Genomic DNA, 60948 nt, shown 5'->3' with positions numbered 1-60948 from the left:
GGGAGATGCAGCGAGACCTGGGTGTCATGGTACACCAGTCATTGAAGGTAGGCATGCAGGTGCAGCAGGCAGTAAAGAAAGCGAATGGTATGTTAGCTTTCATTGCAAAAGGATTTGAGTATAGGAGCAGGGAGGTTCTACTGCAGTTGTACAGGGTCTTGGTGAGACCACACCTGGAGTATTGCGTACAGTTTTGGTCTCCAAATCTGATGAAGGACATTATTGCCATAGAGGGAGTGCAGAGACGGTTCACCAGACTGATTCCTGGGATGTCAGGACTGTCTTATGAGGAAAGACTGGATTGACTTGGTTTATACTATCTAGAATTTAGAAGATTGAGAGGGGATCTTATAGAAACTTACAAAATTCTTAAGGGGTTGGACAGGCTAGATGCAGGAAGATTGTTCCCGATGTTAGGGAAGTCCAGGACAAGGGGTCACAGCTTAAGGATAAAGGGGAAATCCTTTAAAACCGAGATGAGAAGAACTTTTTTCACGCAGAGAGTGGTGAATCTCTGGAACTCTCTGCCACAGAGGGTAGTTGAGGCCAGTTCATTGGCTATATTTAAGAGGGAGTTAGATGTGGCCCTTGTGGCTAAGGGGATCAGGGGGTATGGAGAGAAGGCAGGTACGGGATACTGAGTTGGATGATCAGCCATGATCATATTGAATGGCGGTGCAGGCTCGAAGGGCCGAATGGCCTACTCCTGCACCTAATTTCTATGTTTCTATGTTTCTATATGAAAGTCCTGCCATCCCAGGAATCACTGGTGAACCTTCTCTGTACTCCCTCTATGGCAAGAATGTCTTTCCTCAGATTAGGAGACCAAAACTGTACGCAACTGTACGTGTTGAATATAATATTCCACGATCCATTATTTTAACGAGGTATGGAGAGAGGTAAGATTCTGTGAGGTGATCTGATGAGGCTTCAAGAATCTTCGGACCAGTTCAGTTGGCAAGGGCCATGAAAAGAGGTACTTAAAATGTAGGCTTTGTATTTTAAGTCCCATGCAACATTACAATCAAAGTGATTGTCAAAGCTGATCACGTGTAGCCTTAATCTCCTTAAGTGATTAGTAGGTATTAGGAATATGCACCTCAGGAGCCAGGGAGAGTGTAAGCAGTTGAACAGATGCCTTTTGTTCTGTCCGTGTGCTGGGAGAATCTATAAATCGCACCGAGATGCTGTTTATCTGATGGAAACCACGAAGCGTTGAGTTGCCCTTTGTGGCGATCTTTCTATCATGGAATGCGCCAACCAGGAACTTGAGTACCCACAGAAGCTGCTGAATTACATGAACGGGTTTCTGATATCCAAGGTAAGCAAGCATTTTAGGAAGCTGTGAATGGGAGAGAATGCATGTTATTGATCACGTTTCATCTGAAATGTATTTACTGGTCATTCGGATCTAACACAATATCGATATGGCAGTCCAGTTAGAGGCATACAGTGTGGAAACAGGCCCTTCGGTCCAACTTGCCCATGCCGACCAACATGTCCCATCTACACTAGTCCCACCTGTCAGCGTTTGGCCCACATCCTTCTGAACCTATCCTGTTCATGTCTAAATGTTTCTTAAACATTGCGATAGTCCCAGCCTCAACTACCTCCTCTGGCAGCTGGTTCCATGCACCCACTATCCTTTGTGTAAAAAAAAATGACCCCTCAGGTTCATATTAAATCTTTCCCCTGTCATCTTAAACCCATGTCCTCTGGTTCTCGATCCCCCTACTCTAGGCAAGAGACTGTGCATTTACCCAATCTATTCCTCTCATGATTTTGTACACTTCTATAAGATCACCCCTCATCCTCCTGCGCTCCAAGGAATAGAGTCCCAGCCTGCTCAACCTCTCCCTAAAGCTCAGACCCTCGACTTTCTACGGGTATTCCGATTTCCTCCCACATTCCAGACGTGCAGGTTTGCAGGTTAATTCGCTTTGGTAAATTGCCCCCTAGTGTGTAGGATACACAAAGTCAATTATTAAAGAGGTAATAATGGGGCATTTGGTTAGCAGTAAAAGGATTAGTCCATAGATAAATGAGGTTATCCACTTTGGTGGCAAAAACAAAGGGGCAGATTATTGTCTCAGTGGGGTTAGGTTAGGTCTGGAGAAGGGTCTCGACCCGAAACGCCGCCTATTTCCTTCGCTCCATAGATGCTGCCTCATCCGCTGAGTTTCTCCAGCATTTTTGTCTACCTTCGATTTTCCAACATATAACCATATAACCATATAACAATTACAGCACGGAAACAGGCCATCTCGGCCCTTCTAGTCCGTGCCGAACACTTATTCTCCCCTAGTCCCATCTACCTGCACTCAGACCATAACCCTCCATTCCTTTCCCGTCCATATAACTATCCAATTTATTTTTAAATGATAAAATCCAACATGCCTCCCCCACTTCCACTGGAAGCTCATTCCACACAGCCACCACTCTCTGAGTAAAGAAGTTCCCACTCATGTTACCCCTAAACTTCAGTCCCTTAATTCTCAAGTCATGTCCTCTTGTTTGAATCTTCCCTACTCTCAATGGGAAAAGCTTATCCACGTCAACTTTATCTATCCCTCTCATTATTTTAAAGACCTCTATCAAGTCCCCCCTTAACCTTCTGCGCTCCAGAGAATAAATACCTAACTTGTTCAACCTTTCTCTGTAACTTAGTTGCTGAAACCCAGGCAACATTCTAGTAAATCTCCTCTGTACTCTCTCTATTTTGTTGACATCCTTCCTATAATTAGGCGACCAAAATTATACACCATACTCCAGAATTGGTCTCACCAATGTCTTCTACAATTTTAACATTACATCCCAACTTCTATACTCAATCCTCTGAATTATAAAGGCCAGCACACCAAAAGCTTTCTTTACCACCCTATCAACATTAGATTCCACCTTCAGAGAACTGTGCAGTTATTCCCAGATCCCTATGTTCAACTGCATTCCTCAATTCCCTACCATTTCCCATGTACGTCCTATTTTGATTTGTCCTGCCAAGATGTAGCACCTCACACTTATCAGCATTAAACTACATCTACCATCTTTCAACCCACTCTTCCAAATGGCCTAAATCTCTTTGTAGACTTTGAAAATCTACTTCATTATCCACAACAACACCTTAGTATCATCTGCATACTTACTAATCCAATTTACCACACCATCATCCAGATCATTGATGTACATGACAAACAACAGTGGACCCAACACAGATCCCTGTGGCACCCCACTAGTCACCGGCCTCCAACCTGACAAACAGCCATCCACCATTACTCTCTGGCATCTCCCATTCAGCCACTGTTGAATCCATCTTAATACCCAACAATTGAACCTTCTTAACCAACCTTCCATGCTGAACCTTATCAAAGGCCTTACTGAAGTCCATATATACAACATTCACTGCTTTACCCTAATCAATTTCCCGAGTAACCTCTTTAAAAAATTCAAGAAGATTAGTCAAACATGACCTTCCAGGCACAAATCCATGTTGACTGTTCCTAATCAGACCCTGTTTATCCAGATGCTTGTATATATTATCTCTAAGTATCCTTTCCATTAGTTTGCCCACCACTGACGTCAAACTAACAGGTCTATAATTGCTAGGTTTACTCTTAGAACCCTTTTTAAACATCTGCAGTTCGTTCTTGAATAATGATAAAAGGATTTGTTCTACTAAATTTGGATTCCTTCAAAAGGCCACACTTAATGGCCTAGAAGGCCGCATGTGGCCTTAAGGCCACAGGTTCCCCACCCCTGGGCTAGAGGGAATGATTTCTTGAATCTGCCACTCCACTGTTTACATGCTGAATGACTCTATGAGTTTGAGATTAGTTTATAGTCACGTGTACTGAGGTACAGTGAAAAGCCTTTTGTTGCATGCTAACCAGAAAGACAATGCATGTTTACAATCAAGCCTAAAGAGGAAGAAGGGTCTCGACCCGAAACGTCACCCATTCCTTCCCTCCAGAGATGCTGCCTGTCCCGCTGAGTTACTCCAGCCTTTTGCACTTATCTTTGATTTAAACCAGCATTTGCAGTTCTTTCCTACACCCTTTGCAATCCGCAGTGTACAGATACATGATAAAGGGGATAGCATGAATAACATTTAGTGCAAGGCAAGTGAAGGATAAAGGGTAGGCCATTTAGAATGGAGATGAGGAAAAACTTTTTCTCCCAGAGAGTTGTGAAACTGTGGAATTCTCTGCCTCAGAAGGCAGTGGAGGCCAATTCTCTGGATGGTTTCAAGAGAAAGTTAGATCGAGCTCTTAAAGATAGCAGAGTCAAGTGAAGGTACACACACAAAAAAAGCTGGAGAAACTCAGCGGGTGCAACAGCATCTATGGAGTGAAGGAAATAGGCAACGTTATGGGGAGAAGGTAGGAACGGATTGTGGATGATCTGCCATGATCACATTGAATGGCGGTGCTGGCTCAAAGGGCCGAATGGCCTGCTCCTGCACCTGTTGTCTATTATCTATTGTAAAGCCTAGTATGACTATTGTGAAGCATGATATGAATCTGGTTACAGACAATGTTTGCTGCCTGTGAATTGGGAGTGTTTGATGTCCTTCAGGAGGGTGCTGGTCCACTCTCCTCCAGTGCTGTTGCGGAGTGCCTTGGTACCAGTGCTGACGGCATGGAAAGACTACTCTCTGCATGCGTTGGACTGCAGCTGCTCGAGGTCAGGGAGCATCAAGGTGAAGGTACTCAACTTGTGGATGTTTCTTAGTTGTCAATCCCAGAACGCGGAGGGAAATTGGGGTTTGCAAGGACCCCATGGTGTTTTATTTAGGTTAACCAAGCCCTTTGTATTTCTTTTACGTTCCGTTTTAGTCTTAGAGATACTACGAGCGGAAACAGGCCCTTCGGCCCAACGAGTCCACGCCGACCAGCGACCCCCGCACACTAACACTATCCGATACACAATAAGGACAATAGACAGTGGGCGCAGGAGTAGGCCATTCGGCCCTTCGAGCCAGCACCGCCATTCACTGTGATCATGGCTGATCATCCACAATCAGTACCCCGTTCCTGCCTTCTCCCCATATCCCTTGACTCCGCTACCTCTAAAAGCTCTATCTAACTCTCTCTTGAAAACATCCAGAGAATCGGCCTCCACTGCCTTCTGAGGCAGATAATTCCACAGATTCACAACTCCCTGGGTGAAAAGGTTTTTCCTCATCTCCGTTCTAAACGGCCTACCCATTATTCTTAAACGATGTCACCATTTTACCGAAGCCAATTAACCTACAAAACTGTACGTCTTTGGAGTATGAGGGGAAACCGGAGCTCCCAGCGAATACCCACGCAGGTGAAGGGTGAGAACATACTAACTCCGTACAGACAACACCCGTAGTCAGGATCGAACCCGGGTCTCTGCCGCTGTAAGGAGCAACTCTACCGCTGAGCCACCGTGCTGCCCCAGTCCTCCCTATCCACATCATTTAAAGTCCACACATTAACATCCTCATTAACATTTGGCCCCGTGCTAATTTAATGCTGACACTCTATCTGAGTTAATAAATGGAATCACTTCATTGCTAAAGAAGCACAAATATTTTGTGCAAATATATTAGCATATCCAATTAAAATAATACCCTAAGACAATTAAACGCACCTCTACTCCCGAAACTTCTGAGATGCCAATTTTCTCATGAATCATGCTCTGAGCTCCGATCAAAGCTGGCAGAGCTGCTGCATTACAGCGCCAATGATCCTGGTTCGATCCTGACCTCAGGTGCTGTCTGTACGCAGTTTGTACATCTTTCTCCCCGTGACCTGCGTGGGTTTTCTCCGGGTGCCCCCGTTTTCTCCCACACTCCAAAGACGTGCAGGTTCGTAGCTTAATTGGCTTCCGTGAATTGCCGCTAGTGTGTGTAGGATAGAAGTAGTGCATAGGTGATCGCTGGTCAGCACAGACGCGGTGGGCTGAAGGGCCTGCTTTCACTCTCTATCTCTAAAGTAAACTAAACTTGAAATCACATGAAGAAATCTACATTGTGCATACAAAAATTACTGTGTATAATTTTGGCATATTCTGCGCATTTTCGTCTGAAGAAGGGTCTCAACCCGAAACGTCACCAACTACTTTTCTCCAGAGATGCTGCCTAACCAGCTGAGTACTCCAGCTTTATTTGTACCTATCTTCGGTACTTCATATGTTGCTCCAAGGAAGTCTGATTGTGAAAATAATTGGCATCTACAGTGCATTGTCGTAGTCATGGAGTGTTACAGTGCGGAAACAGGCCCTTCAGCCCGACTTGCCCACACCGGCCAACATGTCCCGGCTACACTAGTCCCACCTGCCCGCGTTTGGTCCATATCCCTCCAAACTTGTCCTAACCACGTACCTGTCTATCTGTTTCCTAAATGTTGGGATTTGTATGTTGGGAATGTACTGAAGAAAGGACAAAGGACATTTATTTGTCACATACACCAATTGGTGTAGTGAAATTTGAGTTGCCATTTGCAGCAGACCAATTAAAATAAGACACAACATTAACGAAGAATTTAACATAAAACATAAAAACATCCCCCCACAATGGTTCCCACTGTGAGGGAGGGCAGCAAAGTCCAGTCCTCTTCCTCTTGTGAATGGAAAAGCGATTCAAGTTTTTCCTTTGACATAACATCTTTCCTTTGCTACAGAAGTCATTGTGGATATATTTAAGGTAGAGATGAATAGCTTCTTGATTAGTACGGTGTCGGTGGTTACGGGGAGAAGGCAGGAGAATGGGGTTAGGCGGGAGAGATAGATCAGCCCTGATTTAGTGGCGGGGTAGACTTGATGGCTTAATTTTGGCGGGCCGAGTGGCCTAATTCTGCTCCTATCATTTATGACCTTATGATAACCAGTCAAAGCATTGATTATATTTTCTTTCATGTGCAGCCTTGTACAGTAATACAGATTTATCCAGAGTCTACCTGACCAAGACAAGTCCCAAGACATTGCATCATTCAATTGCATACTACTCACAAACCATCTACCATTGTTTTTCCTATGTGACTGATGCCATCAGGTAAGAACTCCGTGGGTTTTTTGTTTTGTTGCTAACTTTTCTACTGCGGTAGAGTTCAGTGGGAGCGTCTAGGACCAGAGGCCACAGCCTAAGAATTAAAGGACGTACCTTTAGAAAGAAGATGAGGAGGAATTTCTTTAGTCGGAGGGTGGTGAATCTGTGGAATTCATTGCCAAAGAAGGGTGTGGAGACCAAGTCAATGGATATTTCTAAGGTGGAGATAGACTTGATAATGGCGGGTGTCAGGGGTCATGGGGAGAAGGCAGGAGAATGGGGTTGAGAGGGAGAGATAGATCAGTCATGATTCAATGTCGGATGGTCCGAATGACCTAATTCTGCTCTGACAACAGATTTATGAACATATATATCAAGGTGCATTAAGACAAGGTGAATTTCAAATGATTGTTGAACATGCAGGAGATACAGTTCACAGTCAGGCTTGTTCAGGGTGTTTGTGTTTTAAATGTTTGAAATCCATTTCAAACATTTCTTTAGCCAGAGGGTGGTGAATCTGTGGAATTTCTTTGCCACGGAAGGCTGTGGAGGCCAAGTCAGTGGATATTTTTAAGGCAGAGATAGATAGATTCTTGATTAGTACGGGTGTCAGGGGTTATGGGGAGAAGGCAGGAGAATGGAGTTAAGAGGGAGAGATAGATCAGCCATGATTGAATGGTGGAGTAGACTTGATGGGCCAAATGGCCTAATTCTATTCCTATTGCTTATGACCTCATGATCTCATTGTAGTTGGGTCAGTGTTGGGGCTGTCACCATTAGACTTTAGAGATACAGCGCGGAAACAGGCGCTTCCTGCCGTGCCAGCCAGCGAACACCACGTACACCGGCACTGTTCTATATTACCTTACAAAGTGAATGGTATGTTAGCTTTCATAGCAAAATGATTTGAGTATAGGAGCAGGGAGGTTCTACTGCAGTTGTACAGGGTCTTGGTGAGACCACAACTGGAGTATTGCATACAGTTTTGGTCTCCTAATCTGAGGAAGGACATTATTGCCAGAGAGGGAGTGCAGAGAAGATTCACCAGACTGATTCCTGGGATGGCGGTGCAGGCTCGAAGGGCCGAATGGCCTACTCCTGCACCTAATTTCTATGTCTTATGAAGAAAGACTGGATAGACTTGGTTTATACTCTCTAGAATTTAGAAGATTGAGAGGGGATCTTATAGAAACTTACAAAATTCTTAAGGGGTTGGACAGGCTAGATGCAGGAAGATTGTTCCCGAAGTTGGGGAAGTCCAGGACAAGGGGTCACACAGCTTAAGGATAAGGGGGATATCCTTTAAAACCGAGATGAGAAGAACTTTTTTCACACAGAGAGTGGTGAATCTCTGGAACTCTCCGCCACAGAGGGTAGTCGAGGCCAGTTCATTGGCTATATTTAAGAGGGAGTTAGATGTGGCCCTTGTGGCTAAAGGGATCAGAGGGTATGGAGAGAAGGCAGGTGTGGGATACTGAGTTGGATCAGCCATGATTATATTGAATGGCGGTGCAGGCTCGAAGGGCCGAATGGCCTACTCCTGCACCTAATTTCTATGTTTCTATGTTTCTATCCTTCTTCATTCGTGTCCATCTTCCATGTTTCAAATGTTGACCTCGCTGTCATCGTCCGTCCTGAAAAGTACGCAAGCTTCCGGCGACAATCTGTGGGAGCCATCACTTGTTGCAATAGACAATAGACAATAGACAATAGGTGCAGGAGTAGGCCATTCTTGCCTTCGAGCCAGCACCGCCATTCAATGTGATCATGGCTGATCATCCACAATCAGTACCCCGTTCCTGCCTTCTCCCCATATCCCCTGACTCCGCTATCTTTAAGAGCCCTATCTAGCTCTCTCTTGAAGGCATCCAGAGAACCTGCCTTCACCCCCCTCTGAGGCAGAGATAGACTTGATGCAGAGTAGATGATGGTGGTATCGGAATTAGCTCGGGATGCTTCCAGTTTCCAGCCCCGCGACGTGGAAGCTTCTGCTATGGGGCCGCCTACAATCCTGTGTAGGCAGGAACTGCAGATGCTAATTTAAACCAAAGACAGAAACAAAAAGCTGGAGTAACTCAGCGAGTCAGGCAGCATCTCTGGAGAAAAGCAAAAGGAACCTACAATGGACAGGCTAGATGCAGGAAGATTATTCCCGATGTTGGGGAAGTCCAGACCTAGGGGTCACAGTTTAAAGAGAAGGGGGAAATCTTTTAGGACCGAGATGAGACAATCATTTTTTACACAGAGAGTGGTGAATCTCTGGAATTCTCTGCCACAGAAGGTAGTTGAGGCCACAGTTCATTGGCTATATTTCAGAGGGAGTTAGATGTGGCCCTTGTGGCTAAAGGGATCAGGGGGTATGTAGAGAAGGCAGGTACAGGATACTGAGTTGGATGATCATCCATGATCATATTGAATGGTGGTGCAGGCTCGAAGGGCCGAATGGCCTACTCCTGCACCTATTTTCTATGTTTCTATGTTTCTAATCCTGCATGTCTTTGGAGTGCGGGAGTAAACTGGAGCACCCGGAGAAAACCCACGCAGGTCACAGGGAGAATGGGCAAAGTACCCGTAATCAGGATTGAACCCGGGTCTCTGACACAGTAAGACGGCAACTCTACTGCTGCGCCACCGCGCCACCCTGCATCTCTCAACTCCAATCTCCTGCGTTTGATCCTTGCCTCCGGTCCGATCGGAAACCTTTCTTCAGACTGCATCTTTCATCAGACTGCACCCAGTCTGAAGAAAGGTTCAGACCCCGAAACACCACCTATCCTTTTTCTCCAGGGATGCTGCCTGGCCCGCTAGGTGGTACCAACATTTTGTGTCGATCTTCAGTATAAACCATGAAGTAGCAATGTTACAAAATTTTGAGATTTAAAAAATCAAGTCTGCAATTTATCCCATCAGATAAAGCATAACAATAAGTTTAATTTGACACCAAATTCACTTTCATATCTCAAGTATTAAAAAAGTTATGACCATTTTCATACTCGGAAATTAGCATCTTGTTCCCTATTGATTTTCAATGGACATTACAAAAAAGCTGTGATCTTGGATAGTCAAACGCCCATTTCTTAAGGAAAGATTAACATTTTTAAATAGCCTAAGTGTCCAAAGATTATTCACAAATAATTCACAATATAACATGATTTTTATATCTAATTTACATTAATTTATAGGCCAAATGGAAGGAATTTAGTGTTCAATTGCTGTAAATAAATGCCCATTTTAAATCGGTTTTCTAGTGGGTTTCTGTGAACGCGCTGGTTTAGAACGTTCAAATCGCGCTGGATTTGTGCCCTCAAAAATACTGCGGGATATAAAAAGCCCAAAATGAGCTACTCACTATAGAAAATTTTAATTATAGGGTTATATACATGCCCCATTTAATGTAAAAATAAGGTACATACCTTTAATTGTTTGCTTTATAAAACCCTGGGGCTGCGAGAGGTTGCGAACTGAACGAGAGCTTTTAAAATTATTATATCTACTATTCGAGGCCTATAAAACTAATAATAGCTTTTGGGACCGGGTCTTGCAGCGATTCTCCGTTAATGATTTACTAGGCTGAACATCTGCGATTGGAACAGCCTAGTAAAAATCGGGTTTTAAACCCGCCCCCTCCAAACAGCTCCAAAATCACACACAAGGGGTGGGGCAGATGCTCAGCCACGATTCAGGTAGGTTTTGTAACATACCTACATGAAGTACTCCACCAGTAAGCCGGCATGAATGCAATGGCGTAGATAGTGTCTTGTGTCTGATGGTTTATACATGAGCGTTGAGCAAGATAGAGAAAGGAATGGAACTTGGATTTCAGCCAAAGAACCTAAACGTTTTTAGTTTGTGAAAATGCTTATTATAAGTATTGATCACTCGTTTCAGTGAGAATTTATCTTTCAATATTCTGTTTCAGGGAAGGGAAAAGCCAATATTTGCGGGCATTTGGTGTTTCATCTGATGAAATCTTTGAAGCTATCTACAAGTAAGTAACTACAATGCTGTGCTATTCTCTAGAGTCCTTGAACAATGAGTTTCAAAGTAGTTCATCTCAAACATTAAGTATAGAAGCTGGGATGTAATGTTAAAATTGTACAAGGCATTGGTGAGACCAAATCTGGAGTATGGTGTACAATTTTGGTCACCCAATTATAGGAAGGATGTCAACAAAATAGAGAGAGTACAGAGGAGATTTACTAGAATGTTGCCTGGGTTTCAACAACTAAGTTACAGAGATAGGTTGAATAAGTTAGGTCTTTATTCTCTGGAGCGCAGAAGGTTAAGGGGGGACTTGATAGAGGTCTTTAAAATGATGAGAGGGGTAGACAGAGTTGATGTGGACAAGCTTTTCCCTTTTGAGAATAGGGAAGATTCAAACAAGAGGACATGACTTCAGAATTAAGGGACAGAAGTTTAGAGGTAATATGAGGGGGAACTTCTTTACGCAGAGAGTGGTGGCGGTGTGGAATGAGCTTCCAGTGGAAGTTGTGGAGGCAGGTTCATTGGTATCATTTAAAAATAAATTGGATAGGCATATGGATGAGAGGGGAATGGAGGGTTATGGTATGAGTGCAGGCAGGTGGGACTAAGGGGTAAAAAAAAATTTGTTCGGCATGGACTTGTAGGGCCAAGATGGCCTGTTTCCGTGCTGTAATTGTTATATGGTTATATGGTTATTAAGAATTGTGGCTGCATCCCAGACCAACAGGCAAACCAACCTCCCTTCCATTGACCCCATATACATGGCCATACAAATTGCCAATGTGCAAAGCAAGATCGGCAAGTTTGCCGATGATACAAAAGTAAGTGGTTTTGGAGATAGTGAAGATGGTTGTGAAAAATTGCAGCAGGACCCTGATTGACCTCGAGGTGAGAATAGAGAAGCTAGGACTCTTGGTCTTCTTGGTCCTCCAAAATATTCCAAATGGAATTTAAACTGGAGGTGGTGAAGGGAGGGCTTAAACCAGAAAGGGTTATTGGGAAGAAAGTGCTACTTTAAATTTAGTTGCATCTGGTTGGGTAACTATAGTTGGGTGGAGATTATTCCATGCTTTAATTGTGCGGGGGAAGAACGAATTGCTGTACACATCTGTCTTTTGTAGCTGGGATCACAAATTGGATCGACTGCCCTCGTCTGCTCCTAATTGGTTTGGGTTTGGTGTAGGTCTTGTCATCTATGTCGAGCTGACCATTTAACATGTTGTAAAGACAGGTCAAACGGTGAGCTTCACGTCTGTTTTGGAGAGGGTTCCACCCCAGAGAATTCAGAAGTTTGGTGACACTCGCTTCTCTCTCTCATAGGTGTTAGTAACAAATCGAGCTGCCTGTCTTTGGACACGTTCGATGGAAGGCATGTTTTTATTTGTGTATGGGTCCCATGCTGCAACTGCGTAGTCCAAATGAGGTCTAACGAGGGTGAAGTGTTGCTTCTCCTTGGCAGAAGTCGAACAATGATGAAAGATTGTTTTCTTTGGAGCAAAAAAGAGGGAACATTTGGCAAATAGTTAAAAACGACTATTGCTCGGTAGAAAGAAAGCAAGGCTTCCCTTTAGTGGGGTAATTCACTGCTCAGTGGGGCAATTCAAAGATCAGGAAGAACTCTTTTAAAAACTCTGGGCAAAATACACAAGAGGGATGTTAGGCAAAACATAGAGTGATTAAGATTTGGAACTCATTGCCCACATAGATGGTAGTAACAATCTAGTATGTTCAAGGGGCGATGAGACACACACTTGGGGGAGATGCCATGGGGAATATGTTACTGATAGGAATGAGTCGGTTAACAGATGATGAGCATTTGATGGCACTGGGCCTGTACTCGCTGGAGTTTAGAAGGATGAGGGGACACCTCATTGAAACTTACTGACTAGTGAAAGGCTTGGATAGAGTGGATGTTGTAGAGGATGTTTCCACTAGTGCGAGAATCGAGGACCAGAGGTCATAGCCTCGGAATTAAAGGGCATTCCTTTAGGAAGGAGACGAGGAGGAATTTCTTTAGTCAGAGGGTGGTGAATCTGTGGAATTCATTGCCACAGAAGGCTGTGGAGGCCAAGTGAATGGATATTTTTAAGACAGATAGATTCTTGGTTAGTAGAGGGTGTCTGGGGATATGGGGAGAAGGCAGGAGAATGGGGTTAGGAGGGAGAGATAGATCAGCTATGATTGAATGGTGGAATACTTGATGGGCCGAATGGCCTAATTCTGCTCCTATCACTTATGAACTTATGACAGGATGCTTAAACTCGGTAGGTCAAATGGCCTCTCTCCGTGCCGTAAGAGCTGTCTAGTTCAGAGATCCTGAGGTATTTCTGTATGGGTGCTTGTCAACTCCATTCCCAGACAGTTTCCTGGTCTGTAATTTTAACACAGCTGTTGGCAATATACTTTAAATGGGTTAATTAAAATGGCTATTAAAATAATAATAAGTAGAATAGCTGCCTGTGAGTAGCGTTATTCTTCCAGTGACATCTCGTCAGTAAATTAATTCCATGCCACAACAGGTCTGAGGAGGAAATGCTGAGATTTATGCAGCTGATGAACTCGACGTGGAACATCTGTGGAAAGGACGTGGTCACAGCCTTTGATCTGTCGGCTTTTACAAACATCTTCGATCTTGGAGGTAAGTTTAGTTTAGTTTCTTTTCGAGGCACCGCGCGGAAACAGGCCCCGCGGCCCACCGTCTCCGCACCGACCAGCGATCCCAGCACACTAAAGGGCCTGTCCCACGAGCATGCGACTACACGTGGCAAGCGCGACCTAACGTGGTCGCTTGAGCCGTACGGCCTCGCGGGGCCGGTCCCACTTCGATCGCCGGAGTCGTATGGAGTTGTACGGAGCTGGTCCCGACATCGCGCGGGGCTCCGAAAAACTGACACTGTCCAAACATTCTGTGCAGCAACGGCCTGCGGGCCCGCAGCCACATTGAGACCGTACGCCTAGCGCGAACTTCCCGCGGACTTCGCTCGAACTTCCCGTCAACTCGTACGGGATTACTCGACCTCCGCGCGGCCCCCGCATGGCCCCCGCTTCCGGTTTGGTCGTGCTTGCCGCAGGCAGTCGCATGCTGGTAGGACCGGCCCTTAACACTACCCTACACACACACATACATTTACACCAGGCCAATTAATACCATACAAAATTCTTAAGGGGTTGGACAGGCTAGATGCAGGAAGATTGTTCCTGATGTTGGGGAAGTCCAGAACAAGGGGTCACAGTTTGAGGATAAGGGGGAAGTCTTTTTGGACCAAGATAAGAATTTTTTATTTCACACAGAGAGTGAGTGAATCTGTGGAACTCTCTGCCACAGACGGTAGTTGAGGCCAGTTCATTGGCTATATTTCAGAGGGAGTTAGATGTGGCCCTTGTGGCTAAAGGGATCAGGGTGTATGGAGAGAAGGCAGGTACGGGATACTAAGTTAGATGATCAGCCATGATCATATTGAATGGCGGTGTAGGCTCGAAGGGCCGAATGGCCTACTCCTGCACCTATTTTCTATGTTTCTATGTTTCTATTAACCTACAAAACTGTACGTCTATGGCGTGTGGGAGGAAACCGGAGATCTCGGAGAAAACCCGCGCAGGTCACGGGTAGAGAACGTATAGAATAGATTAGAATTACCTTTATTGTCATTCTGACCTTACGGTCTGAACGAAATTTCGTGCCTGCAGTCATACATACAATAATACAATAATAACAACAATAAACACAAATTAACATCCACCACAATGTATCCTCCAAACACCTCCTCACTGTGGTGGAGGCAAAAATCTTAGGGCTGCAGTCTCTTCCCTCCTCTTCTCCCTCTGCGCTGAGGCGATTCCCCACCGGGCGATGGTACAACCAGTCCCGCAGCTCACCGAACCCCGCGAACGGGCCGGCTCAAACACCGCGGCCCGGGGTGGTCGAAGCTGCCGCCCTCCAGTCCAGCGGACGCAGCTGCTGGCGCGCGGCTGAACCCAGGACTCAGGCCACCGCCGCCAGAACGCCGTCCCAGCCACCGGACCGGATCGCCCTCACGTGAGTACCGTTCCACCCTCGAGCTGGGCCGCTCCGACGGGAACGCCACAGCCCCTCACGGGAGAGTCTCTTCATGGCGTGGAGTCTCTTCAGCCACGCGCCATGCCGCCCTCACGGGAGCGTCACAGCCCTTCATGGGAGCGCCGTTCCAGCCCCAAGCCGGACTGCCCTCACGGGAGCGAGCCCAGGGCAAGTCCTGACTGGCTCTGCCTCCGGAGTCTCGAGGTCGCCAGCTCCGCCATGAGGCCTCAGCGCAGACGGAGGCAGAGAAGGGGGATACGACAAAAAAGTCGCATTCCCCCAAAGGGAGAGACAGCAAACCCCGTTTCAACCCCCCCCCCTCCACCAAACGGACTGCAGGCGAGCCGCTGCTGCCGCCACTTAAACTCCGGGTATAAACTCCGTACAGACAAGCACCTATAGTCAGGATTGAGCCCGGGTCTCTGGTGCTGTAAAGCAGCAACTCTACCGCTGTACGACCCCAGTGATTAATAAGTAGCACATGTGCCTTTTCCCAAATATGTTTGCTTGAAGAATTTCATTGGATAAATATGACAAAATATTATTTTAAAATCTAAAAAGGACACAAAATCCTTAGGGCGGCACGGTGGCGCAGCGGCAGAGTTGCTGCCTTACAGCGCCAGGCACCCGGGTTCGATCCGGACCATGGATGCTGTCTGTACGGAGTTTGTACGTTCTCCCCCTTGACCGTGGGTTTACTCTGAGTGTTCCGTACGGTGCAAGAGACCAGGGTTCAATCCTAACTACGGGTGCTGTCTGTATAGAGTTCATGCGTTCTCCGCGTGACCGCGTGGGCTTTCTCCGGCTGATCCAGTTTCTTTCCCACATTCTAAAGACGAATCATCCCTAGTGTGTAGAATAGTGTTGGTGTACACGGAACAAAGGCGGTGGGCCGAAGGGCCTGTTTCTGCCTGTTTCTGCGCTGTGTCTCCAAAGTCTAAAGTTTAAATATACTTTATAGCTACGTGCACTTAATAGACAATAGACAATAGACAATAGGTGCAGGAGTAGGCCACTCGGCCCTTCAAGCCAGCACCGCCATTTAATATGATCATGGCTGATCATCCCCAATCAGTACCCCGTTCCTGCCTTCTCCCCATATCCCCTGACTCCACTATTTTTAAGAGCCCTATCTAGCTCTCTCTTGAAAGTATCCAGAGAACCTGCCTCCACCACCCTCTGAGGCAGAGAATTCCACACACTCACAACTCTCTGTGTGAAAAAGTATTTCCTCATCTCCGTTCTAAAAGGCTTACCCCTTATTCTTAAACTGTATGGCCCCTGGTTCTGGACTCCCCCAACATCGGGAACATGTTTCCTGCCTCTGGCGTGTCCAAACCCTTAATAATCTTAGAGGTTTCAATGAGATCCCCTCTCATCCTTCTAAACTCCAGAGTGTACAAGCCCAGCAGCTCCATTCTCTCAGCATATGACCAGCCCCGCCAGTTAAGTGCAGTAAAATTCATTTTTTGCATAAAGTTCAGTGACAATCCTTCTGTACATTACACACAATCATACCAAGTATTAGAGTCTAAGATAGAAGACCACACTGAGTCAGTACACAAGAGTCTCCATGTACAACAGTCCTACAATCTGCAAGTCCGATTTAGTCTTAAATTGGCCATAAAGGCCCGTTGTCGTACCAACGGATCATTAGGTCATCAATGATATAGGAGTAGAATTAGGCCATTCGGCCCATCACGTCTACTCCGCCATTCAATTATGGCTTATAAATCTCTCCCTCCCAACCCCATTCTCCTGCCCTCTCCCCATAACCTCTGACACCTGGACTAATCAAGAATCTATCTATCTCTTGCTGAAAAATATTAACTGTCTTGGCCTCCACCGCCTTCTGTGGCAAAAAATTCCAAAGATTCACCACCCACTGACTATAGAACTTTCTCCTCAACTCTTTCCTAAAAGAACGTCTTTTAATTCTGAGGCTGTGACCTCTGGTCCTAGACTCTCCCACTAGTGGAACCATCCTCTCCACATCCACTCTATACAACCCTGTAGTTGTGGGAGTCAACTTGTGCTCTACGATGTGCAAGTTAACTGGATTTATTTTTAATTAAATGTATACTTTTTCCATTGTTTCTCAGGATGCAGTGGTGCAATAGCGAAGGAATGTGTCTCTGCATATCCACATTCACGAGTAACTATCTACGATCTCCCCAAAGTTCTGGAGATGGCAAGAAAACACTTTGTGCCCCAAGATGAAAAGCGGATTCTATTTCATGAAGGTAACTCGGCCCACCAGAACAACTCAATGGCCAAAGGACTTTGAGGTCCATAGTGAAGAAGGGTCTCGCCCCCGAAGTGTCACCCATTCTTTCTCTCCAGAGATGTTGCCTGGCCCGCTCAGTTGCTCCATCATTTTGTGTCTATCTTCAGTGTAAACCAGCATTTGCAGCTCCTTCCTGCACTCAAAGTCTATATAGTTGACCTTCTATCTGTTTGATAGTGTTAAGAAGGAACTGCAAATGCTGGAAAATCGAAGGTAGACAAAAGTGCTGGAGAAACTCAGTGGGTGCAGCAACATCTATGGAGACAAAAGTGCTGGATAAACTCAGCGGCATGATTCCGCTTGAGCAGTCTGCACCCTAGCGGCATGGACATTGACTTCTCCAATTTCCAGTAGCCCTTGCTGTCTCCTCTCCTTCTCAGCTCTCCCTCAGTCCTCTGGCTCCTCCTCTTCCTTTCCCCTTTCTTCTCCCCGCCACCCCCCCCTACATCAGTCTGAAGAAGGGTTTCGGCCTGAAACGCTGCCTATTTCCTTCGCTCCATAGATGCTGCTGCACCCGCTGAGTTTCTCCAGCACTTTTGTCTACCTATTTGACAGTGACACTCGTAGATTCAGGGGGTCTGTCACACAGAACAGAAACAGACCCTTTAGCGTAGCGGTATGGTGAAGCAGGCAAAGTTTAAAGGAAGTGTTCTATGTTCTATGGTCACCAAGTCCATGCTATGCAGTACCCATGCTAATCCAATTTACCAGCATTTGGTGCTTGGCCTTCCATGACCTCTAGGACTAGGAGATGGGGAGAAATGTATTTACACAGAGGGTCTAGAATGAGCTGCCAGGTCTGGTTGTAGAGGCAGATACGATAGTGGCATTTAAGGGACTTTTGGATCGACATATGGATATGCAGGGAATGGAGGGATATGGATTATGTGCAGGATGATAGGAGATGGTCTCGGCATAATGTTTGCCACATATATATGGGCCAAAGGGGCTGTTCTTGTAGATAGACACGAAATGCCGTAGTAACTCAGCGAGACAGGCAGCTTCTCTGGATAGAAGGAATGGGTGTCGTTTTGGATTGAGACTCTTCTTCAGCCTGTTCTTGCTCTAGGTTCTATCTCCACCTAGTCTTGTCCACCTAGTCATGCAGATGGCGCGCAGAGATTTTGTACGTCACAAAATGCTGCGACGCCCCACGTGGCCGCCCATTACTGCCTATGTCATCACGCATAACGCTCACCCAATGATGTCACGTAAATTACGCGCAAATGACGCCCAAGTGGGACAGGCCCTTGACCGATGTCACTCAAAAGCAAAGTGCGCCGGAAGGTGCTGCCAATGCTGGTTTACATCGAAGATAGACACAAAAGGGTGGAGTAGCTCAGCCTTTTGGCCCACCGGGTTCGCACCGACCCATCATCGATCGCCCCCCACACTAGTTCGTGTCATTTCACTTTACATCCACCCCCGATGCACTAGGGGCCATTTACAGTCCAATTAACCCAACAATCCCTGTAGATCTGAGAGATCCAGGGAGTATAGTCCCATGTAGGTGGTGACACAGGTGGACAGGATATTGAAGACCACCCTGGCCCACATTGGCCAGCGTGTTGAATACTGGGGAAAGGTCTCATCCCGAAACGTCACCCATTCCTTCTCTCCAGAGATGCTGCCTGTCCCGCAGAGTTACTCCAGCATTTTGTGTCTATCTAATGGCATGTTGGCCTTCATAACCAGAGGGGTTGAGTATAGGAGCAAACTTCTGCAGGTGTACAGTGCCGTAGTGAGATTGCACCTGGAGTATTGTGTGCAGTTTTGGTCTCCAAATTTGAGGAAGGACATCCTTGCTGTTGAGAGAGTGCAGCGTAGGTTCACAAGGTTAATTCCCGGGATGGCGGGTCTGTGATATGTTGAAAGAATGGAGCGACTGGGCTTGTATACACTGGAATTTAGAAGGATGAGAGGGATTCTTATTGAAACATCCAAGAGGCAGGAAACATGTTCTCGATGTTGGGGGAGTCCAGAACCAGGGACCACAGTTTAAGAATAAGGGGTTGGCCATTTAGAACGGAGATGAGGAAAAAAACATTCTCCCAGAGAGTTGTGAATTTGTGGAATTCTCTGCCTCAGAAGGCAGTGGAGGCCATTTCTCTGGATGCTTTCAAGAAAGTTAGATAGAGTTCTTAAAGATAGTGGAGTCAGGGGATATGGAGAGAAGGCAGGAACGGGGTACTGATTGCGGATGATCAGCCATGAACACATTGAAAGATGGTGCTGGCTCGAAGGGTTAAATGGCCTACTCTTGCACCTGTTGTCTATTGTCTATTGTCTATAAAGCAAAGATAGTGGACTCTCCCATCACCATCGTCGATCTCTGTCGATTCGTCCAGAGCACTACCTGACATATGGTGAGAAAACTGCAGGTGAGGGAAACCTTTCGAAGCCATAAATCCTAATTCATCTGTTCCCCTCAGGCACGACACACACCAGATATCATGTGTCACATTGCTCCTACATGGAGCTTGAAAATGCTCTTTTGGAGATTCATTATTACATTAATTAAGGCCTACAGTCAACGCTCCATGTTTTTAACTGCATCGCATGGAGTTTGCTGCACTGCACGGAGTTTGCTGCATTGCATGGAGTTTACTGCATTGATGGAGTTTTACTGCATTGATGGAGTTTGCTGCATTGGATGGAGTTTGCTGCATTGGATGGAGTTTGCTGCATTGGATGGAGTTTGCTGCATTGGAGGGAGTTTGCTGCAGTTTGCTGCATTGGATGGAGTTTGCTGCATTGGATGGAGTTTGCTGCATTGGATGGAGTTTGCTGCATTGGATGGAGTTTGCTGCATTGCACGGATTTTGCTGCATTGGATGGAGTTTGCTGCATTTGCATTGATTTGCTGCATTGGATGGAGTTTTGCTGCATTGCACGGAGTTTGCTGCATTGGATGGAGTGTTTGCTGCATTGCATTGAGTTTGCTGCATTGGATGGAGTTTGCTGCATTGGATGGAGTTTGCTGCATTGGATGGAGTTTGCTGCATTGGATGGAGTTTGCTGCATTGGATTGAGTTTGCTGCATTGGATGGAGTTTGCTGCATTGGATTGGAGTTTGCTGCATTGGATGGAGTTTGCTGCATTGGATGGAGTTTGCTGCATTGGATGGAGTTTGCTGCATTGGATGGAGTTTGCTGCATTGGATGGAGTTTGCTGCATTGGATGGAGTTTTGCTGCATTGGATGGAGTTTGCTGCATTGCATGGAGTTTGCTGCATTGGATGGAGTTTGCTGCATTGCATTGAGTTTGCTTGCATTGGATGGAGAGTTTGCTGCATTGGATGGAGTTTGCTGCATTGGATGGAGTTTTGCTGCATTGGATTGAGTTTGCTGCATGGATGGAGTTACTGCATTGCATGGAGTTTGCTGCATCGCATGGAGTTTGCTGCATTGCAACTGGAAAGCATGTTCTTCGAAAATTTATTTTCATTAAAAAGTGATTTGGGCGGTCACGGTGGCGCAGCGGTAGAGTTGCTGCCTTACAGCGAACGCAGCGCCGGAGACTATGGAGTTTGTACGTTCTCCCCGTGACCTGCGTGGGGTTTTCTCCGAGGTCTTCGGTTTCCTCCCCACATTCCAAAGACGTACAGGTTTGTAGGCTAATTAGCCTGGTGAAATGTAAAAAAAGTCCCTAGTCAGTGTAGGGTGCTGTTAGTGTGCGGGGATCGCTGGGCGGCACGTACCCGGTGGGCCGAAGGGTCTGTTTCCGTGCTGTATCTCTGAACTAAACTAAGCTAGATGTAATCTGTAATTTACCTCACATATTTGGGGAGTGGAAAGTGGGGAGAGAAACATAGAAACATAGACAATAGGTGCAGGAGTAGGCCATTCGGCCCTTCGAGCCTGCACCGCCAGTCAATATGATCATGGCTGATCATCCAACTCAGTATCCCATACCTGCCTTCTCTCCATACCCCCTGATCCCTTTAGCCACAAGGGCCACATCTAACTCCCTCTTAAATATAGCCAATGAACTGGCCTCAAATACCTTCTGTGGCAGAGAATTCCACAGATTAACCACTCTCTGTGTGAAAAATGTTTTTCTCATCTCGGTCCTAAAAGACTTCCTCCTTATCCTTAAACTGTGACCCTTGTTCTGGACTTCCCCAACATCGGGAACAATCTTCTTGCATCTAGCCTGTCCAACCCCTTAAGAACTTTGTAAGTTTCTATAAGATCCCCCTCAATCTTCTAAATTCTAGCGAGTACAAGCCGAGTCTATCCAGTCTTTCTTCATATGAAAGTCCTGCCATCCCAGGAATCAGTCTGGGTGAACCTTTGTACTACTAGTCTACTTTCCTATTTTTGCCACCAAAGTGGATAACCTCACATTCATCCCACATTATACTGCATCTGCCATGCATTTGCCCACACACCCAGCCTATCCAAGTCATCTTGCAGCCTCCTAGCATCCTCCTCACAGCTAACACTGCCCCCCAGCTTCGTGTCATCCGCAAACTTGGAGATGTTGCATTTCATTCAATTTATTTTCACCCAAATCATTAATATATATCGTAAATAGCTGGGGTCCCAGCACTGAGCCTTGCGGTACCCCACTAGTCACTGCCTGCCATTGTGAAAAGGACCCGTTTATTCCTACTCTTTGCTTCCTGTTTGCCAGCCAGTTCTCTATCCACATCAATACTGAACCCCCAATGCCCGTGTGCTTTAAGTTTGTATACTAATCTCTTATGTGGGACCTTGTCAAAAGCCTTCTGGAAGTCCAGATACACCACATCCACTGGTCCCTTATCCACTCTACTAGTTACATCTTCGAAAAATTCCCTTGTTCCCCATGATCAATGGCCCTCAGAAGGTAGTTGAGCAGTTCATTGGGTATCAGAGGGAGTTTAGATGTGGCCCTTGTGGCTAAGGGCAGGATATGGAGAGAACAGGGATATACTGAGTTGGATGATCAGCCATGATCATATTGAATGGCGGTGCAGGTTCGAAGGGCCGAATGGCCTACTCCTGCACCTATTTCCATGTTTCTATGATCACAATCGAATCATCCAGTGCATGGGATAGTTGCTGTTGGAGTAGATGCACAGAGTCTCTTGGCCGGAGTAGATGAATCGAGGACCAGAGGACACAGGTTTAAGGTGAAGGGGAAAAAAATTTAACGGGCATCTGAGGGGTAACATTTTCACACAAAGGGTGATGGGTGTATGGAACAAGCTGCCAGAGGAGGTGGTTGAGGCAGGGACAATCGCGGAGTTTAAGAAACATCTGGACAGGTACATGGATAGGACACATTGGGAGGGATATGGGCCAAACGCGGGCAGGTGGGACTAGTGCAGCTGGGACATGTGGGCAAGTTGGGCCGAAGGGCCTGCTTCCACATTGAATGACTGTGACTCCATGACTAGAGGTTTAAAAGAGTGTAGCGATTGTAATGAGCGCTTGCAGATCCACGTGGAGACTCGCCTTGCTTGGACGCCATCTTGGATTAAAGGTCTACGTTCCATGTTGTACATTTTATGTTAATGCCATGTTCTCTCCAAATACAGGAGACTTCTTCAAAGATCCCATCCCTGAAGCGGACCTCTACATTCTGGCTAGAATAGTTCATGACTGGTCTCAGGATAAATGCGTGGAACTGCTCACCAAAGTCCACAAAGCTTGTAAACCAGGTGGGTATTCCCCAGGTAAAGGGTTATATGTAGTCTAAGGTACACAGAAAAGCTGGAGAAACTCAGCGGGTGCAGCAGCATCTATGGAGCGAAGGAAATAGGCAAAGTTTCGGGTCGAAACCCTTCTTCAGACATCCTTCTTAAAAACATTATATGTAGTCTAGTTTAGATTAGAGATACAGCGCGGAAACAGGCCCTTCTGCCCATCGAGTGCGGGGATCGTTGACCAGCGATCCCCGCACAGTAACACTATCCATCACACACTATAATAATAATAATAATAATACTAATAATATCTATTTGTAGAGCACTTTTCATGCAATTGAATGCAACTCAAAGTGCTTTCCATAAAATCACAGTTCTAAACAAAATACAAATTAACAGTAAACAGCAGTTAATAGCATAAAACGCACAGATTTATATCAAAATATAACCTAATATATAAAATTGAGTGTAAAAGGACAGTTAGGGACAATTTACATTTCTACCAAGCTAATTAGGTTACAAACCTGTACGTCTTTGGAGTGTGGGAGGAAACCGAAGATCTTGGAGAAAACCCACGCAGGTCACGGGGAGAACGTACAAACTCCGTAAAGACAGCACCCGTGGTCTCTGGCACTGTCAGGCAGCAACTCTACCGCTGCGCCACAATGCCGCCCTATGTGTAATTTATCTCCAGTAGAAAACGAACCATCTGTATCTTTGATACCTCTGTTGAGATTGGATATCCCTGCCTAGCCCAGAAAAACTCCGGCAGATCGTGGGAGCAGTGAGCCTGTTGGAACTGCTGAAGGTCGGGTCCGGGGTTAGTTTAGATAGACACAAAATGCTGGAGTAACTCAGCGGGTCAGCCAGCATCTCTGGTATTGACCATTGTAATGAGGAATTGCAGATCACTCGGTCTATCCTACACACTATCGTACACTCGTTCAATCCAACACATGAGGGACAATTTACAGAAGCCAATTAACCTACAAACCTGGATGGATACAAATGACCCACTGTTAGACCCTTCAACCTGAAACGCCACCTTTTCTCCAGAAATGCTGTCTGACCCGTGTGTTAGTCCAGCTTTTTGTGTCTATCTACGGATTAAACCAGCATTTGCAGTTTCTTCCAACAAACCTACAAACCTGCACGGCTTTGGAACGTGGGAGGAACCCGTAGCACCCAGAGAAAACCCACGCGGTCACAGGGAGAACGTATGAATTCTATACAGATAGCGTCCGCAGTCAGGAACTCTACCGCTGCGCCACCGTGCCGCCCCTTGTGTGTCAGGTTCAAACTCCAGGTCTAATCTTACTTGGAAAGTAGTGGCTAGGACATGAGAGACAATGAGAATTAGTTGCTTAATCCATTGGGGGAAAAGCAATGTCCCGAGGACCTTATCTCCATCCACATCCCCATCCTTGGAGGAAAGGAATAGGTGTTATTTTGGGTTGAGATTGAAGAAGGGTCTTGAGATAAGGTCATGAATAAATGACTAAACAAGCAACCTAGAATCTATTCACCTCTAGACAAAAATACTGGAGAAACTCAGTGGGTGAGGCAGCACCTATGGAGCGGAGGAATAGGCAACGTTTCCGATCAAGACCCTTCTTCAGACTAATGTGGGACGGGCGGGAAAATGAAAGGAAGAGGCGGAGACAGTGGGCTGTGGGAGAGCTGGGAAGGGGAGGGGAAGGAGGGAGAAAGCAAGGACAACCAGTAATTGAAGAAGTCAATGTTCATACCGCTGGGGTGTAAACTACCCAAGCAAAATATGAGGTGCTGCTCCTCCAATTTGCGGTGGGACTCGCTCTGGCCATGGAGGAGGCCCAGGACAGAAAGGTCGGATTCGCAATGGGAGGGGGAGTTGAAGTGCTGGGCAACAGGTGGCACAATGGGCTAAGTGTTCGGCTGGCGACCGGAAGGTAGCTGGTTCGAATCCCGCTTGGAGTGCGTACTGTCGTTGTGTCCTTGGGCAAGACACTTCACCCACCTTTGCCTGCGTGTGAGTGTGTGTGAGTGACTGGTGGTGGTCGGAGGGGCCGTAGGCGCAGATTAGCAGCCACGCTTCCGTCAGTCTGCCCCAGGGCAGCTGTGGCTACACCACCACCGAGTGTGACTGAGGAGTGAATGAATAATGCGATGTAAAGTGTCTTGAGTATCTAGAAAGGCGCTATATAAATCCCATCCATTATTATTATTATTATTATTATTGCGAACTGAGCGGAGGTGTTGGGCGAAGCGATCGCCAAGGCTGCGCTTGGTCTCACCAATGTTAACGCTCCATAGATGCTGCCTCACCCGCTGAGTTTCTCCAGCATTTTCGTCTACCTTCGATTTTTCCAGCATCTGCAGTTCTTTCTTAAATAGATTCTATCGACCTATTCTTTTTCTCTAAGCTAAGTTACTTTAGCTTTTTGTGTTTGCCTTGTTCACAGTCTCCTTGAGAACAGGACATTTCAATTCCATTTGCCACAGAGTGTAGAAGGAACTTTAGATGCTGGTTTACACCAAAGATAGACATAAAATGCAAGAGTAACTCAGCGTGTGAGGCAGCATTTCTAATATAGACAACAGACAATAGGTGCAGGAGTAGGCCACTCGGCCCTTCAAGCCAGCACCGCCATTCAATGTGATCATGGTTGATCATCCCCAATCAGTACCCTGTTCCTGCCTTCTCTCCATACCCCCTGACTCCGCTATCGTTAAGAGCCCCACCTAGCTCTCTCTTAAAAGTATCCAGAGAACCTGCCTCCACCACCCTCTGAGGCAGAGAATTCCACAGACTCACCACTCTGTGAGAAAAAGCGTTTCCTCATCTCCGTTCTAAATGGCTTACTCCTTATTCTTAAACTGTGGCCCGTGGTTCTGGACTCCCCCAACATGGGGAACATGTTTCCTGCCTCTAGCGTGTCCAAACCCTTAACAATCTTATATGTTTCAATGAGATACCCTCTCATCCTTCTAAACTCCAGAGTGTACAAGCCCAGCTGCTCCATTCTCTCAGCATATGACAGTCCCGCCATCCCGGGAATTAACCTTGTAAACCTACGTTGACAAGGAATAGGTGAGAAGAATCTATTGCCTGTTCAGCCATTTACCCACGACCCTATCTCAAGACCCTTCTTCAGTCTCAACCCGATACGTCACCTATTCCATTCCATTTCTCTAGAGATGCTGCCTGACCCGCTGAGTTACTCCGGCATTTTATGTCTATCTTCCATGGAGAGATAGAAACATAGAAACATAGAAATTAGGTGCAGGAGTAGGCCATTCGGCCCTTCGAGCCTGCACCGCCATTCAATATGATCATGGCTGATCATCCAACTCAGTATCCCGTACCTGCCTTCTCTCCATACCCCCTGATCCCTTTAGCCACAAGGGCCACATCTAACTCCCTCTTAAATATAGCCAATGAACTGGCCTCAACTACCCTCTGTGGCAGAGAGTTCCAGAGATTCACCACTCTCTGCGTGAAAAAAGTTCTTCTCATCTCGGTTTTAAAGGATTTCTCCTTTATCCTTAAGCTGTGACCCCTTGTCCTGGACTTCCCCAACATCGGGAACAATCTTCCTGCATCTAGCCTGTCCAACCCCTTAAGATTTTGTAAGTTTCTATAAGATCCCCTCTCAATCTCCTAAATTCTAGAGAGTATAAACCAAGTCTATCCAATCTTTCTTCATAAGACAGTCCTGACATCCCAGGAATCAGTCTGGTGAACCGTCTCTGCACTCCCTCTATGGCAATAATGTCCTTCCTCAGATTTGGAGACCAAAACTGTATGCAATACTCCAGGTGTGGTCTCACCAACTGCAGTAGAACCTCTCTGCTCCTATACTCAAATCCTTTTGCAATGAAAGCTAACATACCATTCGCTTTCTTTACTGCCTGCTGCACCTGCATGCCTACCTTCAATGACTGGTGTACCATGACACCCAGGTCTCGCTGCATCTCCCCCTTTCCCAATCGGCCACCATTTAGATAATAGTCTGCTTTCCTGTTTTTGCCACCAAAATGGATAACCTCACATTTATCCACATTATACTGCATCTGCCAAACATTTTCCCACTCACCCAGCCTATCCAAGTCACCCTGCAGTCTCCTAGCATCCTCCTCACAGCTAACACTGCCCCCCAGCTTAGTGTCATCCGCAAACTTGGAGATATTGCCTTCAATTCCCTCATCCAGATCATATATTGTAAATAGCTGGGGTCCCAGTACTGAGCCTTGAGGTACCCCACTAGTCACTGCCTGCCATTGTGAAAAGGACCCGTTTACTCCTACTCTTTGCTTCCTGTTTGCCAGCCAGTTCTCTATCCACATCAATACTGAACCCCCAATGCCTTGTGCTTTAAGTTTGTATACTAATTTCTTATGTGGGACCTTGTCGAAAGCCTTCTGGAAGTCCAGATACACCACATCCACTGGTTCTCCCCTATCCACGCTACTAGTTACATCCTCGAAAAATTCTATAAGATTCGTCAGACATGATTTACCTTTCGTAAATCCATGCTGACTTTGTCCAATGATTTTACCACTTTCCAAATGTGCTGCTATCCCATCTTTAATAACTGACTCTAGCAGTTTCCCCACTACCGATGTTAGACTAACTGGTCTGTAATTCCCCATTTTCTCTCTCCCTCCCTTCTTAAAAAGTGGGGTTACGTTTGCTACCCGCCAATCTTCAGGAACTTCTCCAGAATCTAAAGAGTTTTGAAAGATTATTACTAATGCATCCACTATTTCTGGAGCTACTTCCTTAAGTACCCTGGGATGCAGCCTATCTGGCCCTGGGGATTTATCGGCCTTTAATCCATTCAATTTACCCAACACCACTTCCCGGCTAACCTGGATTTCATTCAATTCCTCCAACTCCTTTGACCCGCGGTCCCCTGTTATTTCCGGCAAATTATTTATGTCTTCCTTAGTGAAGACGGAACCAAAGTAGTTATTCAATTGGTCCGCCATATCCTTGTTCCCCATCATCAACTCCCCCGTTTCTGACTGCAAGGGACCTACATTTGTTTTAACTAATCTCTTTCTTTTCACATATCTATAAAAACTTTTGCAGTCAGTTTTTATGTTCCCTGCCAGTTTTCTTTCATAATCTATTTTTCCTTTCCTAATTAAGCCCTTTGTCCTCCTCTGCTGGTCTTTGAATTTCTCCCAGTCCTCCGGTATGCTGCTTTTTCAGGCTAATTTGTACGCATCATCCTTCGCTTTGATACTATCCCTGATTTCCCTTGTTATCCATGGATGTACTACCTTCCCTGATTTATTCTTTTGCCAAACTGGGATGAACAATTTTTGTAGTTCATCCATGCAGTCTTTAAATGTCTTCCATTGCATATCCACCGTCAACCCTTTTAGAATTAATTGCCAGTCAATCTTGGCCAATTCACGTCTCATACCCTCAAAGTTACCTTTCTTTAAGTTCAGAACCATTGTTTCTGAATTAACAATGTCACTCTCCATCCTAATGAAGAACTCAACCATATTATGGTCACTCTTGCCCAAGGGGGCACGTACAACAAGATTGCTAACTAACCCTTCCTCATTACTCAATACCCAGTCTAAAATAGCCTGCTCTCTCGTTGGTTCCTCTACATGTTGATTTAGATAACTATCCCGCATACATTCCAAGAAATCCTCTTCCTCAGCACCCCTGCCAATTTGATTCACCCAATCTATATGTAGCTTGAAGTCACCCATTATAACCGTTTTGCCTTTGTCGCCGCATTTCTAATTTCCTGTTTGATACCATCTCCAACTTCACTACTACTGTTAGGTGGCCTGTACACAACACCCACCAGCGTTTTCTGCCCCTTAGTGTTTTATGAGATGTGCCTTGTGTAATGTTATTGAATGTCTTTGGGTTCAGGAGTAATTAGGGGTCGACAAGATTGGAATAGTTTAGTTTAGTTTAGTGATACAGCGCGGAACAGGTCCCTCGGCCCACCGAGTCTGCATCGACCAGCGATCCCCGCACACTAACAGTATCACACACGAGGGACAATGTTTACATTTTTAACAAACCTGCTGATCTTTGGAGTGTGGGAAGAAATCGAACATCTCGGCGAAAATCCATGCAGGTCATGGGGAGACTGTACAAACTCTGTACAGACAGCACCCACAGTTGGGATCGAACCCGGGTTCCCCAACGCTGCAATAGAATAGAATATTAATAGATTCAATAAGCTAATACAAAAGCTCGTGGCTCTATCCTTTGCTGCTTCTAATTAGGTGGCGGAGTACTCCTGATTGAAGCCTTATTGAATGAAGATCGAAGAGGCCCCCTCACCGCTCAGCTGTACTCTCTCAATATGCTAGTACAGACAGAGGGCAAGGAACGAATGGCCTCAGAGTATGCCAACCTACTGGAGCTGGCCGGATTCACGGATGTGCAAGTCCAGAGGACGGGGAAAATTTACGATGCCATTTTGGGCAGAAAATGAGCTGCCGTCTATTGACCAAGCTTCCTCGACATATTTATTTACTTTAGTTTTGGGGACACAGCATGGAAACAGGCACTCCAGCCCACCGACGATAGATAACTCAGTGGGTCGGGCAGCATAGCTGTAGAGATATTTCAGGTCGAGACCCTTCTTCAGATGCTTACGTTGACAATAGACAATAGACAATAGGTGCAGGAGTAGGCCATTCGGCCCTTCGAGCCAGCACCGCCATTCAATGTGATCATGGCTGATCATCCCCAATCAGTACCCCGTTCCTGCCTCCTCCCCATATCCCCCTGACTCCGCTATTTTTAAGAGCCCTATCTAGCTCTCTCTTGAAAGCATCCAGAGAACCGGCCTCCACCGCCCTCTGAGGCAGAGAATTCCACAGACTCACCACTCTCTGTGTGAGTTCGGTGGGCCGACTGGCCTGTTACTACACTGTATCTCTAAACAAAATTAAACTTAGTGTCTCGACCCGAAACTTACCAGCAGGGGAGCCATACGATTGGCAGCCTCGCCAACAGTCTGTCTGTTTTATTCGTCTTTTTTTTGTTATTTTTCCTGTGTTTTAAAAGTTTGTGTAAATTGTCTCTGGTTTGTTTTATGTGGGGGGTGGGGGGAGGGGGGAGGGGGGAGGGGGAAACTTTTTTCCAATCTCCTACCTTGCCGGAGTTGCGATTGTTTTCCGGATCGTATCTCCGGTCACTCTGCAGCCTAACATAATGGAGCTGGAGACATCGCTCGGGACTGACTTTGAGCCCCACCGCGGGGCCGTGGACTTACCATCGGAGCCAATCCCTTGCCTGGGATCGACGCTCCAACCGCGGCCTGCAGACTAACATCAAGGAGCTCGCAGTCCCGGGTTGTGCCCGATGTCGGGAAGCTCCAAACGACGCGGAAGGTTCGACCAGCCCCGGCCCAGGATCAGATCACCCGACGCGGGGAAGCTGAGATTCCCCCCCCCCCCCCCGATGCAGGAGCTTGATCACCCTCATGCGGAGGGACCGCCGCCGGCTGGGAAGTAAGATCGACCCGTCAACGGAAGGCTCGAGGCCCCCGACCCGCGGGAGAACAAAGAAGGGAAGAGATTGAACTTGTTCCTCACCTTCCATCACAGTGAGGAATGTGGAGGAGTCACTGTGGTGGGTGTTTATGTTGAAATGTATTTTGTGTGTTCTGTTTTTAGTTGTGTGACTGTGTGGCAAATGAAATTCCTCGTTTGTTGCAAAACATACTTGGCTAATAAAGTATAATTGTTGTATTGTATTGTATTGTGTTGAAATTGCATTGCATTGAAACTGTATTGTATTGGATTGTACCCACCACCCGGTCCAGAGATGCTGCCTGTCCCGCTGAGTTACTCTAGCATTTTGTGCCTACCTAAACTAAACTAAACTAAACTAAACTAAACTAAACTAAACTAAACTAAACAACTAAACTAAACTAAACTAAACAACTAAACTAAACTAAACCAAACTAAACTAAACTAAACTAAACTAAACTAAACTAAACAACTAAACTAAACTAAACTAAACTAAACTAAACTAAACTAAACTAAACTAAACACCCCTCAATTACCTCAGTGGGCTGAAGGGCCTGTTACTATTCTGAATGGTTTGCTGACTCATTATTCTAGGACTTGCCTCAGAGGGCGGTGGAGGCCGGTTCCCTGGATGCTTTCAAGAGAGAGCTAGATAGGGCTCTTAAAAATAGTGGAGTCAGGGGATATGGGGAGAAGGCGGGAACGGGGTACTGATTGGGGATGATCAGCCATGATCACATTGAATGGCGGTGTTGGCTCGAAGGGCCGAATGGCCTATTCCTGCACCTATTGTCTATTGATGTGCTCTCCATTTTTGAGATTAAATTGCACGTGGACACTTGCCACTAGAGGGCACACTCAGCTAAGTAACGGCTTTAAATGATCTGGGAAAATGCAAGCAAGATTTGCGAATCTTTTAAGACTGTTTCCAAAGTGTCCAGCATTGCTCTCCTTGTGCGGGAACGCCCCGGTCTGACATACCAGCATCTCTAAAGAGTTAAACGTCATTGTTTTGTTTTCTGGCCATGTCACACGCATTTTTATTAATCATGCACAACAACACATTTTTGACAACAAAAAGGATCACTGCCTCCAGTAACTGCAACCTTTAAGAACTGCAGATGCTAGTTCATACAGAAAATAACACAAAGTACTGGAGTAACTCAACCGGTCAGGCAGCATCTTTGGACAGGGTGGTGGGTGTATGGAACAAGCTGCCAGATGGGGTAGTTGAGGCAGCGACTATCCCAACGTTTAAGAAACAGTTAGACAGGTACATGGATAGGACGGATTTGGAGGGATATGGACCAATTACTTACAAAATTCTTAAGGGGTTGGACAGGCTGGATGCAGGAAGATTGCTCCCGATGTTGGGGAAGTCCAGGTCAAGGGGTCACAGTTTAAGGATAAGGGGGAAATCCTTTAAAACCGAGATGAGAAGAACTTCATTCACACAGAGAGTGGTGAATCTCTGGACCCCTCTGCCATAGAGGGTAGTCGAGGCCACAGTTCATTGGCTATATTTAAGAGGGAGTTAGATGTGGCCCTTGTGGCTAAGGGGATCAGAGGGTATGGAGAGAAGGCAGGTACGGGATACTGAGCTGGATGATCAGCCATGATCATATTGAATGGCGGTGCAGGCTCGAAGGGCCGAATGGCCTACTCCTGTACCTGATTTCCATGTTTCTATGTTTCTAAGAGCAGGCAGTTGGAACAAGTGTCGCCGGGACATGTTGGTCGGTGTGGGCAAGTTGGGTCGAAGGACCTGTTTCCACACTGTATCACTCTATGACTATGATTCAGAAGTATGTCAGTTGATACGGTTTTAAAAAGGACTCAAAGGGCTGGAGTAACTCAGAGGGTTTGGCAGCATCTCCTGAGAACATGGATGGGTGGCGTTTCAAAAAAGGATCCCAACTGGAAACATCATCTCTCCATGTTCTCCGGAGATGCTGTCTGACCTGCAGAGTTACTCCAGCACATTGTGTCCCATTTGTTTTGTAAACCAGCATCTGCAGTTCCTTGTTTCTGCAGTTGCTGGGTTAATTGGCAATTTAAAATTATCCCTGGTGCTTAGGTGAATGGTGCAATCTGTGGGAAGTAGATGGGGATGTGGGAGTGGATGGGAAGTAGATGAGAATAAGTTACAGGGAAAAATAGTGGGGAAAGGGGTTGTACTTGAAACCGGCATTGATTCGATGGACCAAATGTCCTTCTATGTCACAAGGAAATATGGCTGCCTAAAAGACTATCATTAATCTTTACTCAAACGTCGCCTATTCCTTCCCTCTATAGATGCTGCCTCACCCCCTGTGTTTCTCCAGCTTTTTTTGTGCACCTATCATTAAAAAGCCGATATTTGGGATGCAGAGAATGCTTCGACTGGGTGATATCTTACAGCAGTGTATAAAAACATAGACATAGAAATTAGGTGCAGGAGTAGGCCATTCGGCCCTTCGAGCCTGCACCGCCATTCAATATGATCATGGCTGATCATCCAACTCAGTATCCCGTACCTGCCTTCTCTCCATACCCCCTGATCCCCTTAGCCACAAGGGCCACATCTAACTCCCTCTTAAATATAGCCAATGAACTGGCCTCAACTACCCTCTGTGGCAGAGAGTTCCAGAGATTCACCACTCTCTGTGTAAAAACTGTGGCAGAGGGTAGTTGAGGCCAGTTCATTGGCTATATTTAAGAGGGAGTTAGATGTGGCCCTTGTGGCTAAAGGGATCAGGGGGTATGGAGAGAAGGCAGGTACGGGATACTGAGTTGGATGATCAGCCATGATCATATTGAATGGCGGTGCAGGCTCGAAGGGCCGAATGGCCTACTCCTGCACCTAATTTCTATGTCTATGTTTTTATACACTGCTGTAAGATATCACTAGTCGAAGCATTCTCTGCATCCCAAATATCACCTTTTTAATGATAGGTACAGTAGTGTATAAAAACATGATCATAAGATTATAAGTAAACCTTATGTGACGAATAAACTTGACTTGACTACACCTATACCATTCAAGAATCTAAATATCTCCAATCGGGATCCTTTGAGACGTCACCTATCCATGTTCCCAGAAGATGCTGCCTAACCCTCTGAGTTACTCCTACAGACATGCTTCTGGGATGTGGGAGGAGACTGCTGCACCTGGAGGAAATCCAGGCTGCCACACGGAGAACATGCAAACTCCTCACAGACAGCAGCAGAGCTCAAGTCTGAAGGAGGGTCCCGACCTGAAACACCCCGACCCGCATCCCTATGAACTATTCCTACCTATGTGCCTTTTGACTTTGGACGTTAGAGGTACAGTGAGGAAGCAGGCCCTTCAGCTGACCAGTGATCGCCCCGTACACTAAACCACATACACACACACACACATACTAGAGACAAGTGGGTGGCACGATGGTGCAGCAGTAGAGTTGTTGCCTTACAGCGCTTACAGCACCAGATGCCTTGTTTTGATCCCAACTCCAGGTGCTGTCTGTACGGAGTTTGTACGTTCTCCCCGTGACCTGCGTGGGTTTTCTCCGAGAACTTTGGTCTTCTCTCACGCTCCAAAGACGTACAGGTTTGTAGGTTAATTGGCTTTGGTAAAAATGTAAAAATTGTCCCTCGTATAGGGTAGTGTTAATGTGCGGGGATCGCTGGTCGGCGTGGACTCGGTGGGCCGAGGGACCTGTTTCCACGCTGTATCTCTAAACTAAATTGTACAACTTACCGAATCCAAACCTGTACATCTTTGGAGGCTTGAAGAAAACGGCGCCTATCCATGTTCTCCAGAGATGCTGCCTGACCCGCTGAGTTACTCCAGCACTTTGTATCATTTTGTGTATTAATCAGCATCTGCAGTTCCTTGGAGGTTACAGCTACTGGAGGTGGTGCTTCTTTTTGTGGTCCAAAAGATGTTGTTGTGCAGGATTAATAAAAATCTATCGAACTTGGCCTTAAAAATATCCATTGACGTGGCCCCCATTGAAGTAATCCAACTTTGTAGGTTAATTGGTTCGGTATAATTACAAATTGTCCCTAGTGTGTGTAGGTGGCGTTAGTGTGCGGGGATCGCTGGCCAATGCGGACTCAGTTGGCTGAAGGGTCTGTTTCCATGCTATATCTCTAAACTAAACTTTACAGATAGAAACATAGAAACATAGAACCATTGAAAATAGGTGCAGGAGGTGGCCATTTCCCCCTTCAAGCCAGCACCGCCATTCATTGTGATCATGGCTGATCATCCCCAATCAGTGCCACGTTCCTGTCTTGACTCCACTATCCCCTAGAGCTCTATCTAACTCTCTCTTATATCCATCCAGTGATTTAGCCTCCACTGCCCTCTGTGGCAGGGAATTCCATAAATTCACAACTCTCTGGGTGAAAAAGTTTTTTCTCACCTCAGTCTTAAATGACCTCCCCTTTATTCTAAGACTGTGGCCCCTGGTTCTGGACTCGCCCAACATTGGGAACATTTTTCCTGCATCAAGCTTGTCTAGTCCTTTTATAATTTTATATGTTACTAGGCCAAGTGCAGACCCGTTGGGTCTGCTCCCCCAATGGTGTGATTCCCCCAACCCAATATTCCACCATGCACCCGTCTCCTCCAATGGAACTGAAGCCGTTGCCAAATGTAAGTTTCCAGCACTCCCCTGCCTCCCTCAATTCCACCTCCCCTGCCTGCTGCAGCAGTGAAAAGTTCAGTGTTCCTGTCTTGCAACTTTGTTTCGAAGTGTGTTGGAAGCTGATAGGAAGGAGCAGCCGTCAACGAATCAAAAGGCTGGAAGGGATCCGTACTGCAGGCGGACGGATGGATTTGAGTTTTATATATTAATAGATGAGAGTAATTTATGAGTGTGGATGTAGCAACTGTGAATCCCTTTTGGAATGAGGAACGAGAAGCCCAAGGATAAACGTTAATTTTTTTTAGAACAGCGATGTGAATTCTTTTCATTCAAAGTATTTTGATCGCAAGCCATTGTCTATATTCAAGGTGAAGATGAATAGATTTTTGGATCAATAGATTTTCAGGTTATCTAGAGGACCGTACTTGGGCAATAAAGGAGATGAGGTAGAGCATCAATAATCGTGGACACAAAGTGCTTAGCGGGTCAGGCAGCATCTCTGGGGAACATGGATGGATGGGTGATGTTTCGGGTTGAGATGTCTTCCTGTCCATGTTCTCCAGAATTGCTGCCGGACACGTTGAGTTCCTTCAGCACTTTGTGTCTTTGTGTATATTAATCAGCATCCGCATTCGCTGTTTCTACATCAGTCATAATTGTGCCGGCTTCTTCCTGATCCAGCTCCATCTACATTTAAAAGGTCATCACATATGTTGCCTGAACTTGAGAGCCTGAGCTACAGGTAACGTGTTTAAGAAGGTACTGCAGATGCTGGAAAATCGAAGGTACACAAAAATGCTGGAGGAACTCAGCGGGTGCAGCAGCATTTATGGAGTGATGGAAATAGGCAACATTTCAGGCCGAAACCCTTCTTCAGACTGGGAGAAGAAAGGAAAAAGGAGGAGGATGAGCCCGAGGGCTGAGGGAGAGAGAGGAAGGGGAGGAGACAGCAAGGGCTACCGGAAATTGGGAGAATTCAATGTTCATGCCCCCAGGATGCAGACTCCCCAAGCGGAATATGAGGTGCTGTTCCTCCAATTCCCGGTGTTGCTCGCTCTGGCCATGGAGGAGACCCAGGACAGAGAGGTCGGATACGGAGTGGGAGGGGGAGTTGAAGTGCTGAGCCACCGGGAGGTCAGGTTGATTAATGTGGACCGAGCGGTGTTCGGTGTTCGGCGACAGAGGTTCACCTGCCTCTCTTCCAACCTCATCTATTGCATCCGCTGCTCTAGGTATCAGCTGATCTACATCGGTGAGACCAAGCGCAGGCTTGGCGATCGTTTCGCCGAACACCTCCGCTCGGTCCGCAATAACCAACCTGAGCTACAGGTACAGGTTGGGCGGGCAGGGACTTTATCCCATTAGGTGCAGGAAGATGAGCGGTGATTTTATAGATGTGTATATAATCATGAGGAGAATTCACAGTCTTTTACCCAGAGTAGGAGAATTAAGAACCAGGGGAAAAATAAGTTTAAGGTGAGAGGGAAAAGATTTAATAAGAACTTGAGTGATATATTTTTCACACAGACAGTGGTGGGTATATCGAACGAGCTGCCAGAGGAGGTAGTTAAGACAGGAACTATAAATTTTAATGCATTTCGTTGTCTCTGTACTGTACACTGACAATGACAATTAAAATTGAAATTGAATCTGAAAACATTTAAAAGTTTGTAAGATGAGAGGAAAGTGGATATATTTAAGGCAGAGAGAGATAGATTCTTGATTAGTACGTGTGTCTGGGGTTATGGGGAGAAGGCAGGAGAATGGGGTTGATAGATCAGCCATGATTGAATGGCGGAGTAGACTTGATGGGCCGAATGGCCTAATTCTGCTCCTTTCTCTCACGAACATGAACTTATGAGCTCAGTCGCTGTGGAAAATCTTTTATGGTAATGTCAAGGGTTCAGAGAAGCATGATGTTCCATTTTTAAATTCCGAGTGCAGTGTGCTCTGCACCAAATTAGCATATGTTTGGTTCTATCATCGTGAAGCAATCTCACGTCCACACTCCTTTGTCTCAACGGTTCGGAGGTCTTAATGTGGGAGGACAGAACGAGAAGGAGCCCGAAGCGGAGAGGACTACGAGAAAAAAATTAGCTTGGGACTGTGAGTGTGTGTTGGGGGAAGAAAGATCAGGTCACAAGGATAACTTGGCAAACCACATTTCATATGGGCAGACAGGTGGAGATTTAAGTAATTGAAGACTGTAGCACAGCTCAGTGTATCTCAGTGTCAAATATATATGTCATAGAAACATAGAAACATAGAAAATAGGTGCAGGAGTAGGCCATTCGGCCCTTCGAGCCTGCACCGCCATTCAATATGATCATGGCTGATCATCCAACTCAGTATCCAAGTATTCAGTATCCAGTATTCATAGAGTCAGTGTGGAAACAGATAGATTTGTGATTAGTACATGTGTCAGAGGTTGTGGGGAGAAGGCAGGATAATGGGGTTGAGAGCACTGTACACTGTACTGTACTGTACACTGACAATGACAATTAAAATTGAATCTGAATCTGAATCTAAATCTGAGAGGGGAAGGTAGGTCAGCCGTGATTGAATGGCAGAGTGGACTTGACGGGCCGAATGGCCTAATTCTACTCCCATTCCTTATCGTTCGCTCGTATGACAGACAACGTAAAGCTCGCTGCTGGCTTCCGTCGCTGCCAACATGTTGGCAGAATCGGACACCCACCCGACGCGCCACAGAGTGCATCGTGTCGTCTTTTCCGGGGATCGCCACCAGGAGGCTCCTGTCATTATCCCCCCCCCCCCATTCCTTATGAAACCTGTACATCTTTGGAGTGTGAGAGGAAAACTAGCGATCATGGAAAAGACCCACACAGGTCACTCGGGAGGAGGTACAAACATGGTCAGGATCGAACCTGGGTCTCTGGTGACGTCAGGCAGCAACTCCACTTGTACTCGCTAGAATTTAGAAGATTGAGGGGGGATCTTATAGAAACTTACAACATTCTTAAGGGGTTGGACAGGCTACATGCAGGAAGATTGTTCCCGGTGTTGGGGAAGTCCAGAACAAGGGGTCACAGTTTAAGGATAAGGGGGAAATCCTTTAGGACCAAGATGAGGAAAACATTTTTCACACAGAGAGTGGTGAATCTCTGGAATTCTCTGCCACAGAAGGTAGTTGAGGCCAGTTCATTGGCTATATTTAAGACGGAGTTAGATGTGGCCCTTGTGGCTAACGGGATCAGGGGGTATGGAGAGAAGGCAGAGACGGGATACCGAGTTGGATGATCAGCCATGATCATATTGAATGGCGGCGCAGGCTCGAAGGGCCGAATGGCCTACTCCTGCACCTATTTTCTATGTTTCTATGTTTCTACCGCTGCGCCACCATGCTGCTCCAACGTAAGTCTCAGCTAGGCAACGATAAAGCATTAAAATGAAGATTAGGGTTTGACGAGGAGGAATTGATTAACATGTTGTGGAAAAACATTTTAACATTTCCATGTTTATTCCGACTCGTGATTTTACTCGGCGAACTTTCTCTTCGCTTGGCCAAACCAGATGGTGATTTGTCCCGTGGGGAGGTGTCTGTGGATGCACACTTTGTCTTGGGAAGCATGTTTAAAAGTGCTAATGTTTACTGCAATGGGAAGAGGCAATAGACAATAAGTGCTGGAGTAGGCCATTCGGCCCTTCGAGCCTGCACCGCCATTCAATGTGATCATGGCTGATCATCCACAATCACGTGACGAGATGAATGGCTCCAAGAGATGAGATTCGCGAAGCATCTTCGTAGCATTAGCATTAACATAGAAACATAGAAATTAGGTGCAGGAGTAGGCCATTCGGCCCTTCGAACCAGCACCGCCATTCAATATGATCATGGCTGATCATCCAACTCAGTATCCTGTACCTGCTTTCTCTCCATACCCTCTGATCCCCTTAGCCACAAGGGCCACATCTAACTCCCTCTTAAATATAGCCAATGAACTGTGGCCTCAACTACATTCTGTGGCAGAGAATTCCAGAGATTAGTTTTAGTTTTAGAGATATAGCGCGGAAACAGGCTGTTCTGCCCACCGAGTCCGCACCGACTAGCGATCCCCCTACACCAGTTCTATCCTGCACACTGGGGACAACTTAGAGAAGGCATTTAACCTACAAACCTGCACGTCTTTGGAATGTGGGTGGAAACTGGAGCACCCGGAGAAAACCCACCTGGCCACAGGGAGAACGTGCGAACTCCATACAGACAGCACCCATAGTCAGGACCAAAATCCGGGTCTCAGGCGCTGTGAGGCAGCAACTTTGCCGCTGCACCACCGCACTGCCCTTAGATTAGCTGCCATGAAAGATCAGGGGTGGGTTCTTGTTTATTCAGATTCACTTAGCATTTTCAGCAACAAAGCCCAGCCAAGGTCATATAAGAATACACTTTATGTTACAGGTTCACAAGACATTGATGAGGCCACATTTGCCCTCTTGTGCTCAGTTTTTGTCACCCTGCCATCAGAAGGATATCATTAAGGTCATGTGATGGGAGCAGAATTAGGCCATTCGGCCCATCAAGCCTACTCCACCATTCAATCGTGGCTGATCTATCTCTCCTAACCCCCATATTCCTGCCTTCTCCCCATAACCCCTGACGCCTGTACTAATCAAGAATTAAGTTGGAAAGAGTGCAGAGAAGATTTACCAGAATGTCACCACGACTCAACGGCCTAAAACTATAGGGAAAGGTTGAGCAGGAGAGGACTTTATTCTTTGGAATGCATGGATAGGAAAGGTTTAGAGGGATACCGTCCAAACATGGCCAAACGGGACTAGCTTAGATGGGGCATTTTGGTCGGCATGGATGAAGTGGGTCGAAGGACCTGCTTTTGTGTTGTATCACTCTCTGACTCAGTGACTCTAACTCAATGTGTATACATACACACACATGCGTGCACACATACAGATGCACACACATACTCACACACACACACACACACGCACACACACACACACACACACATACACACACACACACACGCACGCACACACTCGTGCACACACATACAGATGCATACACGTACACATACGTACATGCAATCATATGCGTGCACATCTACACATATGAACGCATGCATCCATACACACACACGCACACACACACACACACACACACACGCATACATACACACACACACACACACACACACACACACACACACACACACACGCGCGCACACACACACATGCATGCACACGCATACAGATACACACACACATGCATGCATGCACGCACATACAGATGCACACACATACACAAACATATATGAACACATATGCACGCGCGCACACACACACACATGAATATGTACACACACACACACACACACACACACACACACACACACACACACACACACACACACACACACACACACACACACACACACACACACACAAGACGATGACTGCATTAAGTGACATTCATTTGTTTGGGCAAGCGGAGAGGCAAAATGTTCTTTTTATACATTTCCTCCTGCGGCCAAGAGCCAGGGGAAGCGACGCTGAGGTTATCCGTCAGATCCCGCGCTTCCTGCTCCTCCTACAATCCCTTCCTGTTTTCGTTCACCAAGGGGAGAAAACAACAACAAAATATATATGTCAGACACACCAGAGAAAGATCTCTGCTGCTTTCCCCCTAGGAGGGCTGTCACAGTGGACAGAGTTAGTGAGATAGAAGCTGGAAGGAGCCTTGCGGCGTTGTTTGGCAGCTATCACCAGCGCACATCTCAGCAGCAATGACCTGCCCCGTGGAAATGTCATCTGAAAAGTTCACTGAGTTTAAGTGATAGACGTCTGCATTTATTGCAGTCCTTGAACTCCCCTTTGCACCACATTCACCAGCAAAGTGAAGTTGGGAATGAACTTGGGCACTGTAGATTAGTGTGTTGGTAATATATACAGTATATATGTCACCACACAGATTATGCATGCTGCACCTTCCTTATCAGAATGCAAGGTGACTTGGACAGGATGGGGGAGTGGGCAGATGCAAGGCAGATGAAGTTTAATGCGGATAAATGTGAGATTATCCACTTTGGTAGGAAAAACAGGAAGGCAGATTACTATCTAAATGGCGTCAAGTTGGGAAAAGGAAAATTACAACAGGATCTGGGGGTCCTTATACATCAGTCTTTGAAAGTAAGCATGCAGGTACAGCAGGCAGTGAAGAAAGCGAATGGCATGTTGGCCTTTATAACAAGAGGAATCCAATTTAGGAGCAAAGAGGTCCTTCTGCAGTTGTACAGAGCCCTAGTGAGACCACACCTGGAATATTGTGTGCAGTTTTGGTCCCCTAATTTGAGGAAGGACATTCTTGCTATTGAGGGAGTGCAGCGTAGGTTCACAAGGTTAATTCCCGCGATGGTGGGACTGTCGTATGCTGAGAGAATGGAGCAGCTGGGCTTGTACACTTTGGAGTTTAGAAGGATGAGAGGGAATTCTCATGGAAACATATAAGATTGTTAAGGGCTTGGACACGCTAGAGGCAGGAAACATGTTCCCAATGTTGTGGGAGTCCAGAATCAGGGGCCACAGTTTAAGAATAAGGAGTAAGCCATTTAGAACGGAGACGAGGAAACACTTTTTCTCACAGAGAGTGGTGAGTCTGTGGAATTCTCTGCCTCAGTGGAGGCAGGTTCTCTGGATGCTTTCAAGAGGGAGCTCTTAAAAATAGTAGAGTCAGGGGATATGGGGAGAAGGCACGAACAGGGTACTGATTGGGGATGATCAGCCATGATCACATTGAATGGCGGTGCTGGCTCTAAGGGCTAAATGGCCTACTCCTGCACCTATTGTCTATTGTCTATCACTCATACTGCTGATCCACCCACAGGCTTGATAGCGAGTTTTCTCTCTCTAGTTAGACTAGCTGAATGCATGGAGACCAAAGCACTTAGTGTTTCCTCTGCAGAGTTACTAATAAAAGACTATGGATTCTAATCACTATGTGTGAGTCTGATCATTTCAACATGGTGTCAGAAGTGGGATATGAACCCACGCCTCCAATTGGAGCGCAACATCTCCCGCGACCCGATACTGTGTTCACCCGCTCAGCGTCTGATATCAGGGCAGACCCGAGCCACATTGCCTGCGGCGAAACAGGCATTGGTACTGCATGTGTTCCTGCCGTCAGAAGTCCAGTCCAGCCTACAACAAAAGCGCGACGTTCAGAAAGGGTGGTAGGATAAGACGAGCAGACCGCTCCACCGCTAGCCGAGGGACAGGTGGCGCGTCTGCAAACCGACAAAGGTCACGACCGCATCGGTGTCATTTCAGGAACTGCCTCTGAGCCACTGAGTTCATACTTGGTCAACGTCGATGGCGGCACCTACAGATGTAATAGGCAACATATCCTGCCTGTGAATGAAACATAGAAACATAGAAAATAGGTGCAGGAGTAGGCCATTCGGCCCTTCGAGCCTGCACCGCCATTCAATATGATCATGGCTGATCATCCAACTCAGTATCCCATCCCTGCCTTCTCTCCATACCCCCTGATCCCTTTAGCCACAAGGGCCACATCTAACTCCCTCTTAAATATAGCCAATGAACTGTGGCCTCAACTACCTTCTGTGGCAGAGAATTCCACAGATTCACCACTCTCTGTGTGAAAAATTATTTTCTCATTTCGGTCCTAAAAGATTTCCCCCTCATCCTTAAACTGTGACCCCTTGTTCTGGACTTCCCCAACATCGGGAACAATCTTCCTGCATCTAGCCTGTCCAACCCCTTAAGAATGTTGTAAGTTTCTATAAGATCCCCTCTCAATCTTCTAAATTCTAGCGAGTAGTCTAGACTCAATCTTCTAAATTCTAGCGAGCTAGTGAGCCAGCACCTCCTCTGTACTACCATGACCACACCAGTGTACTTCCTTCCACATCCAGCGGCATCGACCCGACTGCACCAGCACCACAACCTGTTTCTGAGCCGCTTACTTTGCCCATGGCCACGCCGCCTCCACCCGTGCCAAAGTCTCCTGTTTCAACGCCGGGAATGCCGTTTCAATCTCCGACACCTCCTTGGCCACCGATCGTGTCTCCGGTGCAGGGAGGAGATGCAGGACTGTACCGTACACGTGCAGGTCGCGTTTGTAAGCCCACGGTACATTACCCGGGCTGTGTTTGAACTTTCTCTAGTTTATTGACACATATTATACGTGCTCTGTATAATCAGTAGTTCTATATTTGCATTGAATTCTTTAAGAGGGAGGATGTAGATTAGTGTGTTAGTGTGTGAGCCGCCAGCCCAAGAATCCATTCGGCCCACAATGTTCATACTAGCCCTCTGGAAACCAGTCCCTTCAGCCCACACCACCCATACTAGCGCCCCAGAAAGCCCCCGGTTCTGGACTCGCCCAACATTGGGATCATTTTTCCTGCATCTAGCTTGTCCAGTCCTTTTATAATTCTATATGTTTCTACAAGACCCCCCCTCATCCTTCTAAACTCCAGTGAATGCAAGTCTAGTCTTTTCAACCTTTCCTCAAATGACAGTCCCGCCATCCCAGGGATCAATCTCGTGAACCTACGCTGCACTGGACTCGATGGGCCGAATGGCCTAATTCTACTCCTATAACTTGTGAACTTGTACTGTAGGAAGTATCCTGGTCACGGAGCTGAACACTCGTTCACACTAGACTTTAGACTTTAGCGTTAACCTCAGCGGATATACTAGCGTTTACTTCAATTCTGAACAACAATTGCCACCTTAAAACCTCTTAGAGATCTGGGAGCTGCTATCATCACAAGGATTGTCAGAGGATCAAGAAGCAATCTTACTGCTGCCTCCTCAAGGTTGTGAGAGATTGTCAATAAATTACTTGTTGGGCTGGCACAAGGTTTAAAAAAAAGGGAAAGCAAGTCTAAATCTCCCTCCGAACCTATTCACTGGAGTTTAGAAGGATGAGGGAGGATCTTATAGAAACATATTAAATTATAAAAGGACTGGACGAGCTAGATGCAGGAAAAATGTTCCCAATGTTGGGCGAGTCCAGAACCAGGGGTCACAGTCTTAGAATAAAAGGGAGGCCATTTAAGGCTGAGGTGAGAAAAAACCTTTTTCACCAAGAGAGTTATGAATTTATGGAATTCCCTGCCACAGAGGGCAGTAGAGGACAAGTCACTGGATGGATTTAAGAGAGAGTTAGTTAGAGCTCTAGGGGATAGTGGAATCAAGGGATATGGGGAGAAGGCAGGCACGGGTTATTGATAGGGGACGATCAGCCATGATCACAATGAATGGCAGTGCTGGCTCGAAGGGCTGAATGGCCTCCTCCTGCACCTATTTTCAATGTTTCTATGTAACCCCATTCTCCTACCTTCTCCTCATAACCCCTGAAATGTTCAAATGCTGTCAAGTGTCACATAAGTGCATTGTACCAAGGCTCAGAAATCTAATTAGAGGATAGACACTAAGTACTGGACTAATGCTTAGGCGGCGCGGTGGCGCAGAGGTAGAGTCTAATGCCCCTTTCCCACTTAGGAAACCTGAAAGGAAACCTCTGGAGACTTTGCGCCCCACCCAAGGTTTCCGTTCGGTTCCCGGAGGTTTTTGTCAGTTTCCCTACCTGCTTCCACTACGTGCAGCCTCCGGCAACCACCTGCAACCTCCGGCAACCGCACGGAAACCTTGGGTGGGGCGCAAAGTCTCCAGAGGTTTCCGTTCAGGTTTCCTAAGTGGGACAGGGGCATTAGTGCGCGGGGAAGGCTGGTCGGCACGGACTCGGTGGAGCAAAGGGTCTGTTTCCACGCTGTATATCTCTCTCTCAACTCTCTCTCTCTGTCTCTCTCTCTACCTTGGAGCAGTCTCCAGGCTTTCTGCCTGTCTGATGAACTGATTTACCGCGGAGGACGTCTGAAGGGTAATTTCTGTCTGCTGGTCATTCACAGCGCAGGTGACAAAGCCTTAGTTCTGAAGGAGGATTTTCTTTTGGCAGGCGTGAGGGATGGTGCTATAGCTACATCTCGTCTCTCACCAGGGATAAACAGACTTTTGTTACACCTCATCCTTGGATATTGAATGCCGTTTCAACCTCCGTGACGGCCGTGTTCAATCACGTTAACGGGACCGCTTACGGAAGAGAGGGACGAAATATTAGGGTAGCAGTTTAAGATTCAAGATTCAAGATTCAATTTATTTATCATTTGGACCCCTTGAGGTCCAAACGAAATGCCGTTTCTGCAGCCATACATTACAAACAAATAGACCCAAGACACAACATAATTTACATAAACATCCATCACATTGCTGTGATGGATGGCCAAAAAACTTATCTCTCCACTGCACTCCCCCCTCCCCCCCCCGATGTCAGAGTCAAAGTCAAAGCCCCCCGGCTGGCGATGGCGATTGTCCCACGTCCATTAAAGCCACGCCGGGTGGTGCGAGGTCGCACACCGGGTCTTGGTGTTAGAGCCCCCGGCGTGCACTCGCAGAGTCCCGCGGCCATTCCAAGCCGCGCGGGGCGGTGATGTCAGGCCCCGCTCCAGGAGCTCTTCAACCCCGCAACTCGGGCGGGAGAAGTCGCCGTTGCGGGAGCCCTGAAAAGCGGTCTCCCTCCAGGGGCCCGCGGGCTCCCGGTGCCGCTGTCCGCCAGACCCGCAGTTGCAGCCTCCGAATCTCCGGAGGTCGGGCCGCAGCAGCGCTCCACCACCGCTCCACTTGCTCCGGACTCGGCCAGCTCAGCGACGGTGAGGTGAGTCGTCGGCACCAGAGTCCCCGGTCTTCTCCTGTTGGAGGCCGCTCCTCGTTGCAGCCCCAACTACAACGGAGACTCGACAAAGAAAAGGTCGGGTCTCCCGTGCAGGGAGAGATTTAAAAGTTACCCCCTAACTTTTAAGTCCACGCAGGTCACGGGGAGAACGTACGAACTCCGTACAGACAGCACCCGTAGTGAGGATCGAAGCTGGGTCACCGGCTGTAAGGCAGCAACTCTACCGCTGTGCCACCGTGACTGTGTTGAATTATATATCACAGGATCAGAGACCACAGAATGAGCTGCCAGAGGGTGCGGTAGAGATGGGCGCAAGGGTAATTCTTCAGCCTGAAGAAAGGTCTCAATCCGAAACGTCACCCATTCCTTCCCTCCAGAGATGCTGCCTGTCCCGCTGAGTTACTCCAGCATTTTGTGTCTATCTTCAGCTCTATTTAAAAGACACTTGGGTAGGTACATGAACAAGAAATGTCTCGAGGCAATGTGTATGAAGGAACTGCAGATGCTGGTTTAAACTGAAGATAGACACAAAAAGCTGGAGTGACTTTCTCCACTTTATTGAACCACAAGCAAATATCTGCCAAGACTCCACAGACATGCAGGTTTGCAGGTTAATTGGCTTGGTATAAATGTAAATTGTCCTTCATCATCATTGGGGGTCACTCAAAACGAGTATGACTGTCCTCTCCTGAGGACGCCTGTGCGTGACTTTGTTTAACGTGGGGAGACTGGTGCACAGACAGCCACCACACAGTCCGTGACAGATCTGGGTCAGGATCCAGTGGCATGGAGTCCAAGTCCTTTTCTGCCGCAGCCTTCATCCGCCTTCCCAGCCGTTGTGGCGCTCCACTAAGGTCAGCCATCGTCCTCCGCCTGTTCCACCGTTGAGGTCTTGGTTGGATTGCTCTTTGTCAGGGACCTCCCCCTCGACCTTACCGCCATGGGTGGCCCTACCAGGAGCGTAGCTCCAGACGGCATCGCTCTCAGGATCTCAGTTCTCCACCACGACAAGCTTTGCAGCGATTGGTGTTAGTGTGTGGGGATTGCTGGCCGACACGGAGTCAGTGGGCCGAAGGGCCGTTTTTCGTGCTGTACCTCTAAAATAAGCTGGAAATAAAAACTGCGTAGTTTGATACTAACAGAATGTAATCGGGAGTCTTTGAATGTTTTGCAAATTGTTACAACTGGATAGTTTTAGTTCCATTACTGTATCGGCTCCAGAAATGCATGATACTTAATGAACCTTACATGGCTATATTTAGCTTGATCACAGGCAGGCTAAGAAATGGTAAGTATCTCGATCTATGGTAATGTTGGATTGAGTCACACAGTCTAGTAATCCTTCAGGGACCTTGCAATTCAATTCAAAGGCTGCTCATTTTCTTTGATATGTTTGACTCAATTATTCTTACTTGGGACCGACCCATCAGCTCAGTCTGCATAAATAGACATAGGTTTATGGTGAGGGGTGAATTTATCATGAGAGGAATAGATGTACCAATAATAATAATAATAATAATAATAATAATAATAATAATAATAATAATATATTTTATTGTCATTGCCAATAAACACAACGAGATTTGGGTATGCAGCTTCCATCCAATGTCATAACATAAATAACTAATAACATTTAGATTTCGATTTAGACACCCCGAGAACATGGTTTGTAAAAGAACAGTAAAATAGTCACAACAGTTCAACAGACTAAAGTGCAGATGTGTCTGTGTGATGTGACCATCCGAGGGAGACAGTCCAGGGGGGATGGGGGGCACTCAGCAGGGCCGGTTCAGAGCCGCTATAGCTCTGGGAATGAAGCTGTTCCTGAGTCTGGAGGTTCGGGCGTAGAAGGCCTTGTAACGTCTGCCGGAGGGAAGTAGTTCGAACAGTCCGTTGCAAGGGTGTGAGGAGTCTTTATGGATGCTGACGGCCTTCCTGAGGCACCGTGTGTGGTAGATGCCCTCCAAGGCCGGTAGCTGTGTCCCAATAATCCCCTGCGCTCTGTGGACGACGCGCTGAAGAGCTCTCCTCTCCACCTCCGTGCAGCTGAGATACCACACAGAGATGCCATACGTTAATATGCTCTCTGTGGTGCAGCGGTAGAAGGTTGTCAGCAGCTGTTGGGGCAGACCAGTCTTTTTTAATGTCCTCAGGAAGAACAGATGTTGCTGTGCCTTCTTGACCAGCGCAGCGGTGTTGGTGGACCATGTGAGGTCCTCTGAAATGTGAGTGCCCAGAAACTTAAAGCTGGACACTCCTACAGAGGGGAGATGAGGAGTGGGCAGCGGTAGAGTTGCTGCCTTTACAGCACTTACAGCACCAGAGACCCAGGTTCAATCCCAACTACGGGTGGTTGTCTGTACAGAGTTTGTATGTTCTCCCCGTGACCGTGTGGGTTTTCTCCGAGATCTTCTGTTTCATCCCGCACCACTCACCCCCAAGACCACCACACAGTCCTTGACAGATCTGGGTCAGGATCCAGTGGCGTGGAGTCCAAGTCCTTTTCTGCTGCAGCCTTCATCCACCTTCCCAGCTGTTGTGACGCTCCACTAATGTCAGCCATCATCCTCCGCCTGTTCCACCGTTGAGTTCTCGGTTGGATTGCTCTTTGTCAGAGACCTCCCCCTCAACCTTACTGCCATGGGTGGCCCTACCAGGAGCATAGCTCCAGACGGCATCGCTCTCAAGATCTCAGGTCCACACAAGCTTCTCCACCACGACAATGTGTGCAGAGGATAGTGTTAGTGTGTGGGGATCTGTTTGTAGGGAATCCGTTACGCAAGTTTGTAGGTTAATTGGCTTTGTATAAATGTAAATTGTCCCTAGAGTGTTTAGGATAGTGTTAGTGTGTGGACTCAGTGGGCCAAATGTTCTATCTCCATGCTGTATCTCCAAACTAAACTAAACTAAACTACGGGAGGAATTTATTTACAGAAGGTGCTAAATTGGTGGAACTCGGTGCCACAGAAGGCTGTTGAGTACAAGTAATTGGATATTTTTAATGCAGCGATTGATAGGTTAGCAATGTTACAAAATGTTGAGATTTTAAATATCAAGTCTTTGATTTATCCCGTCCCGTTATGCGGATAAAGCATAAAAGAAGTTTAATTTGTCACATAATTCACTTTCATATCTTCAGTATTAAAAAAGTTATGGCCATTTTCATACTCGGAAATTAGCATCTTGTTCCCTATTGCTTTTCCATTGACTTAACACAAAAGCTGTGATCGAGAACAGTCAAAAGCCCATAACTTTCTTAAAAATGAAGAGAACTGAAATAAATGTTCAGTTATTGTAGATTGAAGCATTCTGAAACAACTATGAAACAATCTTACTTGGATGACCTGAAATTAAAACATATAATTTGTTAGTTACCTAATTGTAGCTAATTACAAAATTCAATTACTAGATCTAAACATCTATCCATTTCTTAAGAAAAAAGGTTAAAAATTTTAAATAGCCTAAGTGTCCAAATAACATTCACACAAGAATTCACAATATATCATGATTTTTAAATCTTATTGTCCTGAATTTGTAGGCCAATTGGAAGGAGTTTAGTGTTTAATTCCCGTAAATTAATGGCCATTTTAATCACCTTGCGAGTGGGATTTTGTGAAACGCGATCGTTTGGAACATTGTGGTTTGCAGTAAATTTAAACCCCATATCGGCAGGAAAAACACTGCTGGTTCGTATGGGTCCTAAGTCACCTTTTCGCAAACGTGAAATTTTCATTAAAGGCATACTAAGAAGCACGTTTATACGTAAAATAAACGGTTTTCCTTTACCTGTCCCGTACCTGAAATCCATCCCCGTTGTCGATGTTGATGGCTTTAGAAGTTGATTTTTAAATTATTCCTGCTAGTAAAATATCCAGGGTACACAAAAAAGCTGGAGAAACTCAGCGGGTGCAGCAGCATCTATGGAGCGAAGGAAATAGGCAACGTTTCGGGCCGAAACCCTTCTTCAGACTGAAAAAAGTAAAATATCCAGTGCAGTTTAAAAAAAACTTAATAAAAACTGATGTTGGAGCGATTATTCTTCAGCAGCTAAACAGCCCGACAAAAATCAATTTGAACAGGATGGGAAAAAACAGAATTTTAAACCCGCCCCCCTCTCAAAGGCGCCAAAGTCGTGCACAAGGGCAGTGACAGAACTGCAGCACCGCTGAAGGTAAGTTTTGCAACATACCTAGATAGGTTATTGATTAGTACAGGTGTCAGGGGTTATGGGGAGAAGGCAGGAGAATGGGGTTGAGAGAGAAAGATAGATCAGCCATGATTCATAATAATCATAATAATCATATTCCTATTTTATTAGCCAAGTATGTTTTGCAGCATACGAGGAATTTCATTTGCCGTACAGTCATACCAATAAAGAGCAACAGAACACACAAAATACATTTTAACATAAACATCCACCACAGTGACCCCTCCACATTCCTCACTGTGATGGAAGGCAAAAAAAGTTCAATTTCCTCCCATCTTTGTTCTCCAGCAGTCGGGGGCCTCGAGGCTTCCTGTTGACGGGACAATCTTGGCTCCTGTAGCCGGTGGCGTTTGGGCCCTTCACGTCGGGGCGATCAAGCTCCTGCATCGTGGGGGGGGGGGGGGGGGGGGGGGGGGTGAAATCTCAGCACTCCCGTGCCGAGCGATCTGACCTCGGGTCGGGGCTGGTCGAAACCTTCCGTGTCGTTTGGAGTTTCCCGACATCGGTCTCTTCCCGAGAATGCGAGCTCTTCGATGGTGAAATCCACAGACAAGGGATCAGCTCTGATGGCAAGTCCACGTCCCAGCAGTGGGGGCTCAAAGTCAGTCCCGAGCGAGGCCGCCAGCTCCACGATGTTAGGCCGCGGAGCGACCGGAGATACGATCCTGAAAACAATCGCATCTCCGGCAAGGTACGAGATTGAAAAAAAAATTCCCCCCCCACACCCCCACTTAAAACAAACCATAGAACATTAAAACAAACTTTTAAAACAAACTAAAAATAACAATAAGACAGACAGACAGACAGACAGACAGACAGACAGACAGACAGACAGACAGACAGACAGACAGACTGACTGTTGCGAGGCTGCCGTCGTCGGCGCCCCCTGGTGGTATGAATGGCTGAATAGACTTGGTGGGTCAAAAGATCTAATTCTGCTCCTATAACTTATGAATATGAGGTCAGGTAAATGCACAAAAACTTTCACCCAGAGTAGGGGAATCGAGAATTAGAGGACATAGGGTCAAGGTGAAGGAGAAAAGATTTAATAGGAATCTGAGGTGTAACATTTTCACAAAGGGTGGTAGGTTTATGGAAGGAGCTGCCAGAGGAGGTAGTTGAGGCTGGGACTATCCCAACGTTTAAGAAACTAACTGTTTCGTGACAGGTACGTGGATAGCACAGGTTTGGAGGGATTTGGACCAAACGCAGGCAGGTGGGACCAGTGCAGCTGGGACGTGTTGGCCAGTGTAGACAAGTTGGGCCGAAGGGCCTGTTTCCACGCTGTATGACTGTATGACATGGAGGGGATAGTTTTAGAGGTATATGAGCCAAGCTCGGGCAAGTGGGAACTAGTGTAGATGGGGCATGTTGGTCAACGTAGACAAGTTGGGCCGAAGGGCCTGTTTCCACACTGTATGACTCTATGAAATATATTTGACACTGAGATACACTGAGCTGTGCTACACTCTATACTGACATAGATCTCCCGCTGTCTGGCCATGTAAAATGCGGTTTGCCAAGTTATCCATGTGACATGATCTTTCTTCCCCCAACACACACTCACAGTCTCAAGCTAATTTTTTTCTCACAGTCCTCTCCGCCTCGGGCTCCTTCTCGTTCTGTCCTTCCACATTAAGACCTCCAAACCGTTGAAACAAAGGAGTGTGGACGTGAGATTGCTTCACGATGATAGAACCAAACATATGCTAATTTGGTGCAGAGCACACTGCACTCGGAATTTATAAATGGAACATCATGCTTCTCTGAACCCTTGACATTACCATAAAAGATTTTCCACAGCGACTGAGCTCATAAGTTCATGTTCGTGAGAGAAAGGAGCAGAATTAGGCCATTCGGCCCATCAAGTCTACTCCGCCATTCAATCATGGCTGATCTATCTCTCCCCCCTAACCCCATTCTCCTGCCTTCTCCCCATATCCCCTGACACCCGTGCTAATCAAGAATCTATCTATCTCTGCCTTAAAAACATCCATTGGGCATCCACAGTATTCTGTGGCAGTGAATTCCACAGATTCACCACCCTCTGACTAAAGAAATTCCTCCTCATCTCCCACCTAAACGAACATCCTTTTTATTCTTAGGGTATGACCTCTGACCTTAGACTCTCCCACTAATGGAAACATCCTCCCCACATCCACTTTATCCAGGCCTTTCACTATTCGGTAATGCCCCCGTCCCACTTAGGAAACCTGAATGGAATCCTCTGGAGACTTTGCGCCCCACCCAAGGTTTCCGTGCGGTTCCCAGAGGTTTTTGTCAGTCTCCCTACCTGCTTCCACTACCTGCAACCTCCGGCAACCACCTGCAACCTCCGGGAACCGCACGGAAACCTTGGATGGGGCGCAAAGTCTCCAGAGGTTTCCGTTCAGGTTTCCTAAGTGGGACAGGGGCATCACTTAGCGTCTATCCTCTAATTAGATTTTTGAGCCTTGGTACAGTGCGCTTATGTGACACTTGACAGCATTTGAACATTTCAGGGGTTATGGGGAGAAGGTGGTAGAATGGGGTTAGGAGGGAGAGATAGATCAGCCATGATTGAATGGCTGAGTAGACTTGATGGGCCGAATGGCCTTATTCTGCTCCTATCATTTATGGCCTTATGACCTTATTTCTGACTGGGGGGTGATTTTCCAAGGCCTTGGGTGGGGGCGCAAAGTCTCCAGAGGTTTCCGTTCAGGTTTCCTAAGTGGGACAGGGGCATAAGACTGAGTGCCTGTTAAAACATGACAGGTATGGCTGGAGGAACTGAAATTCAAAGACCGATTATTGGATGAATGTGCAAATCCTACCTTTGGAGTTAAAAGGACATTTCCTCAAGGGCCAGGACATAGCTTGAACACAAGTCTAGGCGAGGGGGTAAAGATGCCGTTGCAGGAGGATAGAGTTGTGACTGACCAAGAATATGGACTAAGCATTGGAGGAAGGAACTGCAGATGCTGGTTTACATCGAAGTTAGACATGAAGTGCTGGAGTAATTCAGCGGGGCGGCAGCATCTCTGGAGAGAAGGAGCGAGTGACGTTTTGGGTCGAGAACGGTCTTCAGACTGAGAGTCAGGGGAGATTGAGACCTGAGATATGGAAGGGTAAGGTGAGAAAACGACACATCAAAGCAGCCAAGTCATGTCAAGAGAGTTTATTGTCATGTGGTCCAGATGTTAATAGAGACATTTAATACGATGTTAATAGAGACATTTAACAAGCACTTAACCATGACACCCCCACTGTCTCATAGCAAAATGATTTGAGTACAGGAGCAGGGAGGTTCTACTGCAGTTGTACAGGGTCTTGGTGAGACCACACCTGGAGTATTGCGTACAGTTTTGGTCTCCTAATCTCAGGAAATACATTCTTGCCATAGAGGGAGTACAGAGAAGGTTCACCAGACTGATTCCTGGGATGTCAGGACTTTCATATGAAGAAAGACTGGATAGACTCGGCTTGTACTCGCTAGAATTTAGAAGATTGAGGGGGGAGTCTTAGAGAAACTTACAAAATTCTTAAGGGGTTGGACTGGCTAGATGCAGGAAGATTGTTCCCGATGTTGGGGAAGTCCAGAACAAGGGGTCACAGTTTAAGGATAAGGGGGAAATCTTTTAGGACCGAGATGAGAAAATCATTTTTTTACACAGAGAGTGGTGAATCTGTGGAATTCTCTGCCACAGAAGGTAGTTGAGGCCACAGTTCATTGGCTACATTTAAGAGGGAGTTAGATGTGGCCCTTGTGGCTAAAGGGATCAGGGGGTAAGGAGAGAAGGCAGGGATGGGATACTGAGTTGGATGATCAGCCATGATCATATCGAATGGCGGTGCAGGCTCGAAGGGCCGAATGGCCTACTCCTGCACCTATTTTCTATGTTTCTATGACTCGCGGAAAGCGGAGATTTTAATAGATTTTCTTCAAATAAATTTTAAAATCCAGATTACAAAACATGGGGGGTATTATCCCCCACCTCTCAAAGCATGGGAGGGACGTGTCCCCCCCTGTCTCCCCCCGCCCTGGGATTTCCGCCCATGCCCACACTGGCCGTCATTCCCCACACTAGTTACACTAGTTACACTAGTCCCACCAGCCCGCTTTCGGTCCATATCCCTACAAACCTGTCCAATCCATGTACCTATCTATCAATTTCTTAAATGTTGGGATCGCCCCAGCCTCAACAGACGCCAAGTCAATAGACAATAGGTGCAGGAGTAACCATTTGGCCCTTCGAGCCTGCACCGCCATTCAATGTGATCATGGCTGTTCATCCACAATCAGTACCCTGTTCTTGCCTTCTTCCCATATCCCCTGACTCCGCTATCGTTAAGAGCTCTATCAGAGGATATATTTAAGGCAGAGATAGATAGATTCTTGATTAGTACGGGTGTCAGGAGTTATGGGGAAATGTAGTTAGGAAGGAAAGATAGATCAGCCATGATTGAATGGCGCAGTAGACATGATGGGCCGAATGGCCTGGTTCTGCTCCTATCACAAATGAACTTTTGAAATCTCAGCGAAATTAGGAAGTGAAATTAGAAATCAAGGTGATCTGGTGGAATATTCACCTTTAAATCATTGACATTTGCTATTTGCACGCAATAAATGGCAGCACCTTTTGGAGGTGTTGGTATTTGGCTCTGTTCCGCTTGTGATTAGTAAAGCACACTGCAGCTGGCGGCTTTCAATAGACTTGGAATATTTTATGTGCCGCCAGTATATTCTGTGAACCGCATGGTTTGTTTCTCATTTGTCGTCTAGCCGCAAGCAGTAAGTCTGAAAGGGAGTTGATTTAAATCGTGACATTAATTGGTTTTCCTTCCGAATACCTTTGGGAGAAGGTGACTGGCGAAACACTGACGTGGTCCGAAATATTTCCTTCATTTATATCGGCACACATTCCTAACAGTGACAATACTTCAAGATCAACGTACATTTGCTCGTGTCCTTTGGTTTCAAAACGGACAAGTAAGTGCGTTCGATTAATTTTTGTTCCTGCTGCCACTGAAGCTTCAAGAACACCTTCAGAAATCAGAGCAGCATCTCAGAGAAAACAAGGGAAGACCCTCTGAACCGTGAATGCTCCTTAGCAGGCCCATAAACTCACCATATTTTGCTTGGGCAGCTTACAACCCAGTGGTATGAATATTGATTTCTCTCACTCCAGGTAGCCCCGGCATTCCCTCTCTCTCTCTATCCATCCCCCACCCAAGTCACACCAGCTTCTTGTTTTCACCCTACAAACAGCTAATGCCCCTGTCCCACTTAGGAAACCTCTGGAGACTGCGCCCTGCCCAAGGTTTCCACACAATACACAATACAATTTATTTGTCACTTGAACCTCATAGAGGCTCAAATGAAATGTTGTTTCTGCAGTCATACACACATGAAAAAAAAAAGACCCAAGTCACAACACAATTTACACAGACATCCATCACAGCGCATCTCCTCCTCGCTGTGATGGAAGGCAAAAAACTTATCTCTCCCCTGCACTCCCCATTCCCCTCCCGATGTCAGTCAAAGCCCCCGGCGGGCGATGGCAATTGTCCCGCGGCCATTAAAGCCACGCCGGGTGGTGCAAGGCCGCGCTCCGGGTCTTGTTGTTGGAGCCCCCGGCGGGCGCTGGCAAAGTCCCGCAGCCGTTGAAGCCACGCTGGGCGATGATGTAAGGCCACGCTCCAGGTCATCCTCGACCCCGCGACTGGGGCGGGTGGAGTCGCCGTTGCAGAAGCTTCGAAAAGCGGTCTCCCAGCAGGGACCCGCGGGCTCCCGGTGTTACTGTCTGCCAGACCTGCAGTAAGCCTCCGAATGTCCGGGGGTCGGGTCGCAGCCGAGCGCCACCACCGCTCCTCCCGCTCCGGACTCGGCCAGCTCCATGATGGTGAGTAGGTCCGCAGCTCCGCGACTGGAGCCCCAGGATCCGTGAGGTTCCCGGAGGTTGCCGGAGGTTGCAGGTAGTGGAAGCAGGTAGGGAGACTGACAAAAACCTTTGGGAACCGCACGGAAACCTTGGGTGGGGTGCAAAGTCTTCAGAGGTTTCCGTTCAGGTTTCCAAAGTGGGACAGGGGCATAACAATGGCCTGTTTCCTTTGTCACTGTTGCTTTTTTGTTGCGTATCTTTCATTCATTGTTCTTTATCTCTCCACATCTCGCCATCTATATCTCTCGTTTCCCTTATCCCTAACCAGTCTGTAGAAGGGTCTCGACCCGAAACGTCACCCATTCCTTCTCTCCAGAGATGCTGCCTGCCCTGCTGAGTTACTCCAGCTTTTTTGTGTCGATCTTCGGTTTAAACTAGCATCTGCAGTTCAATAGACAATGGACAACAGGTGCAGGAGTAGGCCATTCGGCCCTTCGAGCCAGCACCGCCATTCAATGTGATCACGGCTGATCATCCAGAATCAGTACCCCATTCCTGCCTTCTCCCCATATCTCCTGACTCCGCTATTTTTAAGAGCCCTATCTGGCTCTCTTGAAAGTATCCAGAGAACCTGCCTCCACCGCCCTCTGAGACAGATAATTCCACAGACTCACCACTCTCTGTGAGAAAAAATTTCCCCGTCTCCGTTCTAAATGGCTTACTCCTTATTCTTAAGGAAGTTCCTTCCTACATCTTAAACGTACCATTCTCTTTATCACCCTGGGTACCAATTAGCCCATCAAGTGGAGACTTTGCATCCAACAGCGTATCATGGGTTTGGTTCACACTGTAGACATTTCAGGTGAGTTTTATATTTGATCTGTGCTGATGGGGTGCTGTACTGGCAAAGGTGCCTTTTATGGACAAAAACGCCCAATATGGTTCCCATGTCGACAAGGGGTGCCTCACAGCACCAGAGACCCAGGTTCGATCCTGACCTCGGGTGCTGTCTGTGTATAGTTTCAGATTCAGATTCAGATTCAGATTCAACTTTAATTGTCATTGTCAGTGTACAGTACAGAGACAACAAAATGCATTTAGCATCTCCCTGGAAGAGCGACATAGAATATGAGCAATAAAAAATATATTTACATGCACACAGTCATAGTGTTTTTCCTGGTGGGAGGAGTGACCAGGGGGGGGTGATTGGCAGTCACCGAGGTACAGTGTTGAGTAGTGTAACAGCCGCAGGGAAGAAGCTGTTCCTGGACCTGCTGGCCCGGCAACGGAGAGACCTGTAGCGCCTCCCGGATGGTAGGAGGGTAAACAGTCCATGGTTGGGGTGAGAGCAGTCCTTGGCGATGCTGAGCACACTTCGCAGACAACGCTTGCTTTGGACAGACTCAATGGAGGGGAGCGAGGAACCGGTGATGCGTTGGGCAATTTTCACCACCCTCTGCAGTGCTTTCCGGTCGGAGACAGAGCAGTTGCCGTACCACACTTATTGTGTTGCCATACCATACCATACTATTGTGGAGCGGGCGATGCCTTGCAATTCAGTTCGATTCAATTCAACAAAGATCCTCTGATGCCTGTTTAGAGGTAGACAATAGACAATAGACAATAGTTGCAGGAGTTGACCATTCAGCCCTTCGACCCAGCACCGCCATTCAATGTGATCATCCCCAATCAGTACCCCGTTCCTGCCTTCTCCCCATTTCCCCTGACTCCACTATTGTTAAGAGCCCTATCTAGCTCTCTCTTGAAAGTATCCAGAGAACCTGCCTCCACCGCCCTCTGAGGCAGATGTGTTTAGGCCTGAGGTGTGATGTTTCGGCAGATGAGATGTGTTTTGGCCCAAGTTTTGACAGCATCCAGGCTAATCTGCGGTCTTCTTTCCTCAAAGTTCAGAGATACTTGGACTGCCTGATCCAATTAACAGCACAGTGGCACAGCGGTAGAGCTGCTGCCCCACAACGCCCGTGATTCTTGTTTTGAGCCTGACCTTGGGTGCTGCCTTTCAGTAGGTTTGCACGTTCTCCCCGTGGCGATGCTCCTTTCCTCAGGGTGCTCCGGTTTCCTCACAAATCCCAAAGACGTGCGTGTCTATAGGTTAATAGGCCATTGTGAGACTGCTCCCCAGTGTGCAGGGAGTGGTGTAAAAATGGGTCAACAGAGAACTGATGAGTGTAAGAAAGAACTGCAGATGCTGGTTCAAATTGAAGGTAGACACAAAATGCTGGAGTAACTCAGCGGGAGTGGCTACATCTCTGGAGAGAAGGAATAGGCGACATTTCATAGAAACATAGAAACATAGACAATAGGCGCAGGAGTAGGCCATTCGGCCCTTCGAGCCTGCACCGCCATTCAATATGATCATGGCTGATCATCCAACTCAGTATCCTGTACCTGCCTTCTCTCCATACCCCCTGATCCCTTTAGCCACAAGGGCCACATCTAACTCCCTCTTAAATATAGCCAATGAACTGGCCTCAACTACCTTCTGTGGCATAGAATTCCACAGATTCACCACTCTCTGTGTGAAAAATGTTTTCCTCATCACAGTCCTAAAAGATTTCCCCCTTATCCTTAAACTGTGACCCCTTGTTCTGGACCTCCCGTACATCGGAAACAATCTTCCTGCATCTAGCCTGTCCAACCCCTTAAGAATTTTGTAAGTTTCTATAAGATCCCCCCTCAATCTTCTAAATTCTAGCGAGTACAAGTCGAGTCTATCCAGTTTTTCTTCATATGAAAGTCCTGACATCCCAGGAATCAGTCCGGTGAATCTTCTCTGTACTCCCTCTATGGCAAGAATGCCTTTCCTCAGATTAGGAGACCAAAACTGTACGCAATACTCCAGGTGTGGTCTCACCAAGACCCTGTACAACTGCAGTAAAACCTCCCTGCTCCTATACTCAAATCCTTTTGCTATGAATGCTAACATACCATTTGTCTTCTTCACTGCCTGCTGCACCTGCCTGCCTACATTCAATGACTGGTGTACCATGACACCCAGGTCTCGTTGCATCTCCCCCTTTCCTAATTGGCCACCATTCAGATAATAGTCTACTTTCCTGTTTTTGCCACCAAAGTGGATAACCTCACATTTATCCACATTATACTGCATCTGCCATGCATTTGCCCACTCACCCAGCCTATCCAAGTCACCTTGCAGACTCCTAGCATCCTCCTCACAGCTAACACTGCCCCCCAGCTTCGTGTCATCCGCAAACTGGGAGATATTGCATTCAATTCCCTCGTCCAAATCATTAATATATATTGTAAATAGCTGGGGTCCCAGCACTGAGCCTTGCGGTACCCCACTAGTCACTGCCTGCCATTGTGAAAAGGACCCGTTTACTCCTACTCTTTGCTTCCTGTCTGCCAGCCAGTTCTCTATCCACATCAATACTGAACCCCCAATACCGTGTGCTTTAAGTTTGTATACTAATCTCTTATGTAGGACCTTGTCGAAAGCCTTCTGAAAGTCCAGATATAACACATCCAATGGTTCTCCCTTATCCACTCTACTAGTTACATCCTCGAAAAATTCTATAAGATTCGTCAGACATGATTTACCTTTCGTAAATCCATGCTGACTTTGTCCAATGATTTCACCACTTTCCAAATGTGCTGCTAGCCCATCTTTAATAACCTATTCCAGTAGTTTCCCCACTACCGACGTTAGACTAACTGGTCTGTAATTCCCCGTTTTCTCTCTCCCTCACTTTTTAAATAGTGGGGTTACATTAGCTACCCTCCAATCCTCAGGAACTACTCCAGAATCTAAAGAGTTTTGAAAAATTATCATTAATTCATCCACTATTTCTGGGGCTACTTCCTCAAGTACTCTGGGATGCAGCCTATCTGGCCCTGGGGATTTATCGGCCTTTAATCCATTCAATTTACCTAACACCACTTCCCGGCTAACCTGGATTTCAGTCAGTTCCTCCATCTAATTTGGCCCCCGGTCCCCTGCTATTTCCGGATTATTTATGTCTTCCTTAGTGAAGACAGAACCAAAGTAGTTATTCAATTGGTCTGCCATGTCCTTGTTCCCCATGATCAAGTCAAGTCAAGTCAAGTCAAGTTTATTTGTCACATACACATACGAGATGTGCAGTGAAATGAAAGTGGCAATGCTCGCGGACTTTTGTGCAAAAGGCAAACAACAAAACAACCAAACAAATTCTAAACACAATCATAACACACATATTCTTTTACATAATTTATAATGGAAGGAAAAACGCTCAGTAGAGTTAGTCCATGGTGAGATAGGCGTTTACAGTCCGAATTACCTCTGGGAAGAAACTCCTTCTCAACCTCTCCGTTCTCACCGCATGGCAACGGAGGCGTTTGCCTGACCGTATCAGCTGGAACAGTCCGTTGCAGGGGTGGAAGGGGTCTCCCATGATTTTATTTGCTCTGGAGTTGCACCTCCTGTTCCTGCAGGGGGGCGAGAGAAGTTCCCATAGTGCGTTCGGCCGAACGCACTACTCTCTGCAGAGCCTTCTTGTCCTTGGCAGAGCAATTCCCAAACCAGATGGTAATGTTCCCGGACAATTCACCTGTTTCTGACTGCAAGGGACCTACATTTGTTTTAACTAATCTTTGGGTCGAGTCGAGATCCTTCTTTAGACTGATGTCAGGGGAGGTGGCGGGACAAAGATAGAATGTAATCGGAGACAATAAACAATAGACAATAGGTGCAGGTGTAGGCCATTCGGCCCTTCGAGCCAGCACTGCCATTCAATGTGATCATGGCTGATCATCCCCATTCAGTACCCCGTTCCTGCCTTCTCCCCGCATCCCTTGGCTCCACTATCTTTAAGAGCCCTATCTAGCTCCTCTTGAAAACATCCAGAGAACCTGCCTCCACCGCCCTCTGAGGCAGAGAATTCCACAGACTCACCACTCTCTGTGAGAAAAAGTGTTTCCTCGTCTCCGTTCTAAATGGCTTACTCCTTATTCTTAAACTGTGGCCCCTGTGTCTGGACTCCCCCAACATCGGGAACATGTTTCCTGCCTCTAGCGTGTCCAAACCCTTA

The 60948-nt window shown here is 46.7% G+C and overlaps 1 protein-coding gene across 1 annotated transcript; it reads left to right on the top strand.

Annotated features, from left to right (window-relative positions):
• The first annotated feature begins 1246 nt into the window (after nt 1-1246).
• On the top strand, nt 1247-29579 carry LOC129716262 (acetylserotonin O-methyltransferase-like). Its single transcript, XM_055666135.1, has 8 exons — nt 1247-1321; nt 4528-4702; nt 6889-7018; nt 10932-11000; nt 13516-13634; nt 17156-17296; nt 22868-22990; nt 29222-29579. The coding sequence occupies exons 1-8, from the start codon at nt 1247-1249 to the stop codon at nt 29431-29433; spliced, it is 1044 nt and encodes a 347-aa protein (XP_055522110.1). The 3' UTR covers nt 29434-29579.
• The last annotated feature ends 31369 nt before the right edge of the window (nt 29580-60948 follow it).

The sequence above is a fragment of the Leucoraja erinacea genome, unplaced genomic scaffold (assembly GCF_028641065.1).
Source record: "Leucoraja erinacea ecotype New England unplaced genomic scaffold, Leri_hhj_1 Leri_197S, whole genome shotgun sequence".
Taxonomy (NCBI): domain Eukaryota; kingdom Metazoa; phylum Chordata; class Chondrichthyes; order Rajiformes; family Rajidae; genus Leucoraja; species Leucoraja erinaceus.
Note: the sequence above shows the minus strand (reverse complement) of the source record. Positions and strands in the feature narration are given on the sequence as shown.

What these genes read in the sequence shown, in the direction of transcription:
- LOC129716262 (XM_055666135.1), top strand. Translation starts at nt 1,247, where the DNA reads ATGGAATGCGCCAACCAGGAACTTGAGTACCCACAGAAGCTGCTGAAT. An exon ending in ACGGGTTTCTGATATCCAAG is followed by an intron (nt 1,322 to 4,527) that starts GTAAGCAAGCAT and finishes ATCTGGTTACAG; the next exon opens with ACAATGTTTGCTGCCTGTGA. An exon ending in CCACAAAGCTTGTAAACCAG is followed by an intron (nt 22,991 to 29,221) that starts GTGGGTATTCCC and finishes GCTTCTAATTAG; the next exon opens with GTGGCGGAGTACTCCTGATT.